Source organism: Cavia porcellus, unplaced genomic scaffold (assembly GCF_034190915.1).
Source record: "Cavia porcellus strain 051 isolate PalLab524CR breed Dunkin Hartley unplaced genomic scaffold, mCavPor4.1 scaffold_29, whole genome shotgun sequence".
NCBI lineage: Eukaryota > Metazoa > Chordata > Mammalia > Rodentia > Caviidae > Cavia > Cavia porcellus.
The window spans coordinates 4,216,537-4,287,971 of NW_026947512.1; the positions used below are offsets into that span (position 1 = coordinate 4,216,537).

General features: G+C 43.5%; 2 protein-coding genes, 2 long non-coding RNA genes and 1 pseudogene across 5 annotated transcripts in view; 3 read left to right on the forward strand and 2 right to left on the reverse strand.

Moving 5' to 3' along the window:
* Nucleotides 1-13,198: 13,198 nt before the first annotated feature.
* LOC134473933 (uncharacterized) lies at nt 13,199-40,568 on the reverse strand. The gene is made up of 3 exons (XR_010044436.1): nt 38,503-40,568; nt 14,093-14,196; nt 13,199-13,925 (listed from the first exon to the last, which is right to left on the reverse strand). It is a non-coding gene; the product is annotated as an uncharacterized LOC134473933 (long non-coding RNA).
* LOC100735955 (transmembrane epididymal protein 1-like) lies at nt 21,954-22,683 on the forward strand (annotated as a pseudogene).
* On the forward strand, nt 32,197-33,099 carry LOC100736236 (transmembrane epididymal protein 1A-like). Its single transcript, XM_003474928.2, has one exon. It carries the CDS (start codon nt 32,197-32,199, stop codon nt 33,097-33,099), a length of 903 nt encoding a protein of 300 aa, XP_003474976.2.
* Nucleotides 40,569-40,805: 237 nt separating the features above from the next.
* Glul (glutamate-ammonia ligase) lies at nt 40,806-49,777 on the forward strand. 2 transcript variants are annotated; one of them, XM_003474859.5, is made up of 7 exons: nt 40,806-40,946; nt 43,563-43,741; nt 45,041-45,202; nt 46,246-46,392; nt 46,861-46,988; nt 47,227-47,426; nt 47,996-49,777. In XM_003474859.5, the coding sequence occupies exons 2-7, from the start codon at nt 43,576-43,578 to the stop codon at nt 48,312-48,314; spliced, it is 1,122 nt and encodes a 373-aa protein (XP_003474907.1). In that variant the 5' UTR covers nt 40,806-40,946; nt 43,563-43,575; the 3' UTR covers nt 48,315-49,777. The 2 variants fall into 2 exon arrangements, with proteins under 2 accessions (XP_003474907.1, XP_063096136.1); XM_063240066.1 differs by lacking the exon at nt 40,806-40,946 and adding an exon at nt 41,909-41,932.
* A 21,602-nt stretch (nt 49,778-71,379) lies between these two features.
* LOC134473883 (uncharacterized) overlaps nt 71,380-71,435 on the reverse strand; it is a 4,883-nt gene continuing 4,827 nt past the window's right edge. Inside the window, exon 3 of the long non-coding RNA XR_010044366.1 lies at nt 71,380-71,435. This exon is cut by the window's right edge and continues 2,011 nt beyond it. This is a non-coding gene — a long non-coding RNA (uncharacterized LOC134473883).

The following is a 71,435-nucleotide window of genomic DNA, read 5'->3' on the forward strand; positions in this document are numbered from 1 at the left end:
GATGGGTTTCTGTGGTGGTCGGTTGGGTGGTAGACAAGGATACAGGCATAAACAGGCAGGCATAAACATTCAATTCACTGGAAAGACACGTCCTTTGTATTAACAAATAAATTCACCTTCTGGCTTGTATTTTTTCATATTCAGCTCTTTCAAACCTCAAATACACCAATACAATTGAGTTTCTGCATCTGTAGAGCTGCCATCTTGGTTCTTCTTGGGATTTCTCCATTCCCTTGGAGGCCCACAGCTTCTCCCCTCCATTTTCTGCAATCTCAGCTATAAGAGTATTCTAATGTGCCCAAGTCATGTATCCCAGAAAACTTAGCCCACTCCATTGCAGTTTAGAAAGTGTTTTAGCTTCTCATAGTCAGACAGAAACTGTGCTGAAAGCTGGTATTACAAAGATAAAAGACATGACATTTTCATGTAAGGAACTCAAAAGTGGTACCTGGTGGTCCCGAGGCCACCAGTGTCAGTAGCACCTGGAAGCATGTGAGAATTGTAGAATCACAGACCTACTGGATCTGAATCTATGTCTTACCATAAGCCTCAGCTCATTAGTATGCATACTAAGTTTGAAAAACACTGATCTAGAACAAAAGACTCAACAAAAGCCATCTCAAGTTTTATGATGGTAGTATAAATAAAGTCAGTGGGAACATAGAAGAGCATGTGGTTATTTCTAATGGGGAAAAACAGGGCAGTCCTTAAAAAGCAGTAGGCATGTACGTTGAAATGTAAGTCAAATAGACCAGTAGCTTGGGGAATACAGAGGGGGTGCCAGTGGGAGAATTCTGGTTAAGGGTAGAGAAGAAACCAGGCAGAAAGACCAGAACATGGATTTTCAAGAGCTCTTTAAGCTCGCCCTGGGACGGGCAGCCACACCCGAATGTAGGTGCCATACTCTCCTGGCACTGACCCAGATGATGAGGCCCTCTCAAGCCTTGTCACCTGACCTCCATGGCAGGAACTGATCAATGCATGGATAGGGGGAGCTCCCCACCCTCAGTGACCCCTCAGGATGAGGGGATGATGTTTGCAGTCAGCAAAGGATGCTGAGTCTCAGATCTTGTGCCAGGCCATCTGGTCCCTGGCAGGAACTCTACAGAGTGACCTTGATAAGAACTGGATGCGCCAATTCACATGGATGATTCCTGGCAGCCCAAATAGCCTTTGAGGAGAAGGTTTCCCCCTCTTTCCAATGTTAACAGAAGGAAATGCTAGAAAAAGTAAAGTAGTGACAAATAGTGGGAAAGAATTGGGGGAAGGAATCCTAGCCTGACCTGTATGTCCTTTCCAGCCCTCATGACTTGTGACTTTGCTATTTTCTAGACAGCTTTAGAAAGATATGCCACTTCCCCATTTTGCATACAATTTAGATTTCCTTGGAATTCACCTTCTGGTGGCAAAATAAACATTTTTCTTGGTGATTTGATCTCCAGCCAGATCACAAAAGCACTGCCTGGGTTGCTGCCTTGGTTATTTTTCTCTCATTGCTGAGACAAAATACCTGAACATCAAAATGAAGGAAGGAAACATGTATTTAGTTTACAGTTTTCGGAGATTTCAGTCCGTACTCAGCTGGCTCCAAGGCAGGGTGATATAGCTTAGGGTTGACTGTTTATGGTGGCTTCAAGTACCAAAGGTGACAAGAGCAAAAAGGTCAAAAGGAAGCACACCTCCTTTCCTCCCCCATATTGTGTGCCATCTACTCACCCCTGGGCAGGCGCAGCAATCACACCACCAATCCCAGCACTAGACAATGAACCAATCGCAAATGTTAGATTCACCCGCCTTCAAAAGACTCTCTCCCATGGCAGCATGAGGCTTTGGGGGATCGCTAGACACAAACCATAACAGTTGCATTATTCCTCAGGATTACATTGAGGGAAAAAACGTTATCAATGAAATACCTATTGCATATCTACTGTGTTTTTGGTGGGGTTTTTTTTTTTGGCACCAACTGGAGCACTAAAGAAGAAATTTGAGTTTTCTGATCAAAAATGTTCTGGGATATGTATTTGGAGAAATATGACACATTTATAAATAAGAAGGCAATGTACTGGTATGCCATCATAAAGTGTTCTGTTAATAGACATTAACATTTCACAGTGCTAAACACTTTATAGGAATCATGTCACTTATTTTACACAAATCTATGGGGTAACAAATCATATAGGATGTTTTTACTGTAAATAATAGAAAAACCTGATTTTATTGTCTTAAATAGTAAAAAAAAAAAAAAAAAAAAGTCATTCATTTAACAAGAACTCTACCACGGCAGCTGAGCTAGTCAATTCAGTGGTGAAATGAAGTCTTAGAGGATCCAGGTTGTTTCTAGTCTGTCTCTCTGACATTCTCCTTAGTTTTGTCCTCAGATTGGCAACCATCATGGTTTCAGTGGCTGACACATTTCCGGATACCACATCCTTACACGCCCAGAGACAGAATTAAGAGCTTTATTTTATATATCTGTAGCCTACTTTGCTTCTGCTAGAGTTCACTAATCCAATGCTGAATTTTACTTTAACGTCTCAGTTTCTGCTCTGTGAACTTGGAGAGATTTCAGATTCTCACAGGAGCCTCAGTTTTCACTCTGATTTCTGAGCAGAGAACAACTTCCTTGTTCTTTCCTAACATGATTGGAGAAGCCTGAGGTGTTTGTCTAGTCTCCTAATACTTTTCTAAAGGGACAAAGTTCCAAACTTCCAATCCAGCCTTAGCAGGAACCTTGTCTTAGTTCTCTAAGATTACAAAAGTCATTGCTAGTAAGATGTATATGTGGGTCCAATCTCACCCAGTTTGCCACAGAATCAACTCATTATTTGGATGATGTAATGTCACTTACTTCTGAAATGAGAATTAAACCAGTATCATTCCCCAGATAGGAAATGGACCTTTCCTCATCTGCTATGACCCATCACCCCACTTCCTCCAGAACCCCACAGCTAATGGCTATTGCAATCCCATAAAATGTGTTGAGTGGCCGCTGTTGCTATGGAGATGATCCTGCTATCTCCACCTCCACCTCCACCCCTACTCACTTCCACGCCATCCCCATTTTTCCTTCCATGTTTCTCTGGTGCCACAGTATAGTCCTTGCACATGCCAGCAGATTCTTGTGAAGGAGATCTGCTGCAGGCACCATGCCCCTCTCATGGCCCCAGAACTTCTCTCCACACTCAATATTATCAGGCTCTCGCTGGCCCCTCTGAAGTCCTGACAAGTTTTCTAAGCCAAGAAACAGGAATTTTTACTACATCAGGGACACATCATGTGCACACACACACACACACATACACACATGTACACATGCGCACACACAGTTCAGAGTTCCAGAGGTCTTTTGGTACGATGAAACACAGAATTCAAGCTGAGTGGTGAGTCTCCATTACACCAGACAATGAACGACCAGATGTTGGGATTTGACCTTCCTGCTAGTCCTCCAACTCCAATAATGTTCAGAAACACAAATCATTTCTTACTGACAGTGAGACTTGTTTATCTGCCATCAGCCTGTTCAGAAAACTGGATTGGAAATACAACGCTGGGATTTCTTTTCTGTTTTTAGACTACTTTATACGTGAATGATGCTAAGACACATGAACACATCTCTGCCACTGGCAAAAAAGAACTATGAATTTAGTTTAACTTTCAGCTTTCAGGGTTCACTGACTTGTACTGTTATCTGGCGACACTAGGGATGAGGAGAGCAGGGTGGAGGCTGAGGGCTGTGACTATCCACACTTCAAACTGTTGCTCGTCAGTTTCCTATACACAGTCTATAAAGGGAGAGAGGAGTAAATCTGTACATTACTCTCAAAAGATTCTGCTGCCTCACAGGAAGCCCACGCGTGAAGGTGTGAACGGGGGCACCTTTCCTTTTCCCTCTCTGGGTGTACTTCATCTTCCTCCACATTGTCCTCCCTTCTCCCTCAGCATTCATGCTGGCAGCATATTGTAATGACAGGAAACTGGCTTTTAAAGTTTAGACCACCCAGTTCAACGCCTATAATTTTCCTTTGGAAACTCACATAGCTCATTTCAACCTCAAAAGCATCATCTACTTCAAAAGAATAATGATTCTTCTTAGTTAACCAGGGTGTGTGAAAATTGAAAATGATAATACACATAAAAGCATTTTCTGGAATGTTATCATTGGCTGGTGCTTCCTGAGGCTGTGTTCATAATTCTGGCGTGCAGGAAGAGGAGACAGGGAGAACTCACCCGTGTACACCTCAGCGCTGATCCTGTTCCTGGTCTGCGTGAATAGAGCGCGTGTAACTAAGGGTGGGGGCGCTACTACCATTACCCGATGTGGCCGGTTCACTTGCTCTTGTAGAAAAAGCTTTTTGTACCACATTGCTGAAGGTTATTGAGAGTTACTCTGTGATGGACAGTGAGCTAGGCTTTATTTTTTTCCAACTACTAATAATGCTAAATTTGAGAAATAGGCAACTGCCCCATAGAAAGGGTAACTGGCCCAAGTTCATGCAGCCAGTAAATGTTAGAATCAGAGTATAAGTGCAGGCACAGTAATTGTAGAGCTCAGCCTGAGTCCACATGATGATAGAATTGAGGTATTTTGGTCACAGGTGGTGAAAGAGAAGAGGGAGAAAGAAAAGGTAACTTAGGGGACAGGAAGACCAAGATGCCCTAGGTAAGACCTTAGAGATTCATGGACCTCCAGGCACACACCACCACAGAACAGCAGAGTTCTGCTGCCTTCCAGGAGTCAGACCCAAACTTCACGGGCCACAGTGGGCCTCACAGCCCCTCTATGCAGCTGGCATTGCAGCTTCTGCAAAGTGGATGGAGTGAGTGAGGCCAGGCCATAACGCATGGAAACACATCTGGAGCCTGGCTAAGCCGTTCACCTCTGCGTTCTTCTAAAGCTATGGTTTCTTTTAAAATTTAAAAGCAAAGATTCCCAGAGGCTTTCTTGGCTAGCCCGTAAGTGACAAACTTCTTAGCACTGTTTCAGTAGGCCAGCAGTTGTGGAGCACCTCCCTTAGGATCATCAAGCTCCCCTTTGGCCTCTGTTACTGAGCCATTTCTCCGACTCAGCACTGGGTGCTCAGGACACTGCTCAGTGCTCCCAGCACGGGATATCGCCACAAAGAAGTTGTTTGTATGTCTGACTCAATTCCTGTCCTCCCATGCTCTTTTGAACCAACTTCAAACAGACTTCTGACCCCACCTTTCCACTGAAATTGTTCTTTTCCTGACGAGTAATCATTTCCATGCTGTTAAATCCAAAAGTCAATTTTCAGTCCTCCTCACTCAACCTCTCGACAGTATTTGATATGAGCATCTAACAATGACTTTTTTTTAATGAAGAGGTTATATTTTAGGGAAGTAAAATAATAAAAATTTTGTCTTTGTATTTGATCTTAGGAAATAAAACTGAGTAAGATACACACACACACACACATAAGTGTATGGCACAAAACTACTATAATTTTGTAGCTACAAAAAGAATCTGGTACAAGTGTGATCATTCAGACAACTGGTATTTCTGTTAGCAATGTATCCCTGCCCCCCAAATGGTGACTAACTTTTGATAGAACCCTGAGCAAAACAAAGGTTAATGTTTCAAAAATGGTTTAATGTTAAGTGCATAGCAAGCTATACTAAAAAGGGGGTAGGTTCTAACCTTAGATAATTATGGGCAGCTTTGCTTTCACTTGAGTGAATGTCTGCATGGGACAGGAGGCCATTCTTTTTGCTTGATACTATCTCCTACATTGCAGAATATGTAATATTCCTGGCCCTGGGCCATGAGATGACAGTAACATCCCCAATCACTGTGAAGCCACAAATGCCCCTTAGAGTTACCACAATGCTCCTTAGGAGGTTGACACCACATGGGAGACAATTCTGCCCTAATTCTGTGGATTCTGCTCATTTGTTTGTAGCTGGTGAGCAGAGACATTGACTGGCTTTATCCTGGACTGCTTTTATTGATATTTGTGCAGCCCAAAGTTTTAGATCATGGCCATAGTGGACCACTCAGAGTAAAGGGCAGGCATGTGTCCCATTACAAAATCATGCATGCTCCAGCCACTGCAAAGGACTCAGCCTTGCTAAGCCAGCAGTTCCTTCCCTGCAATCCACGGCATGCAGGGGCCTCGCTCAGTGCTCTTCACACTGCTTTAAAGAACTGAGACCTGAGGTAGGAAATGCAGATGCTCTGGCTGTTGCTATTGCTATAATAAAGTCCTTTGTCTGTGAACTAAGCTTGCATCTTGTGTCACCAAACATGAGACTCTTGGGGGCTAACTTGTTACTAGACTAGCTCCCAAATCCATGCTGTCTTCTTGATCTCTCCCCAAATTCCAGACATTTATATCCACTTGCCATTAATAACTAATACCAAACAGACATCTACAACTTGAAATGTCCCAAATAAACTCCGAGTGTTTCCATAAAATCCTATTCTTCTGGAAGATTTTGCCATCTCGGGAACACGCAAATTCATCTGATTCCTTATACTAAAAACCTTAGGCTCATCTTTGCTGTTAATTTTTCACATATCACATGTCTAATTGAACAATAAATCCTCTTGACACTGTCATCAAAAAAAACATGCACAGCTAACCTCTTCTCGCTATCTTCAGCCTACACTTCCCAGTGTGGGCCGCTCTCAGCTCCCATCTGAAAAATCACCAGGCCTCCCATCTGGTCTCCTGCTTCCTTCTTGACTCCGTACAGTCTACCAACATCGCACCCAAAATGGTCTTAAGCTTAGGTCTAAGTCACTTCTTTGCTCAAAAGTCCCTTATGACTTCCCATCCCACTCAAAGCAGAAAGCAAAGGCCTGCGGGGACTTGTGCAGCCCCATGGAATCCAGCTCCTCTGCTCCTCTGTCCGCTCTCTCGGCTATCTCTCCCTGACTCACTCAGCCCCAACACACAGGCTCCACTCTGAATCCCAGAGATGTGTATCCACCTGTCAGCAGCACGTCCATTTAGATATCTAATAGGCATCTCATACCCAGCACATCTAAAACTGGATGCTGGTTATTTCCCAAAAACACACTAAGCATGCACCTGCCTCAGGACCCTGGCACCTGCTGTTCCTTCTTTCTGAACAGCTCTTCACTAGCTTACATTTATCAGTCTCTGCTTAAATGTTACCATTGTCATTCACCCATGACCCTACTTCAGAGTAACAGCCCCTAGCCTCATATACCTGGTACATCATCTTCTCTCCCCCTCTTTTTTCTCCCTTACTGTATCTAATATTATATGTACACATTGCTTATTTTTTTATCACCTATCTCTTCCCATTGAGATGTAATTACTTGTTGAATAAACACAACAATCAACATAATCTTCACAGCATATCCCCAGACTTTTACAAGTAAAATTTATTTTTATTTATTTATTTATTTGTCTTTTTTGAGACAAGGTCTCACTATGCAATTCAGGCTGGCCTTGAACTGACAACAGAGTTGTGAGCCCAGGCTAGTCTCAAAGTCACAACAACCCTTCTGCCTCAGCCTCCTGAGTGCTGGGATTACAGGCGTGAGCCACCACACCTGGCTACAAGTAGAATTTAAACAGTCTCCATCACTGAACTTCTCGTAACATATTTGGAGGCATCTGATTAGACGCTGTGAAATGACTAACAGGTAAAACCCAAAGCCAGGAAGCCTGCTTTCAGAGCCTAGTTACATCCCTTGTTAGTCCTGTACTGCTGGGCCATGTTACAAATTGATCTGTCATTTCATTTGTCAAGTAAACCTCAAAAGGCAATTCCCCACTCATCCCATGGGCTGTGATAATTACTAAGTAAAACAATATCTAAAAGAAAGTCAGGTGTGATGGCAATACCTGTAATCTCATCTCTTGGGAGACTGAGGCAGGAGCACTGCCACAAATTCTAGGCCAGGCTGGGCTACACACTGAGTGCAAAGCCAATCTGAACTACATAATGAGACTCTGTCTCAACCCCATCCCAAAAAGAACTCTGGAAACTATAAAACACTCCTGGACCAAAATCTTAGCCATGCAGGTTAATAAAGAGCCAGGCCAGTATAGTTGTCAAATAACTTATCCTAATTCAATCTAATATCGCCTTCTAAATAAAAATCCTCTACCCTGCCTTAGAACTTCTCTCTGTCTCTGTCTCTGTCTCTGTCTCTGTCTCTGTCTCTCCCTCCCTCTTGCCCACTCTCTAGCTCCCCTCTCTGACTTCCCTTGCCTAGGCCCAGGGAACAGGAGACTGGGGAGAAGAGGAGCCTTGCAAGGCTGAGGTGTTTGTCTGCACCCTCTGGTTGACCATCCTTCTCCAAAGGCACCTCTGTGGCTTTTTTTCTCGGGAATAATGTGATCATGCATCGCGGCAACCCGCCTGCTTGTCTCCATTTTCTCCTTCAGACGCCTGCCCTCAACTCCTCCTCTCAATCCTTAGGTCTCTTTCACCCTCTCACCATGGGGGCTTCTGGAGGTCTCCTGGAGGTCTTTTTCTTCCCACAGCCACAGATTCATGTACCTGCAAGCAGGAGCCTTGACCCTTCTGTGAATGTGAGCCTTTCTCTTTCTGTCCAGGAGCTGAAGCCCAGGACAGCCTGTTGCTGCTGAACTCTCAGGTGAGCATCAGACCTTCTTACCCTGACCTTCTTACTCTGGAGTGCACGTGCCCACTTTCCATGTAACACCCTTGAGATCCTGCTCACATGGCGGAAGGGGACAGAATGGGAATGGGCATCCTCATCTTGCCCACTGTCCGGTGGGGAGTGGAGAGCAGGAAATGCATGGGACAGTGACACACAAAGTTTCTTCAGAGAAATCCCACCTCCCATCCTTGGGCAGCCTCAACTTCTCTGGACAGGAGCTGAGTGATAAGGAAAATCAGAAACACTGATGTGGGCTCCCCGCCGAAAGTCCTGCAAGTCCAGGCACTCTAGCACTTCCCCCAGGCATGGTGGTGGGCCTCTCATGGACAGTTCTATTGCTAGACTATGAAGACTCTGCTGAGATGAGAGAGGAGTTGTAGTTAAGATGCTGTCCCAGTGTCTGTGGAACTGAATTCTAAAAGTGGAAAATGAGAGGATGGCCCCAGAGGAGATCTACTACTGATGTTCTGTCCAAAAAGCCAGTGCTGCTGAGAATGGAGCATCTGAGGAGGTCTTAAGGCTCCCTGCAGAGAAAGTCTTCACCCAGAAGGCTAGGTGAGCAGGGTATTAATTATCTGGAAGCACAGATGGTGAGAGGGGTAGATGTGGCGTGACACATGGAGAAGATGACCATGCCACCCTGGCACTGGTAATCAGGAAAGTAACAGTGCAAACAGTCAACCTGATCATTCAACCCAGAACTCATTCTGTTCAGGACCTTAGGGTCCTTTGATGAGACGAGACTGTCACTCCTGCAGGGAGCTGCATGTTACCATCCTGAGCTTCCTTATTTAAACACCAGCACTTCAACGTACCATTTTCCTTCTTTGCTCCAAAACTATATTCCAGTAGAATTCATCAGGTTAGAGAATGAAATACAGAGGAAAATCAAAAACAAGTGTAGGAGATATTATCTTTATTTAAGCACATGCAGTGGTCTTTACACCCTCCTGATTACAATTTGAGTCACTTGATTTCTACTACTTAGCGCTAGCTGCATTTTACCTGTGAAGAAATGGAATCTCAAATTGACTGAGAGATTTGAGTTATAAAAACACAGAACAACAAGGTGGCCTAACTTGCTGTTCCCAGAGCTCTGGGCTTTTCTGCTGGTGCTCATCCTGTGTGCTTCACCTGAACGCCTCTACATGCCTGCTTGGATTCCACCATCGTCAAAAGGTGGCTTCCACCTAACTTCTTGCGTACACCTGTACCCCTTCCCTCCAAGGCAGGAGCAGTCGTGTCTTCCTCAGCCAACAGAACTTCAGTCTTTTTCAGACTCCGTCATAGCCTCCTTCTTAATACTGCTATTTGTTTTCTCCCTGACCACATTAATTCTTAAAGACAGAGACAGTGTCTCATGGGCAAGATATCTCCCAAAGCTTTTTACACGAGCATTAGAGTAAGTGTGTCAGTCCCAGCAGGTGCTCAGCATATGGTTTTTGAACCAGGCACACAGCGGCATTGCAAAAGATGGAATCTCAGGTATCCCGGTACTACAGCCCCTTGTTTGCAGCTCTCACGAACAAGATCTGAGGGTTCGCTGCCATCAAAAGTAAACGCTGGCTGACTGCCAGAGGGCATCTACCCCATCCTGGCCTCTGCTTCAAAGTTCCCCCAAGTCCCAGCCGGCAGTTCTTTTGATCTTTCCATGTTTGCTCATTAAAGTTAATTTGGGACATGAAAAGATCCAGGACTAAATATTTCATTAAGGCCAGGACATCCTAACGCAGCAACTACAGATAAAACAGGTAAAACAGAGCAAAGGTTCCAAGCACGAGGCCAGCGACTGCAGCACCTTAGGCTCAGGGCTGGCGTCTTCAGGCAGCTCCCAGATGCCGAGGGTGTAAAGGCGGTGGGTGTGTGCTCGGTGTCTGCAAGCACCTCCACAGCTTACTCACTGGAGAGTGAGGAAGCGTGGTTCGTTTGGAAACAGTCGTGTCTACAGTCTTGTCTGATATTCTCAACATCAGCTACCATCTTCACTATGTGCCAAGGGTGTGCCAGTTGTTTTATGTGGATTGTCCTTTCTGTCCCGCACGGTAACTCTCTGAAGTGTTCTACTGCTGACTCTATATTACACAGGGGGAAACGGAGCTTACACATGTTACTGATTGGGCTAAGCTCTTACAACGGTGATGAGGTTGAGGGTCCAACAGCATCAGGGTCTCCCTAGAATCCATACTTCTAAGCACCTCACCCTATTGCTTCTTGGAATATCTAAAACTTCATATTCTTTCTTATTGATAGAAAGGATACTAAAGCAGTAACACTGCGTAGCTTATGTAGCGGTTCAATGAGGGGAGGCCTTAGTTTTTTAAATCTCATGCCTAAAAGTTTGTTTATTTGTGGGACAAAAGACTAATGACACCAATTGTTGGTGTTCTGAGAAGCCAAGGACAACTTTGCCTGTGTGATATGTCATATAATCTTAAGACACAGTGGAGTTTTTTGTTGTAAGGTTCTACACAGCTGGAGCTGAAATGGTGGGGAAAGCTGGAGGACAGAAGAATGCAGTGATCCGGTATTAATCTCAAGTGCCTCTAAGCTTCTGTTCTAATGGAACTGTCTTTCCTTGGGAGAAAAATTCTATTTTAGTAAATACAAGTTATTAATTACTATAGAGCTTTTCATTAAAGGAAGAAGTAAGTACAATAAATAAATACAATAGTAAATTCAATAGTAAGTACAATAAGTAAATACAATAGTAAATTCAACTATAAAAATGGACATAATAAATCTAAGCATGTTAAATTTCCCTGTTAAAGTAACACAGATTTCCAGAATAGTTTAAAATACAAAGTCAAACTTTATGCTATTTCCAAGACATACGCTTAAAATAATGGATCACAAAAAGGTTGAAACATAGGTATTTGTGCCAGAAAAAAATAATAAAAAGATGTAAATGCTAAGATGATAACATCAGACAAAGGAAAATAAAAGCAAGAAGCATTAATGATTAAGAGAAAGACATTATATTTGCTATATTACATTCAGTTCATCAAAAAGATACCAGCTATGGCCCTTAATGCATTGAAAATATGGCATTATATCTTTTTGTTTTCAAATATGTAAATGAAATAAAAACTGGTAGAAATATAAAAGAAGTTAAGAATCCAGAACCATTGTCAAGAGTGGGAGGGTGTGATGCATGCCTGTAATTCCAGCACTCCGGAGGCTGAGGCAGGCGTATTGTTGTGAGTTTGAGACCAGCCTGTGATACAAAGTGAGTTCAAGACCAGTCCAAACTGCACAGCAAGACTCTGTCTCAAAAAGACTCCTCCCCCAAAGAAAAGTGTGGGAGGGAGCAGAAGGAAGTGGGGTGTATCAACTCCCTGGGATTAATGTAATCATGTGTACCGCAAACATGTAATAATAAAAATAAATTTAAAAAGTCATAACCCATTGTCAAATAACACAACGCATTCATCTTAGACATAACGATGGCCTGTGAAAAAATAACAGGGAGATACTGCTCAAGGGGCCCTTATGAAGAAAAACAATACGGACATTTTCCAAAAACAGAAACCGTATCAACATAAAAAGACAAGAACAGACACTATTTGGAAATTAAAAGACATTCTTCTAGTTGACTTTTGGCTTGAAGAGATAATAAAAACAGAATGGAAAAACTATTCAAAAAAGAAAGAAAATAACTCCACATATCCAAACCTGAGACGCAGTCAGCAGAAGGTCAGAAGGAAAAGGGAATTCTCTTTCCTCAGTGTACTGAGTTAGGGGACAAGCACCTCACTTACCTGCCTCTGCCCCTCCACAACCCACACAGCACAGCATGTGACGGGACTCTTTACCACTGACCGCCCTGCCGGGTGGCCTTAAGGTTGGCATCAATGATTTCCCTTCTTTTGAATTGAACATTTAAAGGCCTTTGTTGCTTTCCTTTCCACACAGCACATTTTCTTGAACAGTATTCTTCAATACAACTTCCTTCAACAATGAAAATGTTCTACACGTGTATTGTACTAAAATATAGTAACCACACGTGGCTCCTGAGCTTTGAATATGATTAAAGAATCAAAGTGTTACTGTTACTTACAGTAGTGGAGATGGAATCCAGGGCCTTCACACTGAGCATACTCCCCAGTCCTTTTTCATTTTTTAAAAATTTTGACAGTCTTTATAAGTTATTACATTGCCTAAGCTGGGCTCAAACACATGCTTTTCCTGCATCAGCCTCCCAAAATGCTGGGATTGCAAGTGTGTGTCATCATATCTGGCTTGAATTTATTTTTAAAAAATTTCATTTTAATGTAAATAGCCTTACATGGTTAGTGACAACCATACTGGGCAGTGTTGTTCTGGACAAAAAAAAAAAGTCAGCTGGCCCCCTAATATTTTTTGTTTCCTTTTTTTTTTTTTTTTTTTAAAGACAAGTCTCAAATCAGACTGTGGTGGTACACACCTGTAATCCCAGTACTTGGGAAGCTGAGGCAGTAGGATCATCCCAAATTTGAGATCAGCCTGGGCTACAAAGTGAGCTCAAGACCAGCCTGAACCACACAGTGAGACCCTGTCTTAAAGAAAAAAAAAGGTCTCCCTGTGTAATTCAGGCTGACTTTAAACTCACCATGTAGCCCAGGCTAGGCAATCCTCCTGCCTCAGTCTCCCAAGTGCTGGGATTATAGGCATAAGCTACTATGCCCAGAACACCCAAAATTTTTTATAATCACTATTGCCACCATATCATCAATTCCTCAAAGTCACTTCTCCCAACTCTGACTTTCACATGTACTTCAATCAAGGGAGGTGATGTGATGATTTCAAGGGAGGTAACTGTGATGACAATGTATGCTAAAAAATAAAGGCCCTGTTTCCTCTGGCAAGGAGGCTATCTGTGCATTTCTCACATGAATGAACCATCTAGTCCCAGGATTTCATCCTGAGGCCACTTCTGAGACCATTCTTGATATGCTATGCATCATCGATTGATCCAGAGTTATACAATCAAATGTGATAGAATTAAGTGTGCTAACTAAAGAAACCATTTAAAGCAATGCTAGTAAGAGTGCCAAAGCACTAGAGATTTAGTAACTGTGAAGAACTACCGACTACACCCAGGTCTGAAGGCCAAGGGTGATGTATTTACCAGACCTAGAGAGGTAGCTTTACCTTAGAGCTATGGCCTTCTGTAGGTGCTGGAACCAACCTACCGTGACCCAGTAGGCGGGGAACACAAGTACATCAGATCCACTCTCTTCCTGATCACCAGCCTTTATTAGTAATCCAATCATGAACCACAGAGTGAAGAAGGCCACTATCGTCATCCGTACAGCACAGCTTCCTGAGGTGTGAGGGAGGATGAATAAAGGTGGAGAGGGTTCTAGAGTAGCAACTAAAATGTTTCTTATATCCTTATTTGAACTACTAAGAAAAGTCTGTCCAGTTAAGGCTTAGATCCTGATCTTGTACTGATTCCCCATATAAACAACACCCAGGCTCTGTCAGTACCTGGCCAAGCAGTGTCTTCCTCTCCTGGAGCTATTTCCCAACAAAACAAGATGAGTTCTAAACATGACAGCGATGATGACGATGGTGACAGCAATGATGACAACCTAAGAAACCAAACAAAAACAGATAAAAATGTGCTTTTAAAAGAAGCGTACGCTAAAACCTCCTCCTCGAAGCTTTGCATGACATATGGGGATGATTTTGACTTGATTTGTTTTCTTCCCATGAAAAACTATTGCTGTTGAAATCCTCTAAAATGCATTTAATGTATAAATCATCATACCCTCAAATTCCAAAGCATTCTTTGATTGTTAAGGCATATTTTTATATATTGTGTATATACTTTTAGCAACATTGTAGGCTCTATGAGGACAAGAGCATCCCATCATAAAATTATTCTGAGTGAATTTTGGAGAACTGTCTTGCTTACTGTAGCATTTGCTGATGCAGGACCAACGATATTGACTGTGGCTGGGGACCACAGGAACAAGGAAGCTCTTGGATGTGGCAAGCAGTTCAGAGGAGTGTGAAGGACCTCCTCAGGCTTCCATGGTCAAGCTGAATTTCCCCCACAAAACAGCTTTCCGGGGCCTCATGTCCACAGACTAGGAAGCTGTCTGACCATCCTGCTAATCATTCACCACACTTGGCTTCCTTCTCAGCTACTGTGGGCAGAGCCTAGTTTATAATGGGTGATTCTTATCTTCAGATTATCTTTGATTCTTATCAGAGTCTTGAGTTCTGCATGCACATATTTTAATGAATACACAGGGGCCAAATCAAGGCAGGGGCCTGAGCATCCCAGATGGGATGTTTTGTGGGGCACAACTGTCACTTTCAACATTGAAAGAATATTCTAGAATATTAAGGAGGACTACTGTGGGAAAGACTTGGATGATCTGGGTAGATACTTGGGGGAAGGAAGACTCAGAGGTGGTGCTGTGGTGGCTCTCCAACATCGCCTCTCGCACACTGAATGCTACCATGTAGATACACTGGCTCCTGGCCTCACATCATTTCCTATATGGAGCAGATAGATGATTATGACGAACCAAGAAAAACAAAAAGGGAAGACCCAAATAAGTAAAATCAAATCTGAAAACAGACATTTACAATTGATGCCACAGAAATGCAAAACACTATTAGGGACTATCACGAATTGGGAAGTCCAGAAGAAGATGATAAACTTCTGGAAACAGATTTACCAAAATTGAACCATGAAGATATAGAAAATGAGCAGACAATATAACATGGAATGAAATTAAATCAGTGATGAAAAGTTTCCCACAAAAAGAAGCTCAGGACTGGGGGGCTTCATGGCTGAGATTTACAGAAGTTTTAAAGAACTAGTGCTTATTGTTCTGAAACCATTCCAAAGTATTGAAAAGGAGGGGACATTTCTGAATTCATTCTTTGAGGTTGGCAGTACTCTGATAAACACAGATAAAAAACATTCTCAACAAAACCTAGAAAAGTGAATCCAACAGCATTTTAAAACGATTATACACCATAATCAAGTGTGATTTGTGGGTAGGCATGGTGGGGCATGTCTATAACCTCAGCTCTTGGGAGGCTAAGCCAGGAGGATCACAAGCTCAAACCCAACCTGGGCAATTTCATGACTTAGTGGAAATTTGTCTTAGAATTTTAAAAGACAAACAAAAAGTCCTGGTGATAAAAACAGCTCTATTTTTATTTTAAAGTGGGATTTATGCCAGGGATACAAGAATGTTTCAATATATATAAACTGATAAAATATATCACATCAATGAAATGAAAGATAAAACTGCCTGGTCATCTCAATAGATGCTGAAAAAGCATTCAGCAAAATTCCACATCCCTTCATAATAATAATAAAAAAAATAGGTTTAGATAGCATGGACCACAACACAATATGGTACGTATATGACAAAGCCATAACTTGTATTCTTCTGAATGGGAAAGGCTGAAACTTTCCTTTAAGGTCAGGAACAAGGCCAGCTCACTGTCACCATTCTTATTCAATATAATATTGAAAATCTTAGTCTGCACAGTAAGACAAGATAAATAAATAAATGGCATCCAAACAGGAAAGAAAAAGGCCAAATTATCATTGTGGTCAGGTAACACAATTTTATACGTTGAAAAACCTGGAGACTTCATCAAAATAAAAGAACTGACAAATAAATTCAGTAAGGTGTCAGGATATAAAATTCAGCATATAAAATCACTACTTTTCTTACACAGCAGTAATGAAACTGCTGAGAAGAAAATAAAAAAAGTGATCACATTTACAAAGATTGCAAAAAATGAGTAAAATACTTTGGGGTAAATTTAACCAAGAAAATAAATGAATTCTACAATGAAAACTACAAAACAATGATTAAAGAAATTAAAGAAGACACACATGCACACCCACAAAATGGAAAGACATCCCACTTTCACGGATTTGAAGAATTGATGATTAACATTATCATACTATCCAAAGCAAACTACAGATTCAATTAAATAGCTACCAAAATATCAATGACATTCTTCATGGAAATAGAAAAAAAATCCTAAAATTGGCATGGAATCACAAAAGACCCTGAATAGCCAAGGAAATCCTGAGCAAAAGGAAAAGGCTAGAAGCATTGTAATATTTGAATTTAAAATATAGTAACCAAAATAGCATGATGGTGGCATAAAGATAGACACATACACCAATGGAAATAGAGAATCCTTAATACATCCATATATTTATAGCTAATTGATTTTTGACAAAGCAACAAGAATACACAGTGGAAAAAGTAAATTCTTTAAGAAATGGTGCAAGAATTAGATCTCTATATATAAGAGAAAAAAATTAAAATATGGGAAATGATGACTGATGGGCACAGTGATGCAGTTAGATTGTAGGAGTAACTTCTAATGTTTTATAACACAGAAGAATAACTATGATTTACAGCTGTTGGGGACCACTGAATCACAGCTGTTGGGGATCACTAATTTACAATGGCTAATTTTGCATACTTCCCTACAAAATGATAAAATGAAGGCTTGGGATTATCAGCACCTCCTATTTGGTATTTCCCATTGACGCTTCTTACCATATGATCATCTACACCCTCTTGAGTCATCCCAGGATTATACTCCAGGACAAGATCCTTCCTAGTGTGTGATGATCTATGCTCTCTTGAGTCTGAGTCTTCTGATGAATTGTAATCCTTTACTAGCCCCACCTATCACTGAATACACCTAATAAAGAGTGGCTGCTTTGGGAGTGGTGGAGGACCCATCTGGAGACATTGACTTCCTAGCCACTGATGCAATACTATACTTGTCTCTGTTTTTTATTTTTCTAGCTGTTCTCTTAAGACAGACAATCAGGATCCCTGATTGGGCTCCCAATAGACAGCAATTGAATATTTAAAAGCATCTAGTAGAGAAGAGTTTGATTGTTCCCAACATGAAGAAATGATAAATATCTGAGAAACAGATGTACCAATTACCCTGATCTGATAATTACACATTGAATACATCTGCTGAAACATCATACTGTATCAAGTATGTGCAGTTACTATGTGTCGGTTAAAAAATTTTAAAACATATTTTAAAAAATGAAGTGGCATATTTAAGAGGGTAATTAAGTCATGAAGTGGAATTAGCAACATTAGAAAGGGGACTGAGGGGACTAAGGTCCTCCCGCATTGTGCTTCCGCCTTTCACCATGTGAGGACATGGAAACAAGGTACCATCTTGGAACTAGACTAAGCAGTCCTCACCAGGAACTTTATCTTTGACCCCTGGCCTGCATTTATGTGAGAAATAAATTTATATTACTTATGTTTTTTTTTAAAGATAGACAAAGGACTTGTGTACATATTTAGCCAAAGAAAATATACAAATAACCAAAAAGCATATGAAAGGTTTCTCAACAGAGAAATGTAAATCAAACTGAATAAAATATCACCTACAGCTGATAAGAATAGCAAGTATTTCTTTTAAAAAAGATACTCGACTTCCGGGAAAACATGGCGGACAGATAACAGCAACTACCGGAGGCTCTCTGAAAGACTCGGCTCAGAAGCCAGGAATGGTGCGGACTAAGGAGACATAAGCAGGTGGAGATATGCTCCGCTGACTCAGGAACGAACTGGGCTGAGAGAAACCAACTTGGAATGCATTCCTGGTGCTAAAACAGGAACAGAAAAGCCTCGGTGTGGAGGCTGGACCCCGCGCCATTGTAAGCCGCGATTTGGGTTTCCAGCCGCACAGCGGCTGGCTGCCTCTACAGCGGCTCGGCAAGGAGAGAGACACGCAGAAGCTCTGAGAACGGCAATCTGCGAACGGCAGGGAGGCGTGCACTGACTTGCGGTGAGGTGAGTGAGAGAAGCTGACACTCTACCACAGTTTGACTCCAGCGGAGGACTTTCTGGGTCCGAGCAGTCCTGCGGGAGCGGGGCGCGGTGGCGACTCCAGCCACACATCCCCCTCTCGGACGGGATTGGTGAAAAGTGCCTGGCCTGCTTGACGCTGCCGGCGGACCTGGTAGGCTGTCCCAACCCAGATCCCAGAGCCTGACGGTGGCCGGGAGGGGAGACGCGTAGGCTGCCTGGTCCGTAACTCCCTGGTGCACAGCGGTGAGCGGGAACACCTAACTGGCGCAATTCGATCAGGCTGTGGCTGACTGGGAGAGAAGCTGGGCCTCTTATATAAGCTTGTATATATAAGGAACAGAGAAGAAGAGGCAGCATGGGAAGAGGCAGCAACAAGAAAGGCTCCTCAGCCCCCAATTCTGAGAAACAGGCAATAGCAGACACCGCACCAATATACATAAGGCACCATATAGAGAGCCTCATTGACCAATTCAGGAATGAAGTTATCAATGACCTGAAGCTAGAAGTATGCAGAACAGTTAGAGAAATGCTAAGTACCACCCAAGAAAAAACAGGCGGTGGAATGGAAGAACAGAAAAAAAGGGGAGAATTGTTTGATGGAGAAAACAGAGAAAGCATAGAATACGTGAAGCAGGTTCAAAGGGACTACCAAGATACTAAGAAGTCTATAGAAGACTGGCATAACAGCTTGAAAGAAACTAAGGACAGACTATCTGAACTGGAGGGCAGACTTGTAATATGGGAGAATGAAATGAAAAACTTCTTAAAAATAACAAAGAAACAAACAGCAATAATACAAAGACAAGAAGATGATAAGAGGAGCCATAACTTAAGGATTAAGAACATAAAAGAAGAAGTAGGGACACAAACGAGTGAACTACAAAAGCTACTCACAGAAATAATCCAGGAGAATTTTCCTAATTTAGCAAAAGGTAAAGATACTCAGATGTATGAGGCATACAGGACCCCAGCTACCTACAACCCAAACAGAGCAACACCCAGGCATATAATAATAAAAATTCCAGAAATTCAATACAAGAACAGAATATTAAAAGCTGTAAGAGACAAGAAACAGACCACTTACAAGGGAACACCCATCAGAATTACAGCAGATTTCTCGGCACAAACCATCAAATCACGAAGAGCGTGGGGGGAAATAATTCAAGCTTTGAAAGATAATAATCTCCAGCCAAGATTGAGATATCCTGCACAACTGTCCCTGGAAATTGATGGAAAAACAAGGTGCTTCCAGGATAAAGAGGAACTGGGGGAATTTGCAACCACCAATTCAACTCTACAGAGAGTATTGCAGGATATTCTAAAAAAAGAAAAATACAAAGAATCCAGAAATAATGGCAGAGAGGCCACAACGAATGGAGCAGAGAACAAAATGAAGAAGACAAACTGACAGCTACTGACAGAAAAAGAGCTCAACAGAAATGAGGCAGAGAAGATTGGATGATAGGAACAGCTATTTTGGAGAAAATGACATCTTAATAGGTAATACTGATTTAGTATCATCTTGTTTTGAAGTCTCATCTAGCTTTTGTCCTTCTGTCTCTAATGGTCTAAATAGGTTGTATCTTACTGGATTTTATTATGTACGATAGTATAAGCAAAAACCTTGTAAAGACAAGGAGATTATACAGAAACCATTATTCATTTTCTGTTAGTCGATTCTAAATACTCTGTAATGCTGTCATTCTCTTGAATGGTTTTACATTGTTTTGATATACTTAATGCTACAGTATATGAAGTTGTACTCAAGGATTTCAAAGAAAGAGACAATATGGTAACTACTTTTAGGTTAGGATTATCTGATGGTGAAACACTATTCTGCTTAAATGGTTATGTTTTGATCTGCACTGTTTCGTTGTTATGCCCTCTTTTATCTCAATCTCCACTCCATTATTTACTTTTTTATCTTTATCCTTTTAATTAAAGGAAAAAAAATAGCAGGATATATTATAGTAACCCACTTTGACTTTTCATTACCTTGATTTAAAGCCCTGTATTACTCTCACCATCTGGTTTTTAACTGATGTTCCCCTATTCTGTTTTGCTGGATAGTATCAGGTTCGAAAGTTTAGGCATCAGCTGTGAAGATAATGAGATTCATTATGACGCCCATTCTTGTTGACTTTTATCTACTTTTGAAGACCTACAATGTCTCCAATGTTTTGGTTTTGTCGGTTTTATTCTTTACTGTTTTGTTCAATTGTATTATGACTAACGATATAGGCAATTCTATTAGAGATAGCGGGAGGCATTATAGTAACCATTGTTGATCACCTTGTATTATGTTTTTACATTATCTATTATGTCCACCCTTTTGACTTGACCAATTCTGTTCTGTTATGTCACATTTGGTTTTACTCTCTTCCAAAAAAGTAATAAGAACAGTGGGAGCAATGAAACCCAAAATGTGTAATAGTCATGGTACAAAAGAGAGGAAAAGAAAGTGCTCCAAACTATATAACTGCATGTATATTTAAGTGTATAAGATAGAAAATGATATCACAGAGTTTTATTGGATCAATGAACAGAACTGTTTGCAGTATCATAGATGGAATGTCCACTTTACAAGCTTTAATTTTGTGACTTGAACAATTATTTCTAAGATGACAATATGTAATCCATTAACTAGTGATTTCCTACTGTTCATTTTTTTTTCTGTAAATCTGTATAACTTGTACCCTTTCCCTGCTTTTTTTTTCTTTTCTCCTTAAATAAAATTAAAAAAAAAAAAAAGATACTCAGTGTTGGAGAGAAGTAGAGGAAAGAGAACCCTTGTATATTGTGGGCAGGAATGTAATTGGTGCAGCCAGTGTAGACAACTGTGTAAAGGTTTTACAAAACATTAAAAATAGGACTATCATATGATCTAGCATGCAGATTTTGGTTTATATTTGAAGACAAGAAATCAGTGGCTCACAAGAGCTACTTGTACTCTCATGTTGATTGCTGTATTATACACACCAGTGAAGATATACAGACAACCTAACTGTCCATCAACAGAAACGTAGATAAAGAAACGGTGTCGTATTATTTACCTTTAAAAGAGAAAGATATTTTGCCATTTGTGACAAATGGGTAAAACTAAGAGCACTATTTTAAGTGAAATGAGCAAGGTAATGAAAGAAAAAAAATACCGCACACTCTTCCTTATGTGTGAAATCTTAAAAAGTTGAATTTGTGAAAACAGAAAAAAATGGTGGTTACCAGAAGCAGGCTGGAGATTGGAAGTCTTTAAGGTTGATCAAAAAAGCACAAGCTTCAGTGAGATGTAGGATGAACAAGTTCTAGAGATCTAATGTACAGTACAGTGACTATTGTTAATAATACTATACTATATACTTGAAATTTGCTGAGACTGTATGTTGGGTTTTTACTCATGCACAAATTGTAACTATGTGAGACAATGGATATGTTAATTAACTTGATTCAAGTAATCATTTTATTATATGTACATATATAAAACAATAAAATGTGCACTGATAATAATGACTTTTTCCATTAAACCAGGTTATATGGGCTCCTTTCTTGATGGGATGGTATTGATGAACAAGCAGGTATAACCAAGATTTATGTGCCCCCAAGAGCACCTTACCATGAGGCTGTGCCTCACACCTCACCCTCAAGGGCTGTGCAGATGTCATGAGAAAGAACATGCTACCTCAGAGATGCGTGGTCCTAGAAAAAGGCACCCTGGTCCTCAGCTTCTACGAGCTTCTGCTACTGTTGGCGTCCCATGTTAAGGACTCAGAAGGAGTGGAGCTGCAGTTCCACTATCTGCTCATGTTGGTGGTGTTCCTTTTGATGGTGGTGCTGATCTCAGAGCTCTGGACTCCTGAGACGATTCACCTCTGGCTGATTAAGACTTTCCAGTTCCTGATGATGGGCTCCTGGCTGGTGCAGGCAGGCTTTCTGTACAAACCCATCTCTGGCTTCCCATGGGATGATGGCGACATCAGTGACATCATGTTTGTCACCACCTTTTTCTGCTGGCATGTGATGATCAATGCTCTGTGCCTGCTGGGAATCTATGGCTTCTCTTCCTTTTGGTATCACTGTTACCACCCCAGCTTGAAGCTTCGGGGATCCACAGAAGTTCCGTGTCATGAGAGCACTCCAGGAGCTCGCTACAGGCTGCTGTGGAAAGTGGAGCAGCCGGAGAAGTTAAGGATGAACTTAGCTTCATCATGTTACGGGTGGACTCTTCAACCAGTCTAAGGAATAACTGGCTTTCCACTTGGGAAACAAAACAGAACAAAACCTTTTCTTCTGTCTCATACAGTGAACAAAATAGATAATAGATAAAATGAGAAATAAGACTGTAACATATTTTGAAAAAATAAACATATTTATAATAAAAGACATGAAAGGCTTTCTTGAGTGAGAAAAAAGCTTGAAAGGACTACACATTTAATTTCAATGTCCTATAAATAAAAAACATGATGTAAAAAGATATTGAGTCTTTTACCATATACAACAGGAAAAAATTGATACTCACACTATATAGATCTGTTCAAACATTAACAGACAAACATAAAGGCCACTTAACATTAAAAAGGAAAACATATAAGTAGGTCTTAGAACAAGCAGATCTTAAGAACAATAATCCTAGGAAAATCCATTTCAAGAAAAAGATTTAAAAAATGTGATTTTTGGTATATCAGATTGTTAAAAATTCTCAAAAGTATTACATAAATGATATTTATTGTGGAAAAAGATGTAAAGGAAAAAGAATTGTACACTGTAGGTAACAATATAAATTGGTCTCCATTTTCTTGAAGTCAGTTTGACAGTCTGTCAAAATTTTAAGTACTAATGCCCTTTAAGCAAACAATGCCCCTTTCTTTTTCCTGTGCGTCTCTTTCGTGTGAGCCTAACAACATCGCTGGAAACAACTGTCCTAACATTTCGATCATTTCCATGTTGTGTGGCCTGTCTTCTTGGTACATTTTCATTTGTAGTTCCTGGCTTCCTTTGTATATGGTAGGGTCCAGGCATGTGGTTCATTACTCAACCCACTTACGGTTTCAACTCAGAAGTGAGGGATGTGAGGGAGTGGACTGGGCTTCGGTGGCGGTGGTGATGGCAACCTCTGTTCCTCATTGTTGAGATGCCTCGCTATAGTGCTGGAGTCCGAGCCAGCAGAGGTTGCACTCCAAACTCATTTGACCAGGAACTTAAAACCAATGTTAACCAGGAGCCTTTTTATCGAGCCCTTGCAATGATTCTGGGAAAAACTTGTCTATTTTTTTAAGGGCAATAAATATTTATTGAGAGAAAGAAAGCTTCTGTCCAAGAAAGAGACAGACGAAGTCCTGAGTGGGTTGCCAAAGACTGTCTTTTTACGGACTTTTATAGAGAAAAACCATGAGGTAAGACAGGTCCAAGATGGGGGGAAAACAGGAACTTGCAAGACAAGGTGGGCGTGGGTTAGGACAGAACCCAATTTAGTATGCTCACAAAAGCCCTTTTTCTAAATAAAGTAATATTCACGGATTCTGGGAGTTAGAATTTAGACCTATAATAATAGAAGACACCATTCAACTCACACATACACCAGGAACTTCAACCATCACGTGTCTCAAGACTCTTCCTATGGCTAGAAGCAGTTATTCAACTACCCTGATGGACTCCTTATACCCTAACTACATCTAGGTAAGAAATATCTTTGCTAAACCTTCTTTAAGCTTCCCTATTTGGATTTTCAAGGTTTCACACTGAACTCCTTCCTGAAACAACAGAGGAGGAATTGGACAGTGGGGCAGAACCTGAAACAGGATTCACCACCAGATATCAGAAACAATAAGGAAAAAATGCTTTTTAGAACTAAATTCCACGAAAGTGAAAACACAGTGAAGGGCACTAATTTGTAATAAATTAAGAGGATCTTTCCCATTTAATTAAGATGACCAAAAGATTAATGAATTCATTATAAAAATCCTAGAGTGGCTTCCCTATTAGGCAATACACAAGGATTAGCAAGAAAATAATGAGAAAGATATGTAAGAAGTATCTTTGTTAAACCTTCTTTAAATTGTAAGAAAGTACATTTTCCCATAGCCAATGTGTCTGAAAGAGAACTCTGAGCCTCAGATGATGTGTTAAGCAGCTTTCTCATTGCTGGAATACGATACTTAACACTTACAATTTAAAGGAGGAAAGATTTAATTTGGTTCTCACTTCAGGGGATTCAGTGCATGGTTAGCTGGCTCTGAGGCAGAAACATGGTGGAAGGGTACAATGGAGGGAAGCTGCTCACTTCATGGCAGCTGGGAGCCAGAGAGAGAAAGAAGGAGCCAAAGATGGAGACATACCCGCCAAAGAAACATATGTGCCGTCATACACCTATTCCAACTGGCCCCATCTCCTAACAGTGCATTTAGCTGCAAACTCACCAATGAATATAATGTCCTCATAATCCCAAACCTCCCCCAAATCACACCTCTTAGCACATGAGACCAGAAGGGTAGGGAACATTCTTGATCTATACAACCGTAAGAATCACAACCGTGGGCAACACCCTTGGTTTCAGTTTCAAAGATAACAAGGTATATTATGGTAACCATTGTTGATTTCCTATTTTCTTGTTTTGAAGTCCTATATCACTTTCACTGTTTTGTTTTGATTGGTTTTCTTCTGTTCTATTTTATTTGATTTTATTATGTCTGAAGGTATGGGCAGCTATGTTGAAGATAACAAGAGGCAGTACGGGAGCACTTGTTGGTTTCCTGTCGTCTTGTTTTGGAGTCCTGTATCATTTTCACTGTTTTGTTTTGATTGGCTTGATCCTGATTTGTTTTGTTTGGTTTTATTCTTTTTTTAAAAAATAGAAAAGAAACTAAGTTGAGGACTCAGTGAACCCATATCACACTCTGATCTATGGAATCTGGAGAATAGTAAATTTGTGTTGCTGAAGCTGCAACACAAGTTAACATTGGAAGACTAATTTAGGTGGTACTGATTTTTAGTAAAGACTTATCCAGCACTGGCTAGTGATGGGAATGCTAATTCACATTGAAATATGTGGCTCTGTTATAGAAGGTTATATATACCCATAGTAGAACAGGGAGCCTCATGGAAATAAGACAATTCAGTATTGTTGGGTTCTTGGACTCTGGGAAGGATTTGAGAGCTCCTAAGGAACTGAGAACAACCATATTCCATATCTGTATCTCTCTAATCATAGGCTAAAAAAAAGAGAACTTTGTGAGTTTAAATTTTCTGGGTCCCAGAAAGCCTGTGGCTTAGACAAGGCACATAAGTATTCTAGACTTAAAATGCTGAAGAAAGAGAAGGGAACCGGGTGGGATTAATCAGCCACCTTGTGACTTCAATGTTGATGTCCAAGGGCCAAGGATATAACTTAGTGGCACAGCACTTGCCTGGCAAGCATGAGGTCATGAGTTCAATTCCTAGTCAAAAAAAAAAAAGTCTAGTTCAATTTACATGAGATTCAAAGTTCAATTTACATGAGATTTTAGTGATCTTTCATAAATTCATGTTAGATAGCATATATGAATTGATTTAAAAGATAAATCCTTGATCTTATTGGCTCAGCACAACAGAAAGTTATCTTCCTCACACACTTGAAATCAAATGCCAGCTTTCCTAGCTGACAGGCAGCCTTCCACAAAGGGTTTAGGAAGCCAGGCTCCCTCCAGCTTGTGGCTTTCCTCTTCTCTAGGGCCTTGAGGTTTTCTATATTCTGCCAGGTGATAGAAAAAAGAAAAGATGCAGAAGTGGATTAGAGGCTTTGGGTCACACCTTGAAGTGATGGCATCATTTCCAAACACATTTCAGTGGCCCAAATTCAGTCATTAGGAGGTTCGGAAATGTAGTACCTCTCTGGAGACAGCATTCCTAGCAACAGCACTGCACTGTGGGAAGGGATTGGGTGGCCAGATAGCTGTAGTTCTCATAAGGGACCTGAAGTTGACTGGAGTTTCCAAAGTGCAGAATAAAGGATCCAGAACAGGGCTCTGGCCTTTTAAGTGACAAGGAGACAATCATGGGTCAGGTGATGCTGTTTGTGGAAGTAAGTCAGCAGTCTGTGACAGGCTTAACTCAGATAGTTAAGAGATGCACCAAACCTGATAGAAAAGACTGCCAGAAGATTGCCATGGCAACAGCAGTAGGATTTGCTACAGTGGGATTCACTGGCTTTTTTGTGTAACTGATCTTATTAATAATTCATTCTTGGTAGCTGAATACTTTTAGGAAGCATGTATTCCATCTCAGCGATTACTGATCAAGTGGGGATTTGAGCAGTACATAGAGTAAAAGTTTGTCTATTTTGTTTCCTTTTCTCATGCAAAATTTTTCTCTTTCTTTGATTAAAATAATTTCAGATTTAAGGAACAAATGAATCCTGAACAAAAGGAAGTAAAGTTTAAGTTCTAATGTGGAGATATTTATGCTGATTTAGAAGAGAAATGATCTAGGAGAAATCACTCAGAGAGCTTGGGCTTGGGCTAGGGAGATACAGGAAAAACAGTGTTGCCACAACAATTACAGCTCACAGAGGTCATAGTTCATGGGAAGTATCGTAACTCACAGTTTAAGTGTGACAGCTCATTAGAAGCGAGCGTTACAGCAATCAGAGACCAAAATAACCCAGCCACACTTGAGGTTTGGAGGCAAATCCACAGATTTTTATAACACCGGTGGGCCTGACTGGGTTCACTCACCAGAGTCATGCATTGCCTTTCAGTGAACAGGACTTTTGTAGAGTTTACAGGAAAGTGAAAAACATGAAAGCAAGGTGCTCACTGTTAACTGACTGGACAGAAAGTTACACTGAATTTCATATCCTTTGCACACGGCAGGGGGAAGCTGGAGGTAGATGGTTGGTCAAGAGGTTACATTAGTTTCACCTATTTTTACATATGGCAGAAAGAAGGTGACATGATTCTGGGGCGGCAGAAACTTATCAGGGTTTACTGAAAGGCAGGGACTACCGACTTGGGAGCAAGTGTTTTTTTTCTGCTTTAACAAGAGATAAAGAAGGTGCTTTTACATTGCCAGAAGTTTCCTGAAGAAAAACTTGCAGCTGTTGACATGTGACAGTTAAAAAGCACCTCAGATCAATGCTATAAGTGATGAAACCTAAGGCACTGTTATGCAATGGGGTATAAAGTTTGCATTACAGAAAATGTTAAAGAGGAACATTCTGAGCTGGCATGCCAGGAAAAATCAAGGCTGCCAGTGCTCTTGAGCTGGGAAATTAGAATGTTGTTTTCCATGTCTTCTGAGCCTTGTTTTAGTAAGTCAGCATTAAAACCCAAGACTTACTAACCCTTACTTGAAATGAAAAGAGATTTCAGAGCATAGAGAGACTGTCTCTGAGCAATGCTGATTTCCATGAATCCACTCTCTCTGGACCTTCTCAAGCCCTGGCTTCTAGCCTTTTCTCTCTTAGTTCGTCTTTCTGCCTTGCAGCAAGGAAAGGTATAATCATTTTTTGAGAATGCTAATGTCCTTCTTAAACAGAAAGGAGCTGGGAATGGTGCTGCCTGCCTGTAATTTCAGCACTCAGGAGGCAGAGGCAGGAGGGATTCCTCGTGCACTAATGAGAGGGGTCACTGTGAGTTTAAGTCCAGCGTAGGCTACATACATAGGGAACTCAAGACCAGCCTGAACTACACAGTGAGACCTTGTCTAAAGTGAAAACAAAAACAACAAAACATAAAAGGAGTTAAAATAAGCTTTGGAAAAATACCATTCTAAAATCCTATGGTCATTAAGTTTATAGTACACCATTCAAACTATAGCTAGTGCTAGGTGTGGTGGCACACGCCTGTAATCCCAGCATTTGGGAGGCTGAGACAGGAGGATTGTTGCAAGTTCGAGGTCAGCCTGGGCCACAAAGTGAGTTCAAGGTCAGCCTGAGCTGCAAAGTGAAACTGTGTCTCAAAAAACAAAGAATGACTGGAGATGTAACTCAGCAGCACAAGCACCTACCTGGCAAGCACAAGGCCCCAAGTTTGATTCCCAGCACCAAAAAAAAAAAAAAAAAAGAAATAAAGATACAGTTAGTGACCCAACTTCTATCCCTACAATGAGATGCTCCTTGCACTAAAACTTTAAAACACATATTTCACATATGTCATTCTATGTTATCTAAATATGTGCCGTCCAGCTGCTAGTCACAGTGGTGATTGAGAACTTGCAATCTGGCTCATCTTAACTCAGATGTACTATAATCGTAAAACATACATTGAGTTTGAAAACTTAGTATGAAATTTATGATTCTACACATATTTTAGTTCATAGTGGGTTCAGTATAGATTTTTAGTTTTACCTTTTTATATCTACTTAATATGACAGCACACTTAAAATATATAACATTAATTTCTATGGAGAAATTAGTCTAAATATTTCTCTAAGATGGGTACATGTAGAGGTGTGACTTCAATTGAAGTATAAGCTCTTTGAGGGTAACAACTGTATCACATCCTTCTTTTTATGCTGTGAGGCAATCAGAAGGATGCATGGTAGTTGAATAAATTTGTGTTTGTAGAATAAATTCATGTTCACAGAATTTTTGAGGATCATCTTGCTTGCTCTGGCACCTCATGATGCAGAAAAAATGGCAGTGGCCCTTTGAGAGACTGACAGGAAGAGCAGGCCTGTGAGAATGTCCTGTGGTCGTGTTTTCCCAGTGAAAGACTTTTGCAGGTACTTTGTGTCCAGACTCCGGAGCTGCCTGGCCATCTGCTAATCATTCACCATGCTTGACTTGCTTCTCGGTTACTGTGGGCAGTGTCTGGTTTATGATGGGCGAGTCCTACCTTCCGACTTCTGAGACCTGGATGTTTGTGTGTTAATGAACAACATGCAGCCTTGATGCTTGGCCAAGATGGGGGCCTAAGCATCCTACATGGGATGTTACGTGGGGCCACTTGTCCTGCATATGCACCACTTTCAGCTTTCTGCTGCTGCTGGATCAGGGCTACTATCGTCCCTGATCCTCTGATCACTGCCGCCCAGCTCTCAGCTGGGGAAATGGGTATGGGACACTTCACATGGGCCACAGCCCTGAAGGACTAGAAGCAAGATAAGCGGTGGCCAAAGGCAGTGCTTTTTAAAGGTTGCAGGCCACAGACTTGCTGGTCTGACCTTGCTGAGACAGAAGAACACCAAGTCCTCCCTGAGTTTTCCCAGAGTTCCCTTCTCCATGACTAACTCCAGAAATGTCCCTCTCAGACTTTGCCTTTCTATCTCCTCCCACTGAGCTTTTTACTCTATAATCCTATGGTTTTTCCTCCCTTCCTTTCTTCCTTCTCCCCACATGACTCTCTCTCTCTCTCTCTTTTTTCTTCCTTTCTTCCTTCCTTTCTTCCTCCCTTCCTTCCTTCTTTCCTTTCTCAGCAGTACTGGAGATTTAATCCAGGGCTATACTTCCCAGTCCTTTTATTTTTTATTTCAAGACAGTATCTCATAAGTCACTGAATGGTCCAAGTGAGGCTTGAACTTGCGATCATCTTGCCCTAGCCTCCCAGAGTGCTGGCATTACAGGTGTCCGCCATCACATCCAGCTTTAAATGACTTTTCAAGATGTTGTAAAAGCAACTTACTCATTCGGTAAAACTACCCCAATTTTTGAATTCTGATCATTTACTAGGCTAGTCACATTCTGTCAATTCTCTCAATTGATCTAGGAGTCCTAGATACCCCTCCTTCCCAATCACAAGGACAATGATACCCTACAGTGTTTTGTATTATTATGATATTCTGTAAGTTAGGGCTATTGACTACATTTTTCACTGATGGGTTATTAAGACATAACCCCATTACAAAAGAAGGATCTGTATTTGGATAAGAATGAAGCTCGGTGGCAGTCCTGTGACCTAGGTATACACTCTCCTCCACTGGGACAGTATCAGCATATGGCTGTGGCCTCTGTGCCCTGCAGCATTGTTTGTAGTAAGGACAGATAATTATGCAAAAAACTGAAGGGCACAATTTATAATTTATTATGAACTTTCTCTTCTCTCGGGAAATGTATTACACCCAGAAAAACTCCTATTCCGTGCAAAAACAAAAACCAAGCCAGGCATGGTGGTGCACACCTATAATGCTACCACTGGGGAAACTGAGGAAAGAGGAGGCTCACTGTAAATCTGAGGCTAGCCTGGGCCACCGTGAGTCCAAGCCCAATCTGAACGGCATAGGACACACCTGTCTCAAAAACAAAACAAGATAAAACAAAGCAAAACAAAACAAAGCGAAGAAACCCCAAAACCAAAAAACAAAACAAAAGAAATGAACAGACAAAAACCTGGCTCTTTTGTATACCCACCAACTCCTTGTTCTCCACCATTACCTCTGCCTACGCTCACTGGCTGCTACCTAATGTGTAGGGCTCTGTGTTCCTGAGTGCATTAAACACTAATCTAATAGCAGAGAAACTAAGTGAATGGGCTATTTCACACTAAAGCTTAAATGGCCAATATCAGCTTATTGAAGTTGCTTCTCTCCAGGGTATCTACATTTTAAGAACACCAGGTAATTTCTTGTGTCAGTTAGGGATGCATTACCGAAGCAGAGGAATGTGGAAAGAGCGGTAAGGCTCACAGTTGTCTCACAGCAAGACGACCTTACATATTTGTGGGAGCTGGTAACGGAGTCCAGAGAAAGCTGTTGTCCTGGGGCTGCATGTTAGGCCTGATGTCAGTTCAGCTCATTGTGGCAGCAGTAAGGAAGAGACATATTCCGTGCAGCCATAAAGAGCAAAGAAACTGGAGTCCTTTTCTGCTCTCATCACCTTGTACCTCAACGGCAGGTGACCTGCAGAAGCATCTGGTGTCCTTGAGACCATGAGAACCTGGGAGAGCTCTTGCCTGGCTGCCGTTCAGGCCTTGTGCTGGGGGGGCAGATCCGTAACAGCATGCTTCAGCGGTGCCTGGTGCCGCACACCCTCAGAGTTGGTCTGCGTTGCCGCTTCACTTCTACATTCTCATGGAAATGCCATTTGTAGGCAGGTTCAACTTGTAGCCACAGAGGGAAAGGGATTCTGGGAAACTCAGTTCATGTTTAGTGATGCTGATGCTCTGTGAAGCCACCACAGCCCCTAAAGTCGAGTTTAAAAGGCGACATTGTAGACACATGTGCAGCTGGTAGAGATGCTGAAGTGATGCTGGCAGTGGCTGGGGTATATGAGAGGGTCAGGGAGAAGAGGGAAAGGGAGATTTCTGTCTCAGAAGAACAGAACAGCCAGATAAGTGCTAAGTGCATATTGTTCGGTACATATTCAAATGTTTATAAATGTGTGTCCAGAAAGAAGACTTTGGACCTTGCAGGTGGACCAGCTATGCTTGAGAAGTAGGGAAGGGCATGCAGGAGTTTATAAAAGCCCAGGATTTCTCCACATAGCACAGTAGCACCTTCCTCCACTCCATGGCCCTTGCCCCTTCTCCTGAGACAAAGATAAGACTGGCAGAATAAGAGGAAGGAAGCCAGGGGAGACAGGACAGGGATGACTAGAAGTTCCTTGGGGGCTGTAGAGCCCGTTCTATGACTTTTTTCTTTGGCAGAGGCCAGCCATGTCCTCATGGACAGTGCAATGGAACAGTGAGCCCATATTCAGCCAACCTTGTAGGTCTGTCTCAAGAAATGTTTCCTGCGCGTGGGGGAGCAGTGGGTGTGGTGAGATAATAAAAGCAGGTGGAAGGCAGAACTTGGGATGCCTGAGGTTTGTACTTTCCTGCTTTGTTAGACAGATCTAACTCAATGGGAACCTTTATTGGTCATGTATGCCCAGGCCTGTTTCTAATCTTCTATGGGTTGTATCAGGCAATTGCGGTCTCCAAAGCTGTGATATTCAACGGCTCACTCTCATATCCTTCATATCCTCCCAAGAATAAGGGAAGATGGGCCAAGCTGTGGAAAATATCCTTTGGAGGTTGGGCAAAGATAGTGGCTGGCATTTTCCTGATAGTTTATGAAATCAACTGCATCAAAGGAGGAATGATACTGATGAACAGGGAGATGCCACCAAGGTTCATGTACCCCAAAGAGTGGCAGCACCTCACCATGTTTGTCCTCCTCACCCTCAATGGCTGTGCAGACGTCATGAGCAAGAACATGCTACCTCAGAGATGCGTGGTCCTAGAAAAAGGCACCCTGGTCCTCAGCTTCTACGAGCTTCTGCTACTGTTGGCGTCCCATGTTAAGGACTCAGAAGGAGTGGAGCTGCAGTTCCACTATCTACTCATGTTGGTGGTGTTCCTGTTGATGGTGGTGCTGACCGCAGAGCTCTGGACTCCGGAGACGATTCACCTCTGGCTGATTAAGACTTTCCTGTTCCTGATGATGGGCTCCTGGCTGGTGCAGGCAGGCTTTCTGTACAAACCCATCTCTGGCTTCCCATGGGATGATGACGACATCAGTGATATCATGTTTGTCACCACCTTTTTCTGCTGGCATGTGATGATCAACGCTCTGTGCCTGCTGGGAATCTATGGCTTCTCTTCTTTTTGGTATCATTGTTACCGCCCCAGCTTGAAGCTTCGGGGATCCACAGAAGTTCCGTGTCATGAGAGCACTCCAGGAGCTCGCTACAGGCTGCTGCTGGAAGCGGAGCAGCCAGAGAAGGATGACCAGGCTCCCCTCCTTTCAAAGAGCTCACACTGATACAGGATGGAGAACGGCATGCCATCATGCCCCGCTGGGTTCTCTCAGCCAAACACATGTCATCCTCTTTGGCCCCAGTGAAGGTAATTGTCCAGGAGGACCGCAGCTAGTCTCTTCTGCTGCTGTATTCTGTCTCTGATCCTCAGGTCATTGCCGAAGAAACAGGAGAGGCTCGAGAAACCGACATGGGTGGGATTTGGGGAAAGGGCAGGAAGAGAACAGGGGCAGGCATTACTGTGCAAGCAAAGGCACAGGGGAGAAGAAAGCCATAGAAGGGTTTTGGAGGGAGGCATCTGTGCAGAGACCCTGGCAGAGCCCAGCAATTATGCTGTCCCCACCACCTTCCAGGCACCTGTGACTGCCTTTACCCAAGGGAATAAAGATTTCTCACAATTCAAAACTGGAATCATTTGAACTTCATCCTGGCAATGTGAGCACTTTGATGTGCTTGTTAAAGTGGCAGCTACCATGTAGAAGTAGCAGAACAATTTACAATCATCTTAGGTTAACATTATATTTTTTGCTTCCTAAATTTCATAGAATCAAAATGCATGGTACTGTCCCAATATCATGTTTTATTACTCTTAGACCAGTCAAAGCTTACCTGCTTCATCATTTCCACTCTTGTCCATGTAATTCATCAGACATTATCCTCAGATTTTTTAACCCCCTCCAACTCTTGTGCCATGTCGCAGATTCTTACCATGCTACCTGGAAGCCACAATAAAACTCACTTCCGCCGCCACCTCTCTGGGTGTTCCAAGGTACCCTTTGCCAAGAACTCTTTCCATTAAGTCTATCTTGTTAGTTTTCCTATACATTGACTACCTTTGTTTTGTTGTTTTTTAAATCATCTTAGGATTTTCTTTATCAACTAATGTACAGGATAGAGACTTTGCCATATAAAAGTTCCAAAATTTCTTCAGTGTGTCCTAACTACAAGACATAGCTAACACTTACTAAAGGTTTATTTGAATTTCCCCCCAGCCCTGCTTCTTCTGGGTACACTGAAAAACAGGCTGGAGGTTCCTCTAGGCAACACCAACAGTCCTAAAGTCTGAGTCATCTCTCCAGTTAATGGGCCCTCTCTCTTCCTCATTCTTGATGGATATTGAAGCCCAGCAACCTGTTAATTGTTTCCTCTGCTATTTCCTTGGATCCTCACACATGTTTCTATAAGGAAACTCAAGGAAGCTGCAGGTTGACTTGCTCAAGTCTCACAGCACCTATGACAGGAACTCAAGCTCAGCTGTGTAGGACTCAAGCCATTGACTGTGTCTTGCATGTCATGGTGACTTTGCTAATGGCAATGGAGATGCAAGTGATGCTCAGAATGAAGTAGGGAAGGGAAGGAGGAAAGGAGGCAAGGAGAGGAAATGATAGCCCCGATAGAAGATCCTGGTGGAGGATGAAGCATCATATAAATAACCTAGATCCCCCACAGGTTATGTTTCTGTTACAACTTGTACCTCACCCCAAACTCCCATCCTCTCTGGGAATAAGAATCTGGTGAACTCTCAACTTCTGGCTCATTTTTAAATTTTCAGGCTCAGTCCCACGTGAGGACTGAGGATCGACCGTGACCAGGTCTTCTAGTCCTCGCCCTTCTCCCTTATTCTTCTCAGTGGCCTTTCTTTGGGAGCCTTCCTTTTCTCTTTATCCTTTTTACATATTGATGGGAGGTGAGGAAAATGCATAGTTACTATCTGCCTCCCATTTCTGGGCATCTGAGGCCTAACTTTATAATGATAAAATTGTGTCTAGTAATCAGGCAATAACCCCAGAAAAATATCTTAAACATCTCACCTAGGCAATGCTTTGTGTATTATTAATTTGTCATCTATAAGAGGCATAGAAAGGCCTTCCCCACGAAGGCCAGTCAAGATCTCAACCAGGTAAGTGTGGTGGTGCACACCTATAATCCCAGAACTCTGGGAGGCTGAGGCAGGACTATCGTGAATTCCACCTCGACTTGACCAACTCAAGACTTAGTTTGACCCCCACCTCGAAATTTATAATTTGTCTTTGTTGTTGTTTTATTTTCTGTAACGGAGAGCCAACTCACCACCTCGCGCTCAGCAAGCAGACGCTTATGCTGCTGAGTTAAATCTCCAGCCCTCGAAATTTATAATTTGAAGAGGCGGGTGGTATAGCTCAGTATGAAATTCTGAGGTCAATTCCCAGCGTGTACGTATGGATGGGTGGGTGGGGGCTCCCCCTTAAGCTTTATGAGTGAAGCTTGTAATTCTCAGAAAAATCCTCCAGAGGGCACTACGTCCCCATCACCAGGTTCAAGCATATAGTTCTGCAACCCAGTAAGTAAGTTTGCAAGAATGGGTTTAGGAGGAGGGGAGGAAAGTGGAGGACGGGAAAGGTATACAGGCAGAATAAAAACTGTCCGAGCATGCAGAAAACATACCCTCAGGCTGTTTGTTTCATATTAAAACTTGGCAAACAAGGAATAAAGAGGAATCTAAATCAACTAATGGCGTAGGAAGTGAGGAACGAGAGACTGTGGGTCCAGTCGAGAATTTCCTTGGGAGGAGTGCCAAATAAAGTGCACATTCTGATTTAGGTAGTTTTTGGATCAGAATATTAAATGTTTAAAAACACAACGATTTTTTGCAAGCTGGGGTCTTACTTGGTAGTTCAGGCTAATCTTGAACTCACCGTGTACCCCAGGCTAGCCTCGAACTCCTGATGATCCTCTGGCCTCAGTCTCCCTTTCCTCCAACTGAATGCTGGAATAACAGGTGTGCAGTACCACACATGGTTAAATTTTAAAATAAGCTTCAATAATGTCCCAGTCAACTGAGTAAATCAAGATAGAGCTGGGTGTCCGTTAAGAATAAAGAACCCAATCCCAGATTCTCAAATAAAGAAAGCCGGCATGGATGATTATATATGCAAAGTAATCTCCAAAGATTCCTTCACCCTGGTGATTTGGAGAAGAGGGTACAGCAGCTGAGGACTGAACTTGGGGTCTTAAGGATGCTAAGCCCATACTTTACCACTGAGTTACATCCCCATTCCTTCCTAATGGCCTTAAGAGAACTTATTATGCAGTGTTTATTTTGCAGCATTTATTTTGTGGCAATCTAGTTTTTTCACAAAGGTGGCATATATTGAATGCCCAATACATACCAGGTGCTGGTACACAGGGCTCTGAAATAAACTGGTTGATCCCTGCACTCTGTCCTTTCCTAAGGGGTATGATAGGAATTTAAGAAATTGTGACTCAGGATCTCCACCCACAGGCCAAGGAAACTGGTAGGGACCAGGTAAGAGCTGTCAAAGGAACAGACCCTTGCAAGCGCCATTAAGCTGTGAACTGCCTCCCTATTGGGACTAAAAGTTACCTAGGCTTCTGTTACTCATCTTTAAGATACAATGATGGGAAGAGCTGATTCTAATTATATGGCTCTAATTTTCTCAATGGAACTTATTTTTCCTTGTGAGATAAGAAAAATCAATTCTTCCAACCTTTCCAAGCGTTTTCCTAGTACAGATAAGAAGCGAGCTAGAGCTCAGACCCAAATCATCTAGTGGAATGTGAAGTTTAAGAAATAGAGTGTTCCTTGCAATTGAAAGATTTCACATCAGAAGCCAGATGTGGTGACGCACATCTATAATCCAGGCTAGTGAGGAGTCCGAGGCAGAAGATTGCAAGTCCAAACCTAGTATGGGCAACTTAGTGTGACCTTGTCTCAAAATAAAAAAATAAGGGTTGGAGACGCAGTTTAGTGAGAGGCCCTGTGTTTAGCTCTCAATATTACAAAATGAAACAGAAAAACAAATCAGTTGAGAGCCAGCTGATAGCTGAAGTTCAAATTTCCCCTCTGAACTGAAGAGTAAGTAACAAGGGATCAACGTATCTAAATACAGCAATTCCTCCCCCGCTAAGTGTCATGTCACTGAACTAAAGTATAATAGTCTTTCCTCCTTTGTGTGTAATAAAATTTGAAAACTTGGCCACCTTTACCCCTTCCCCAAAATATGGCTTAAGAATAACGCTGTAAGTTTCCAGAGCTGTTCTTTTTGTTCTTCTTTTGTATTGGTTCAGTCCTACAGTCTATTCTTCTGGAAAGGACTAATGCTACCTTATTTAAAAATAAATTTTAAAAAAAGAGCCATGTACAATAGGTGTTGGTTTTCCGGAATGTTCCCTAACCCTGAATCTCAGTTATGTCTCTTTAGAGCTTAAATTAAAATTATCACTATGAAATGAAATCATTCATGTATGGGGCAAACTCCATTTCCAAAAGAGTATGCCATGGTATAAGGATTGGGTTCACTTGAGTACTACGCTGATGTTGTATCTGAGTACACAGCAGCTGTGCAGGCTCTGGCAAATTCTCAGTGCACTAGATTAAGGGCTTCCTATCTGCTGGGGGAGAACAGGTCCTTCAAAAGGAAGGGAAGTTGTAAAGGCTCCCAGCAAAGCCCACCGAAACCAAGGTCTTCATTTCAGGCAGGGGAACAAAACTGAGGACATTCGTTTAGCCAGGCCTGGTGGCACATGACTGTAGTCTCAGCTACTTGGGAGGTGGAGGAAGGAAGACAGCTCAGTGCCAGCCCGGACAACAGGGTGAATCACTGTTTCAAGAAGAGGAAAAAGAAGAGAGCAGGAGGAGGAGCAGCAGCAAGGAAGAAAGAAGGAAAGAAGAGAGGAAGGCAGGCAGGAGACAGGTGTTTAGCTCAAGCTATTTCTGCAAGTTTGGAACACAGTCTTTCCCTGTAATGTGCTCTCCCACTCCACCCACCTCACTCTGGGAGAAAGAACACGAGGTAGAACCCCCTCGTGGGCGTGTGTGCCAAAAGACTGAAACAGTTCATGGGTTTCAGCATCCAATGCTGTTTATGGCAGGGGTAAAAAATGAGGGGTGGCAGCGATTTAGGAAAGAAGAACAACAAAGTACAGCAGACAGAACAAAGTCTAAGGGGCTGAAGCAAGTTCTTCTGACTTGTTGAAAAGTACAGTCTGGTTTTCTGGGTGTAAACCAGTCAAGGGCTTTCTTCCCCTTTTTCTTCCCCAGTACACTCTTACCCTTCCCTGGCCAGCCCTTGGATGCATCTAGGTCCTAATTTGGTTGGTTTAAATAACTGGGGGGATGGCCAAGGAGGCAAAGCCTCCTATTCACTACTGAAAAAGTCTCAGCGGTCATGTTTTACCTTCCTGACCCTCACAAAGGCCACCGTTGGTCACATGAAAGGATCAAAGCAAATCCATTTCCATTCTCGGAAAAGCAGCTCAAAACATGTGTTCTCTTGAAGGTGCCGCTGTCATTTCTGTGTGGTCAACAAACATTTTTGAACCCTCACCTTGGACACTATTGGGGGATATGGAGACGAATACATGGCTCAGAGAGGTTACTATACCTAGCAAACGAAGTTGGCACTCACCTGGCAGAACTGCCCTAAGTTCGAAAACCATGCCCATCATGGGTGCAGGTGGTGATGAATCCAGAAGGCTTTGGTTTATGCTTCCGTAATCTGGCATCTTAAGATCACCACCTTTCCTCTTCCCTGCTCCTCTCCCCAACCATCTCACTTGAAGATTTCACAGAAGTCTTTTTGCATATTTGAGATACAAAATATAACCAGAAAAACAAACTTTTTTCTCACTTGCAAAAGACTGCTCATGTTACTAGTTCTAAGTCAACTTTCATTCAATCAGTGAGGAGCACTGAGGCAGACAAATATTTTTAGTGAGTCACCATGGGAAAAGAAATGTTCCAAGATCTTCAAATGATTCTGGCCCATCAAAATGATCATTATTGGTCAGGTGTGGTGGTGCAGGCCTATAACTCTAGCATTCTGGGAGGCTAAGAAGGATCACAAAGGAGCCCAGCCTGGGCAACTCAGCGATTAGCAAGATTTTGTCTCACAATAGAAAAGTAAAAAGGGACACAGCTCAATGCAAAGGCCCTAGGTTCCATCTCCTTTACTCTGTGTGTGTGTGTGTGTGTGTGTGTGTGTGTGTGTGTGTGTGTGAGAGAGAGAGAGAGAGAGAGAAGAGGGGGTAAAGTGAATTACTATTTTCTAAACATTTACTGTGTTCCAAATACCATTCTAATCTCTTGCGCATATGCTACGACAATAAATCCCTATAGAATTTAAGGTAGCTATTGTTTTCCCTATTTGTTTCTTTATATTTTCCCTATTTCATAGGCAAGGAAAGTGAGGCTTTGGCCTCACAGGTAATGCCCAGATGTGACACTAAGTTGTTCTGAGCTGAAGCCTCCTGTCTGCAGCCACATTACAACGCTTCAGTGTGCGCTGCACTGAAACCTAACAAGGAATTTGCAAGGTCACTTAGCCATTCCCAGATATACCACGACTACCTGTTTGAGTCATTTCAAAGTATTACAGTGTTAAACACACTTAAAGGGAAGGCATGTTGACCAAAGAAGCCAAGTTATGTGGTCACAGACATTTCTTTGCCGTTATTTGTGGTACAAAATACAACCATAAGAACAAACTTCCTTTCCACTTCCAAACGCTCTGGAAATAAATTCTTCCTGCCTTTTTTGTTTTTGGTACCAGGGATAGAACTCATGACTTTGTGCTTGCCAGGCAGGCACTTAGGCCGCTGAGCTAAATCCCTGGCCCTTGGAAATAAATTCTTGGTCTTTAAAAAGCGAAACTTCAGAATCTCGAATATTGAGACTCCTGAAAAAATAAGCAGACACCATGAGGTGGACTTCAGGCACTAAAAACAGAATTCTCAAAAACAGTATGGATAGCAACATATGTGTTGAATGATTTTTGTGCACCTGGGTAAAGTTTATCTCAAGAAAGTGTTCACATACTCATGTCCCCAACCATTACAGAAAGGCTAACAGAAGGGAACATTTTCAAGATTAAAAAGGAGCCAGAATATACTGTTGCAATACTTGGAAAGCAAAGCCAAGAAGCAGGCCCTTAAGGAATTAGCTGCCCTGAGGGTGGAGTTTGCACACAGAAATTTCAATTCTGATGTTTGGCTCTGAAGGTCATTCCTGAAAGGGCTTTATTTTGCAGATAAGGAAATTTGGGCCCAGAGAGGCTGAAAGACTCCTAAGGTCTGACCTTGTGGGTGAGACATTATCAGACACGGTCTGATTTTCTACCGCGCTACAGAGCAGTTTCTGCCTAATTCTAGAAACACAGTGCTCTGCTTAAAAATGTGAATTCCCAGAATTCTGCTCACTTCCCCGATCCTCGGAGGGAGCCGGCGAGGGGGCGCTTGCAAGCCCGGAGACCAGGTCTCCCAAAGGCACCGCCCTGGCCCCGCCTGCTCTGAGCTCCAGCGGCCCTCAGCCTCGCGCGGCTCTTTCACAACAAAGGGCAAATTCGGCTTCTCGGGTTCTGGATGTAACAGGGCGGTTGCCTTGCAAACCGATGCCTCCGGGAAGCAGCGAGGGCGAGGCCTCAGGAGCCAGACTGGGGGTGCGGGGGACAGCGGCGGGAGCCTCCCCTCCCCTGCCCCGCCGCCTCGCCCTCGCCCTCGCCCCGCCCTCCGCGGCAGGCGCCTCGCTCCCCCCCTTCTCCCTCTCCCCCCCACTCCCTCTCTTCCTTCCCGGGCTCCGCGCCACCGCCCCGCCCCATGTCCGCGGCGCCCGCCCGTTCGTCGCCCAATGGCCGCGGGGACCCGGCGCGCTCCGGCTCCTGGGCCCGGGCTCCCGGCCGCCGCGGGCCAATCAGGGCGCCGGGGGCGGCGCCGGGCGGCCGATAAAGGCGGCGGGCAGCGGGCAGCCGGCGGAGCCGAGAATGGGAGAGGCGCGGGACGCTTGAGTGGGACATCGGCCTCTCTCCGCTCTCCTCGCCTCGCTTTGGCGGCTGCCGTCCTCCTGCTCGCCGCCCGGGTAAGCAAGTGTGCGGCCCCGGCTTCGAGGCGGCGGGCGGCGGGCCGCCTTCCTCGTGGGGTCCGGCCGGGCTCGGCGCGCTCACGCCTAGAGCGGGGCTCGGGTGCCCCCACCCGGCTGGGTTGGCGACAGCGGGGCGCGCGCGCTCGCCAGGCTCCGACCGGTGGGGGGAGATGGGTTGTTTTGATCTCGCTTCTGCTCGGAGGCGCCTCCCCTGGACGCCTGCACTCCGGGGTGAAGTGAGCTGCCCACTCGGCGGCCCTGGGGTCCCGGGCTAGTGCGCCTCGCTCTCCTCTTCCGCGCTGGGGCCTGGCGGGGAGTCCTGGTGGTCCCGGGGGTCTCCTAGGCGCCGAGGTCGAAGCGGGCAGCCGGCGTCTGTAGCGTGGTCCCCGGGCCTTTGCAGTGTGACCGAACAATGGAAAGCCGGCCCGCGGCGTGGCTGGCGGACGCCCCGGTTGAGACGGGGCTGGGGTGGCAGCGGGCGCCTTGGACCCCCAGCCTGCCCTGCGGGGTGCAGGCATGGCCTCCTGAGCGAGGCCCGGAGTCCACGCGGGCCCGAAGGCCGGGGCGCCGGCTTCCAGGACACGGCAGTGGGAAGGGACAGCTTTCAAGGTGGATTATCCCAACTCCCCCGGGGGCGGAAAGCGGGGATGCTCCCCCAGCCGCAAATCCACAAAGAAAACCCCAGACGAAGATGAAGAACGCAACAGCCCTTGGGTCGTGAATTCTCCCAACTGTTTGGCCTTTGTCTCCTGCCCCACGAACTACGGGGAGGAACCGCAGATCAAGGTTATGAGCTTAAACCACCCGCCCGCCAATTCCAGCACGTCCTGCTCCGACCGCTCCCCCCCTCCGAAGCGTCCACCCGGCAAGCTTAGTAGTTTGGTCCAGCGAGAGCCGGAGAGCGAGAAGCCCGAACGCGGCTCTAAAAAGAAGAGAGCTAGGGAGAGCAACGCTAGCAGCACGGTTCAAGCCCTGTGCCTGGGGTGAGTGAGGGAGCAGGGAGGAGGACCTGGCACGGGCAGCAGCTGCTGAAACGGCTTAGAACAACTCCCAGCTCCGTTCTCCGCCCGAACTTGGCACCGTCGTGGTGGCATCAGTTGTTTACAATGCATAAGACCGCTTGCTTCCAGTTGGTGTGTAAAAAAGCATACCTGTAGTTTGATGTTGGTTTTTTGAGACAGCTTTCAGTGGACACTGAAGATTTCAGGGGTTGCCCTGGCCTTTAGGCCGAGGTACAAGGTGGACTTCGATGACTGGGTGTAGTTTGACACTAGGCAAAGTTGCTGTGGGATTTGATCGGTGAGGTTCCCTTCCCCTTGGGTGAGGCTTTTGAGAGAAGCAGTTGTTTACAGCTGGGCAAACATGGACAGTTGCCCATAGAAACATTGCCACTGTACTTCAGAAGTTGCCCAAGTCATTGGAGGAGAACAATATGTTCCCTTTCCAGCCTCGCTGGGCCATGGAGGGTGGGGGGTGTTTCCTCTTTTGTTTAGGCTGGTTTTGTGGCTTCAGAGATTCTCTTCTTTCAGAGGTTTGTGGCTATGGCTTGCAATTTTTAATATGTCTCAGAGCTTTGGAATTATTGATCTTATTGATTAGAAGTAGAAATTTCCCACTTGAAGAGGTTTTCTTCTGGAATCTCTCGAGAAGAGTATCATTCTGGTACTGGAGTCTGAGCTTGTGTTCTGAAGTTAGCACTTCATATCACACCAGTGAAAACCAACCACTAAGAGGTACCTTTGAAACCGACTGGAATCAGCTATTTTTACCACCTTTGTAATGGTAATAGCAAACTGCTAGCCTTTGATTAAATATTCTGGCTAACCTTTTTCATCTTCAAATCTAAACTCCTGAAGGTTTCTTTTTTTTTTTTTTTTTTTTTTTTTTTTTTTAATTTTTTAGGGAGGGATGGATCTTCTGGAAGACCACAGGGATGAAAGGCTAGGGGAAACTCAAAACAAAAACCATAGCCATTATTTAAAAATTTTTACTTATATTGAGAGATGATAAACATTCTGAATCTGTTTCCTTGACTTCCTTTTAGTAGCTTTATTTTATTTTGTTTTGTTTGGAAACAGGGTCACTATGTAAAGGCTGGCCTTGAACTTGCAGCTATCCTCCTGCCTCAGCCTCCTGAGAGCTGAGATTACAGGGTGTGTCACCTACCCCTGCTTAGCAGTCTATTTTTAGAATCCCCTACCTTGGCTACCCTGAATGATAGAATTTTGCATCAGACTGATGGAAATTACAGAATCACAAGTATAGATTCTAGCTTATGGAGAGGTGGTTCATATCTGCAGTAGCTGTGGGAACGTTGACTGCTAAGCCTCACAGTATAAAGAGATGATGAGCTACTACCAGTCCTTAGCAATTGTCCATCTGCTTTAATCACTTCAAACAGTGGTGAGCAGATTTTTACTTACAGCTCTCAAGATTTTGATCTGTAAAACTTTAAGCCCTCTGAAAGTAGAGTGGATAAAAAAGTACCGTTAGGTGCGTTGACTTCAAGAGAGGAATCCCCATCCCCACTTTGTTTCTGCTGACCACCTTAAGCCATTCCTGCAGGGGAACAGTTTAGAGTGTGTATTGATAAAGTCACTTTCTTCTCTGCAGAACATCCTCCACCATGGCCACCTCAGCGAGTTCCCACTTGAACAAAGGCATCAAGCAGGTGTACATGTCCCTGCCTCAAGGTGACAAAGTCCAAGCCATGTATATCTGGATTGACGGTACTGGAGAAGGACTGCGCTGCAAGACCCGCACCCTGGACAGTGAGCCCAAGAGTGTAGAAGGTGAGGCTGGGCAAGGGTGGGTCAGTGCCATGGGGGTGGCCATTGAGCTACAAGCTCACTGACCAGCACCAAGAGCCACTGGATTTGGCTTCTTCATCCTGTTTGTAAAGCTTTCCTAAGGCAGGGTTTTCAGACTCTGATCCATCTGTGGAAGGCTCCTACACAGCCGCACAGTAGCAACTAAAGAACCCTTTGTTTATATGGAGTCTTGCCTGTAAGCTAATGTATTGAGAAAAGGTAAACAAAAGATGGAGTCTAATTTGTAGAGAGTCGGGGGGCTAGTCTTGGCTGGCTATTCTAGGTCAAACTGTGCCCTAGAAAACAGATGTTCCTGTATCACTTAGGCCACTCTGCTAATTCAGTGTACTGAGTTCTCCAAAGGCAGAGATCAGACTCACACCTTGTATAGACCAGGCCTGTACAGTGTCAGCCACACTGCAAGTATGCAATGTTTGCTACATACTATGGTGATTCATCCATTCATTCACTCAAATGTGTTATCAGAAAAGCAGGCTATCTGAAAGAAGGAAGGTGGTGGTATTTTTTCCTTGGGTCCAGGGCAGGGGCTATAATTTGTTCTAGACTGAAAAATTAAGGTCATAACTCTAACATAGTAGCCTCTGAAAGGATATGTAACTAGATCACTTAAGAATTACTAAAAGTGGCCCTAATAAAAGGAAACATATAGAGCCATTCACAAACCACTTCAAAGCACGTACTTTCATTCGGAAACTCAGGGATGAGAAAAGGAAACAGTACCTCCGGAGTTTGTAAACTAGATGGCGTTTTCCCAATTGGAGCAGTGGCTTTTTACACTGGGTTTCTGAGCGTGTTTTAGGGCCAGGGAAGTAGGGATGACAGAGTTAGCCAAGACCAGCTCCCCTACTCTCTACAAGTCAGACTCCGTTGTTTTGCTTTTCTCAATACATCAGCTTACAGGCAAGACTCAGTACACTGAACTGCAAAGTGGCCTCGTGATACCGGAACGTCCTCATCTCACTATTTGCAGTAATTGATTGGTGCCATCTATACCTGGCACACGGTAGACCATTTAGGGAGGGAAGTATGTGTTCTTCTTAGGTGGTTGTTGTGATTTATTTACTTCTTTAAGGAACTTAGGTAATGGTCTTACTTGGAACTCGGGCAGAGCTGTAGGGATAAGTAAGTACAGATGTTGAACCGTGGTAGCATTTGTAACTCTTTAGAGGTGGAAATGTAAAAGGGACTGGCTGTATTCTTTCTTGGCTGGGGAATTCCTGTACATATTTTTAATTTAATTCCCATCTCTTTCTGTCCCAGAGTTACCTGAGTGGAATTTTGATGGCTCTAGCACTTTCCAGTCAGAAGGCTCCAACAGTGACATGTACCTTATCCCTGTTTCCATGTTTCGGGACCCCTTCCGCAAAGACCCCAACAAACTGGTGTTCTGTGAAGTTTTCAAGTACAACCGGAAGCCTGCAGGTACGTACAGGTTGGCTATGGATTCCACCTCAATGCGCGGGTTCTATGAAAGAAGAAGTATTCTGAAATTGGTATTGAAAGGCTAAATGTCTCAGAACTGTCAGGACTCTGTGGGATTGGTCAACCATCTATCCATTAACTAAAATGCGAACATCTTGGTTGGTTGACATTACGTTGGCCAGGAGGTTTGAAGTAACTGCCCCTTTGCCTTTTGCAGTTTTCAGTCAGTTAGCTACCTGCCCCCGGTAGAACTCCTGTGAAATCTCTTGCTATACTGCCAGGGAAGCTTAGTGGTGCTGAGCCTTCACTGGCTTTGCTTCAAAAAGGTGTATTGTTCTAAAAGTCCTGGGCTGTAAAGCCAAGACAACCAATGATTCCCTGGCTCTGCTGCCCTATAACCTGGACAGATTGCTTAACCTAAGGCACCTAGGGCATCTAAGCTTAGTTGTGTCATCTGTAAAAACAAAAGACTTCTAATCTTACATCAGGGCTGTTACAGACTTGGGCTTTCTTTTTTTGAAGCCTTTTCTAGCTTGGAAATTGTTTCTAACTGAGCTCATCTCACTTTTGTTTTCTGTACCAGCTACTATTATATAACTTCCCATTTAAATTCACCAGGAATGTAAGCCTCCTAACGGACAAATTATTCTCAATAAAAATTAGATTTGGCTCCAAGTGCCTAGAAACTAGAGACTAAGTTTGACAACTTGAAGCAGCTGCCTTGTGAATAGGGGGTGTAAGTGCCTGGCATTTGGCACTTGGGAGATGGCCAGCGTGCTGATAAGGTGAACACTTGCTCTGTTCAGAATCAGTTCCCATGTGACTTGGTTATAATTGAGTTTAATTATAACTAGAGTCTTTCAGAGAGTCTGTAAAATGTACGGTTACATTGTAGCATCTCCCAGGTTCCTGACTAAGTGTTGGGACAGAGTTTTGCCAGGAGTCATTTCGGTCCTGTAAAAGGGTAGAACTGTTTTCTGATCAGCACCTATATTAAGAGATGTGTCTCTCTATAACCCTAATGGTGCATTGACTCTTTCTAGAGACCAATTTAAGACACACCTGTAAGCGGATAATGGACATGGTATGCAACCAGCACCCCTGGTTTGGCATGGAGCAGGAGTATACTCTGATGGGGACTGATGGCCACCCCTTCGGCTGGCCTTCCAATGGCTTCCCTGGGCCCCAAGGTGAGTCTTCTGGAGAGGACCTGACTTCCCTCCCTCAAGTGCTTACTGTCCAGGGGGGCCCCCTCTCCAGAAATGGGAGCAACTCTAAAATCAAAAAACTGGCTAAAATAATGGTAAAAACAGCCCTCCCATTGCCAAAGCCAGAAAGTCAGGAGAAGGCACTGAGGAGGAGCCTCTGGCTAAGGATCCCCCCCACCGGGCGAAAGCTGGGGTAAATAAACACTCAGGAGAGCAAGTTTTAAAGGCCCTCTGACTGGCTGTGAGGTTTCTCTGGTTCCCTCATTCCTTTGCTTTACTATGTTTTCTTTTTTTGAGACACAGGTTCTGATGTGTTCCTCAGGCCAACTTCCAGCTCTGTCCGAGGCCACACTGAAGGAGCTGCTGTTTTTCTCCCTTGACCTCCCAAATGCTAGGATTAAAGTGTTTGCCCCACACCCAGCTTACCGCTTTGTTCTGATACCTTTGCAGGTCCATATTACTGTGGTGTGGGAGCAGACAAGGCCTATGGCAGGGATATTGTGGAAGCTCATTACCGGGCCTGTTTGTATGCTGGCGTCAAGATTTCAGGGACAAATGCTGAAGTCATGCCCGCCCAGGTAAATGGCTCTCATTACCACCTTTTTTTGTTTGTTTGTTTGGGTTTTTTGTTTTGTTTTGTTTTGCTTTGAAGACCTCAGGGACAAATAGGCAAAAGACGTGGCTAGCAAAAGCTGCCCATTCACTGCTCACCAGCCTCAAAGTCAGACTGGGTTGGAATAGACTAGGAAAGAGAACAGGCTCAGAAGCTTGCTAGAATGAATGTTTTTTTCCAAAAGCCAATCTTTTTCTTTCTAGTGGGAATTCCAAATAGGACCCTGTGAAGGAATCTGCATGGGAGACCATCTCTGGGTGGCCCGTTTCATCTTGCATCGCGTGTGTGAAGACTTTGGAGTGATAGCAACCTTTGATCCTAAGCCCATTCCTGGAAACTGGAATGGCGCAGGCTGCCACACCAACTTCAGCACGAAGGCCATGCGGGAGGAAAATGGTCTGAAGTGAGTACTTGCTGCTGGGGCCTCAGGAGGGGACCGTCGTCTGGGCGTATCTCCTCCCCAAGATGTCCTGCCAAGTCTGTTGCTGGCTTTTTCCCCCCTCAGGCTGCATGTGCCTCAGTTCTTGATGCCTGGTTTAAATGTCTTATTTTCCCACTTGAAAACTGTCTAATGAGCTGGGTGCAGTGGTTGCGCCTGTGATCCCAGCGTTCAGCGGGCTAAAAAGCAGGAGGATCACTGAGTTCAAGGCCAGCCTGGGCTGTGTGGGGAGAACTGGTGTCAAACCACCCCCAAAAAAGAAAAGTGCCTAGTGACAGGCTGAAAGGTGCTGATGGAAAAAAGTTAACAGATCTAGATGTTCAACTCTTTCAGTCAATGAATGATGACTTGTCAGGCACAATTCTGAGCCCTGGAACATACAAGTAACAAGACAAATACTCCTCAGGGAGTATTTATTGGTGTTGGCGCCATAGTTTAGTGTACTTCAGTGTTGGGTCCATGTCTGTTCCTGCCCCTATAGAGCATGAGATTTCTTGATGACAAGAGGAAACCTTTGTTTTCTGTTCCTGTAGGTACATTGAGGAGGCCATCGAGAAACTAAGCAAGCGGCACCAGTACCACATCCGTGCTTATGATCCCAAGGGGGGCCTGGACAATGCCCGGCGCCTAACTGGATTCCATGAGACCTCCAACATCAACGACTTTTCTGCTGGTGTAGCCAATCGTAGCGCCAGCATCCGCATTCCCCGGACTGTTGGCCAGGAGAAGAAGGGTTACTTTGAAGACCGGCGCCCTTCTGCCAATTGTGACCCCTTTGCTGTGACAGAAGCCCTCATCCGCACCTGCCTTCTCAATGAGACTGGCGATGAACCCTTCCAGTACAAAAACTAAGTGGACTAGACTTGCAGCTGTCCAGCCCTTCCTAGTTCCCGCCCTCCTCCAGCTCCTCCCTGTCTCCCAGTGGTCCTCCTTGTCCCCACTGTAACTCAAAGGCTGTAATATCAGGTCTTTTTATTCCTCATGCTCAGTTAATCTTGCTTTCTTTGGCCAGGAGAAGAGGGGCCAAATTCTTAATCTTTTCACACCCACGCCCCCTTTCTGTCCCTATCACGGAATCTTGCTAATGCATTAGTGGGGACGCGGGCAGGGAAACTAACCACTGCTTTCCCCTCGAGTGTGCTGGTCCAGCAGGTTCAGCTCTCCGGACAGAGCAGATGTGCTCTGAGGGAGCAGGGAAGGAGAGGAATTTCCCCATGGGGAGCTGACAAGGGAAGAGCCTGACAGGTTAAGTGAGACCCCTCTGGGAAGCTTGTTTTCTCAGGTGTAAGTAGAAATGAGAGGAGGAGGGATGGTCGGGGATCAGGGAGGAAATGCCCCTCCTTGGTCTCTGGCTGCCATGCTCCCCTACTTGGGGCTCCATGTCCTCCCATGAACACAGAGCTGAGAAAACCGATGGACAGCCCTACTTTCAAAGAAGAAAAGCTTCTTACCCCTTGGTCCTCCATTTATAACAACAAAGCAGAGTAGTATTTTTATATTTAAATGTAAAAACAAAAAAAAGTCTATATGGGTTTCTAGATAAGTGTGGGTTTTTTTGGTTTTGGGGTTTTTTTTCCTTCCTAAAAGAAATCATCTTAGTTACTGGGTACCAAATTGGGTTTAGAAATAAGGATTTCCTTGCGGGTAGGGGTGGTCAGTGTGGCTCTTGGTCCTTTATTGTAAGGGTGTCCCTGCCCTTCCCAGCTTTTGCAGGAGGAGGATACACAGTCCTAGCCATCACCTGAGCCTCGTGGCTGGGTTTAAAGGCACAAGTGCCAGCCCACACCTGGGCTTGGAAGTGTGAGTTGGCTGGTCAACTTGAGTGTGTCACGAGTACAGGAGTTCTTTTCCAGTGGGGCTAGCATGCCACTAAAACAGGCCTTTTGATATATTACGTTTTTAAAAGGCAAGACAAGTTTAGATTTTAATCAAGTTTTTAGGGTTTTTAAGTGTAATTTTACAGAATTGCCTGTTTGCTTCAGCTGTCTCCTTCCGTTCTGCTCTTAGAGTTGGGGACAGGGCTAGAGTTAAAACTCTTGTTTTGTATCTAAATGTCTGTCTTCCCAGTGCAGAATATTCCTCTTAAGTGTCCTAAGGAGTTGTTTCTTTTATAATAAACCCCACTTCCAGTCCTCCATTTTCCCTCCTGTCCTCTGGTTTTTTGTGCGGGGCGCAGCAGGCCAGCTGTGGTTTTCTCTTGCCATGAAGACTTCTAATTGCCATGTACAGTATGTTCAGAGTTAGATAACTTCTCATTGTAAACAAACTGTAACTGCCCAGAGCAGTGCTTATAAATCAGCCTAACATTTACAAGATCTTCTGACTTGTTTCGTTGTTTTTCTTAGGAACCTATGTGCCATTTCATTCCTTTTATTTCCTACCAAAAAGGAGTAGGTGGGGGAGTGGTTTCTATTTTGTCATATAAGCAAGATAATTTTAGGTTTATCTGTACTTTATGGATCTTTAAGACTGACATCCTGAGGCTGACCAGCTTCTGTACCTAACTGGATATTTGTGATCCCTGGTATCTTAGTTACCATTTTTATTTATTTATTTTTTTGCTGAGACAAATAATCTAACACCCAAAGATAAAAGAGAGAAGGTTTATTTTGACTCACAATTTGTAGAGGTTTCAGTCCTTAGTCAGCTGGCTCTAAGACAAGGTGGTATGATGGAGGGCATCACAACAGGAAGAGTCCATGGCAAAGCATTGACAGGGAGAAGGCACAAGCCCGGAGAGTAGTGAACCAGCAGTCAGCAAACTACCCAAGTGTAACTGGTTGCAGGCCGCCTCTGTCCCTTGCGTTGTATCCAGGTTACTTTGGTGGGGGGTGGCTAGCACTTGCTCTCTTTATCCTAGCATGCCATGAATGTCACGTAGTGTACGTCAACCACTTCTGAAATAGCCCCACCTATGACCCCATGAGGTTTGGGAGACACAAGCCATGAAGCCCTGGGATTCAGATTCTCGCCTGGACTCAGGTCATGATTTTGACATTAGAGTTTAGGAGCACAATATAGGCTCTACTCTCCTTGCTCTCTAGAGTTTGGTTTTGACTTGCTGTACTATAACATGGTTTCTAATGAATTCTGTAACAGCTCAAAAGTTTAATATTTGATTAAAAGGTTTTATTTCCGTGCTTTTCCCAAATTCATCCTCTGCCCAGCTACCAGTAATGAACTTAAGTAGCAACCACTGACCCCATTGCTACCCAGGTTGGAACCTGACTGCAAGGCTGACTTGCCCTGGGCACAGGCCTGGCCTTGGATGTTGTTAGTGGCCTGCTGTGATTCTCCCAAGAGCTCTATGTTGAGATCTTGGCTCTCGTTCTTGGTGTCTGGAAGTTCTCCCATTTACAGCTTTCCTCCTGCGTAATTCATCACCCTAAGCTGACTAGCAGCCCCGGCGTGGGCCTGTGGTCTGTGAACATACCTCTAGTTAGAAGCAGCTGTCAGTCTAACATGAGTTCTACTGTGCAGCACTACTGAAGACATAGTATTGTGGTTTGTAGTGATGTTAGCATTATTAATTTGGAGATAGCTGAGACCAGAGATAGCAATCCTTAGATGACTGCTTTGTTTAGGCAAGCATGTATTTTGCTTGTCTAGGTTCTGTAAACCTAGATAGCCATGGTTTTCCTAGGCAAGCTGCCTATTAATGGCTTAATTTTTGAAGGAAGGTGGTCCTACCTACTGATTTGCAGAGCATGGGCCAAATTTACATCTGTTGTTCCCCATTATTATTAAGAATACTCTTTTTTGAGACAGGTTTCTTTATGTAGCCTAAGCTGGTCTCAAACTTAGTATGCACCCCAGGCTGGCCTGCAACTCTGGTGATCCTCCTGCCTCAACCTCCCAAGTGCTAGGATTGTAGGAATGCCTTTTTATCTCACTATTTTCCTGGTTTTGATGCTAAAGTTCAGTTACCTCTATTTTGATTGTGTCTCTACTTCTACTTCCCCCAGTAAAGTTGACTTCCCTTTACTGGTTGGTGGTATCAGTAGACTGAAGAGACAGTGACCTGAACACTTTGGTTTCTGGTTCATTGTAACCAATTTTCTGACAAAAAGATAACAGGAAAAGGTTGGAAACAACTAGTTAGTTCCTGTACCCTGTCACTTAGAAATAGCTTTGACATACAAATCACATTGCAAATCCCTGGTATTTCTAAAGAGTTTTTAATGGTTCATTTAACATACACTAAGTTACATGATAATGTTATCAGTAATAGATTAACAGAATGAAGGGGTAGATTAAACAAGGACCAAGCCTTCTTAAAGTGACACGACAAAGCTGGGTGTGGTGGCTCATGCTCTAATGTGGATGTGGAGGCTGAGCCAGAAAGATGATGAATTCCAAGCCACCCTAGAGTCCAAAGGGAGACCCTGTCCAAAACCCAAGCTATTCAAACATTCTTTGGGTTTCTTAAATTTCTGATGGCAGCACAGGCTAGTCAAGGGTGTCAAGCGTGAGCCAAACATGGTGTTGCATCCTTGTTAACTCCAGTACTCTAGGAGGCTAAGGCAGGAGGATTCCAAATTTGATAATTTTTTTTCTTTTGGTCTTTTTTTTTCCTTTTTATCGGTACCGGGGATCGAACTCACGACTGCCTGCTTGCAAGGCAGGCGCTTATGCCGCTGAGCTAAGTCCCCAGCCCCTTGATAACTTTGACTCTCCTTCAAAATAAGTTTTAAAAAGGCTGGAGATATGGCTCAGTATGAAGACTCTGGGTTGAATTCTTAGTATCAAAAAATAGCTACATCTGCACTGGGTGCTATGGTGCATACCTTTGAGGCTAAGGCAGAAGGAGAAGGTAGAGTTCAAGGTCATTTAGGGACACATAACTGTTTTTGCTTGTTTGCACTTTAGTTTTATTTGAGACCATCTCATTGTGTAGTTCAGGCTGGCTTTGAAGTCACTATGCAACCAAGGCTGGCCTTGAACTCACAGCAATCCTCCTGTTTTAGCCTCTTGAGTGCTGGGATTATAGGTATATGCCACCAAACCCAGCTACATAACAAGTTTGAAGCCAGACCAAACATAGCAAGAGCCTGTCTCAAGAAACCTAAAAATAGAGATAGGGATATAGCTCAGTGGCGAAGCCCCTGCCTGGCAAGCTTGAGGTTGAGGGTTTGGTTCCTGGTACCAAAAAAAAAAACTAAAAATAGGCATGGTGGTACATGCCTATAATCTCAGCACACAAGAGTATTGCCATAGGTTCAAGGCCAGCCTGAATTCCACAGAGAGATCCTATCTCCAAAAAATAAAAACAAGAACTAAAGGGGGAGGGGAGCTAAAACTAGATCTCTGTTACTGGGAAGAATGGAGGATAAAAAGAGTTCTTAAACCAGGGGATTCTAATAGTTCACCCAGAGCTTAATAGATAACTCCATCTCCTGCTACCCTTATTCCAATAAGGTGTAAAGTCTAGAAACTACCTTGCTGTCCCAAAGAAAAGAGTCTACCATGCAACAGGACATTTCATTGAACCAGGCTTTTCTTGCTCATCACTGTATCCCCAGACACAGCAGCGTGTAGTGTTCGTTAATGAGTTTTTATTTTGCTTTGTTTTGTTTTTAACATAGCAGTTTGATGAGCTGTAAGACTACAACTCAAAATGATATGAAACCTGTGAGGTGCTGGAGGTTGGTTGGGCTGTTTCAACTCTAACCGTGTCACTAAGGCCAAGTTCTGTGTTCCTGAATTTAAAGAGAATCTAATGTCTATTTTTCACTACAGTGTGGTCCCACTAACGCCTTATAGTACTATGGAAATAAGTGATTTCTTGCTCGGGTAATTCTGATTGGAATCAGGGTGCCAAAAACCATATGGCTTAAAGAATTATACCTAATTAAAGTAGCAATTTATCATATAACTCCAAAGGCTTCAGACAAATTGCTACTGTAAACAAAGAGAGCTGAGGAGAGCTTACAGTTTTATAGCCTTGAGCTGCGTCATCATCCATAAAAGTATAAAGTATAGAAAAATATAAAATATAAAAAAAATCATACCAGGCTTCCTGGTATGCAGAAATATGTGTGTGCACAATGCATAATACAGACCTACCCATGAGAAGGCGCATATGTACACATGCATCAGGTAGGCAGTAGACAGCCTATGTGGGAATTGTTTCACCTCAACATACAGCACCTTAAAAAGGAAACAGAAGCTTATATATCTTCCAAAACAATTGCTTAAGAGAAATGTACTGGCCTGAAGAAGATGTCACTGGGAATGGGAAGGTGAGACACAGAAGTTATAATCATTCTTAAAGCAAGGTCTTAGCCTGGCATCATGCTTGCAAAAACAAAAACAAAAACAAAAACAAGGGAGCACTTGTAGCATCCAGGAAGAAACATGAGCACTAATCGCTAAATTCAGAGAGATACTACTTCTCCTTCTATGAGCTTTTCCAAAGAAGCTCCTCCCAGCCTAACTCCTAGTTGGATTTACGATCTAGAAACTGCCAGCCTATTAACATTTTTATGTAAATACATTTCTGGCCTAACAGCCAAGTAAACCCATGAATGTTGAATTTAAATTGTTAGGTCACTGCCAGTACCCCTGGCTAACAGAAGTGGATACAAGGCAGACTGCAGGTGGGGGAGAGGGGCAGTATATTCACAAGTGTAAACCTGAGAGGTTGATGGGTTGTGCATGAGCTGCCCCACTCCTGAAGGTAATCTTGAATTAGTGTGCCTTCCCCTATTCCCAAATGTAGGACCTTTGGAGGTGATTGTCATGACTGCTGTATCTTGAAAGCAGCTGAGTCTTTCAGGTTCTTCCCTTCCCTTAGGAGGGGACAGTTGAGGATGTATTTGATGTTCTGTGACATTAAATGGTTGACTCTTACAGAAACTGACATCATCCTTACAGAATCAGCCTGAGATAAGCTAGGGGCATCACCAAAATTCCTTCCAGATTTAGAATCCTGTGCCATGAGCCATCGCACCGATGTAGAAATGAAGCATTCTGGATTGAATTTGCTGTCTTAGCAGGTAAATGCCTCTACCAATTTAAGATAAATTGTTGTGAGTCAAGGTCACAGAATTTCTTTGGGGGAAAATAATGAAGTAATATTTTGCTCATGGGAATAGTTAACCAGGAAGTAATTTAACTCATTTCTTTCAGGAAGATCCATGTCTGAAAACTCTGGCCTCATGCATTGGAGGAGCTGTAATGCTCCATAGCAAGTGTGCTTGGGTAGTGCAGGCCAGCATTCTCCTCCCCGAAGGCTATGTAGTATCTCCAGGAGCGTCAGGAGTGTAATGAGTTACCCCAAAATGCAGCTGCTTAAAATAACAAATATCTCACGTGATTTCTGGGGAATCTGAGAATGACCTGAGTGGTTCTGCTTTGGGGTCTTTTAGGATGCAGTCTTCCAAGATTTGATGTGCTCGATTCCTTGCCACATGGATCTCGATAGTGTTGCCCAAGTCAAGTCATTCCCCCAGTCATCTGAGAGAGAAAAATGAGACTAAGTTTTGTCCACTTAAGGGGGAGAGCAAATTCTACCTCTGGGGGAAAAGAGGACTGAAGAATTTGTGGGCATTCCTCTACATCACTATACCTAGCAGCTTGGCCTTGAGACAGCAGAAAAGGTTAAAGTGTTACTCTGGTTAGAAAGTCTTTTGTTTAAGATTTTTGATCTTTAATTCCTTTAACCCTACTTGTCATGGTTTATGTTGGTGGCCCCCAGGCCTCATGAATCTGCATTGTGCATTTGTGATTGGTTCATTGTCTAGAGTTTGGATTGGTGGTGTCAGTGCTACACCCACATAGGGGTGGAGCCAGGACACAATGTAATGGCCGGTTTCTTTTGCAAGTTTCCTCCTTGCTGCTTGCAGCTGCCATGAGCTGTGGCCCCCCATACCACCCTGTCTTGGAGCCAACTGAGTATGGACTGAAACCTCCAAAAACTACAAGAAACAAACCTTTCCTTTCCCAACTTTGGGCACCAGGTATTTTGTCTCAACAATGAGTAAAAAATAACTAAGACACTTAAGTGTGGTAGGCACTGTCTACCACAGAGTTGGACTGAGGATTTCCGGTTTGGAGTTAGGGATGTAGCTCAGTGGAAGAAGGCCCTGAGTTCTCCCCCAATCTCTGGGGAAAGCGCAGAACAATGTTGATTAGTTTTTTTGCCTTTCTCCGTCCCAAACATTAGGAAGGTCCTCTCAGAACCACTTGGGGAAGCTGAAGAAGAGACTAAAAAGACAGTGTTTTTAGGGGCATAAAATCTCCAAAGTTTATTTATGCATTAAGCGACATTTCTAGACCAGGCTCCTGTAAGCCTTCCACAGTTTCTGTATTCATATTACCTATTACTCACTCTAGACCAAACTTGCTTGCTCCCCAGGATGTCCCTTCACATCCATGACCCCTTAATATTCATTGTCACCACATTTCATTTAGATTAAAATATTTGGAGACTACATATGCATGTAATGTGATGTGTCCTGGTGCTGGAGAACAAAGACAGTGCACAGCACAAAGAACATGAACCCAGAAACTCCAAAATACTCCTGTGTTCTAATGACAGCATTCTCAGGAGGGAATGTAGGAGGGCCTTAGTAATATATCTGTTTGACTATCCAGGACATGGACATCCCTCAGGGGACAAGGTTACCACATGTAACTTCTGGGGACTTAAGGATATTGGGAAGTCCTGCCCCTTTGTCTAGACATCTATTGAGAAACCAACTTCCAAGGGATACTAAACTAATGTGGTTTGTTTAAAGTTTTTGTTTGTTTGGGTTTATATGTTTGTTAAGACAAGTTCTAGCTATATAGTCTACCTATGTTTTTTAAAGAGCCAGGCCAAAAGTTCTGATTTCTGTTTTAAGAATACGGCAACAAAAATAGAAAACAGAGACAAGTATAGTATTGCATCAATGGCTGGAAAGTTAGTGTCTCTGGATCGGACCTCCTCCACTCCCGAAACAGCCACTATTTATTAAATGTATTCAGTGATAGTAAAGACAATTCATCAGAAGACTCAGACTCAAGAGGACATAGATGATTGTATGCTAAGAAGGATCTTGTCCTGGAATATAAGCCTGGGATGACTCAAGAAGGTATAAATGCTTAGAAAAGTCATTGGGAAATCTCAGGTGGGTGGTACCAATAATCCCAAACCTCCCTTTTATCCCATAGGGAAATATGCAAAATTAGCCACTGTGACTTTGAGGTCCTCAACAAGTCTGGCCTTGTTGAGATCACTATGTAGACCAGGGTGGTTTTTCACTCACCATAATCTTCTTGCCCCCGGTTCCTGAGTATTGGGTTAATAGGTATGTACCACCATGACACCAAAACAAGGTTTACAGTGATTGGTGTAGGATGACTTTCATTCAGTTCCATAATCCCAGAATTCAAATTCATACACCAACATCTTTGACCACAAAAGGCCAATGAAATTTCTGTAGAGCTTGGACTGGTGAGAAGTGAAGATTTCTTAGGTGCTTGGGATGTTGAATGGTGGGCTGTAATCTGAAATACAGAAGAGGAGGAAGGCCTTTCAGGCTTCTCACCTCACCAGCCTGCAAGATGTGGCAGAGGCACGTGGAGGATGGACACAAGGTAGGGGATGTTTATTTTCCACCAGGAGCCATCATGGAGCCTGCTTCTGCCACCAATGGGCATATCAGTGGGCACTGGGGTGAAGCCTGTGGGCTGCTGGCACTAAGCTCAGTCAGCTAGAGCATGGCTAAAGAAGACCTAACACTCACTAAAATGAAGGGGGAGCTTTTCAGGTAGCATTGCCATCACTAGCCCAGGAATGGATGACAGCTGTGGACATTGACTAGTCTCAGCCTATCTCCTCTCACCTCCATTTTTTCTCTCTCCCTCCTCTTTCTTCTTGCTCAGCTTTCTCATTCTTTGTCTCCTTCATTCTGCCCTTCCCCTTCTGCTATGACCTCTAAGTTGGCCCAGGGCCACCATTCAAGACGTTAGTTACATACTATGGCTTATGAAAGCAAAATAAAGTCATGGCTTGCCATGGCAGACTGGAGACACGTGAAGAGAAAAGTCGCAGTGCTTGGGACCTCCAGGTTATTGTGAACTACGCGAGGAAGATCAGCTGTGGAAGGCTGTCCTGGTCCATGTGCACTGAACCTAAGTCTCTCTTGAGACTAACTCAGCCAAACTTTGGAGTGCTTTAATTTTGTTTGGTATTGCTTGTTTTGAGACAGGGTTTTCTTATGTATTTCAGGCTGTCTTTGAACTCAGTCTGTGGCCCAGATTGGATCTCTTGTCAAGGGACCCCATATTTCTAGGATTTTCATAATGACCCATAACCTTCTTGTGATAGAACTGGGCCAAAGCTGCCAGCTCATAGTGGGCAAGTGCAGACCTCAGACTTTGAGCTCCAATGCTGATGCAGCCAGCCTCAACTGCCCTGCTCCAGCTGGCACTGTGGAGCCCTTTCTGTAGCATCCATTGTGGTGACCATCCACTGTGTGGTCCAGCCCTCTAGATTGCTGTTATAAGGAAGCCCTTTTTATTAATTAATTAATTTTGCAGCCCTGGGGGTTAAACTTAATACCTTCATACTGAGTTATATTCCTAGCCCCTCCCCATTCCCCTTTTTAAATTTTATAGTTTGAATCAAAGTCTCATTAAGTTGCTATGTTGTCTAGGCTGGGATCAAAGTGTGATCCTCATGCCTCAGCCTCCCAGAATGCTGGGATTACAGATGTGCACTCCACACCAGGCCCCTTTCCATCTTAAGCACTCGCACACTGTGGCCCTGACTTTTGTAGTTTGCAGTACACTGGCAAAACTAGCACACCTTTATTTTTTCTTCTTCACCATTACATAGGTAAGAGATTTGTTTTAACCATAGATCTTAGCAATCTCATAACATGATATTGTTTCCTGTCCTCATTAAGTTGAGAACTTTCACATTTCACTTAGAGCAAGCACTTTACAGCTTCTCTTTGGCATATCTGAGTTCCCTGCATCACTATGCTTATTCCTTGAGGCAATTACGAAATAAAAGGAAGGTTTCACAAAGCACCATGATATGATAACACAGTTGGCTACTAACTGACTAAATGACTAGCTGGTGAGTGGCAATTATTGCATAGGTACCTTGGACAAAGGGATGCTTCATGTCCTCTGGCAGTGTTTAGTAGGATGGTCCCATTCACTACTCATAATGACATGCAGTCTAAAACTTATAAATTATTTATCTCTTGAGTTTGTCATTTAATGTTTTCTGAGGAGATCTCAGAAAGTGAATCTGAGGATAAATAAGAGAGAACTACTGTCAGTGTGTGTGCATAAAATATATATACAAGCACATATTGCCACAAACATCAATCTTATACTTTATACACTTATATTCATAGATTATCCTTGAAAATCTACAATTATTGGTAACAGTGACATATTTTAGGGAGGGAACATGGAGGTGGGGATAGGAATGATTGTTCACTTGTGCATTTATAATCGTTTCGGAAAAAGTGATTAGCCGTACTGAATTTGTGGAGGAGAGGTCTCCAATCCTATCACTTTTGGATAAGTCACACAACGTCACTGAGATTCCCTTTCATCACCTAGAAAGTGGTTCTAGTGATATGCAGCCCTCTAGACCAAGCAAGGCTGCCCTGTGGACATGTCAGAGTACCCTGAACATGTGTGACAAATTCCCGTTCATCTGCTTTTCTGTTCTCCTCGCCCTCCCCTGGCGGTACGTAGAGCCACTGACAGTCACCTCTCCTCTCGTGGCTTGTGTTTCCTTTCTTAGGCCAGGAAAGTTGCTGCAGATGCTGCAGCTATTTAAACCAGCTGACCTTTCCTGCTGAGGCTGCAGCCCTCCCTATCTTAGGCCCGCAATGACGAAGGTTGCTGGGGGTGTGTTGGGAGGTGGGGCAGGGATGAGGCCCTGTGTTCCTCACAGCCAGATGACCTACTGGCAGTCAGGCTCTGAAACAGATTCCTTCCTGCTTGACTGGTAATCTTGGAGAAGATAGAAATAGCAGGGATTTGGAATCCAAGCCTTTCCTCTCACTGGCCTGAAATCTTTCTCCAGTGTTGCTGGAGTTTGGGTTCCCTTTGTGGTCCTGGCTGCCTTGAACCTTCTTCTGAGGCTTATGGAGACTTATCAGAGAATGATCTTGGGCTGGCAGGTGTTCCAAAGGATACAATCTAGAGAAACCGACAAGGATACTTCCTGACCGCCTGAAGAGGAACTTGGGGGTAGGGGTATCGTCACTTCTGATAATTTCAAGCCCAGAGACACCACCAACAGAGTGTTTGGAATTCTTTAAATCCTACCATAGTCTCCTCCAGCTTGACTCACCCCCATGTCTGTTATCCAGTCTTAAAAAATTGTGCTCACTCAGTTCAGAAAACAAGCCCATACCACACATACCACCACGACTCCCTAGAAAACCCGAGTTAAATTCAACTTGCCAAAGGCTAAACACCTAACATTGTTTCTATGAAGCCTTACACAAAAATAGCATGAGAAGCAGCTCATGTGAAGCACCATTAGATCTTTACAGCTTTTACTTATAAAAAGCTTTTGCAAAAGCATGATAGACAAGTTTTACATATCAAATTGGCTAGGCAATGGTGCCTAGATTGGTCCCATCATTATTTTGTATATTTCTGTGAAGGTGCTTTTTGGATGAGGAGATGAAATTAACATTTAAATTAGTGGGCTTTGAGTACAGTTTCTCCCTAATGTGAGTGGCCACATGTAATCAAATTGAAAAATTTAAAATAAGAAACTGACCTTTCCCAAGCAAGAAGGAATTCTGCCAGTACACCACGTTTGGTTCGCACCTGTAACTCTTCCGAGTCTCCAGCCTGCAAATTTGTCTTACTGGATTTTGGACTCTTCAGTCCTTCACAATTGCATGAGCTGCATGAGCCAATTCCTTAAATTGCCTCCCTTCTGCTGGTTCTGTTTCTCTGAAGAGCCCTGGCTAATAATATCTATAATTTTGTTCCATGATCAAATAAAAATCTAAATATATGTTTGTTTGTTTTTGAGATAGGATCTCACTATGTAGTTCAAGCTGGCCTTGAACTCAGTGGCCCTTCTGCCTCAGCCTCCCAGGTGCTGGGATTACAGGTGTGCATCACTGCACCCCAAATGATGTTTAAAATCAACATCCTCCCAAAGTAAAAACAAGCATGAACTGACAGAAAAAAATTTAAATATTAAACATTAAATGATAGAACATAATTTATTTTCACACATTTTCTAGATGCTTAATGAGAATATATTACTTTATCATAAAAACAGATTTAATTTTTTAATAAAAAGATTCATGACGAAATATAATTTTTCAGTAAATAGAATATCAAAGTAAATAAGAAAACACCCCCTAAATGTGCTTGCTATGTAAATACAGCTTGAAATCAAAGCCTTCCCTTTCAAATGGCTGCTACCACTAAAACCCTTTCTTTATCCAGGGGCCTCATTGTGATAGAGCACTCCTTGGGAGCTAGGGCTGGGCATCTCCCCAAATTCCACGTGATCCACATCCACCAGGGCCACGTGTCTGGCCTAAGCTGGTTTCCATCTGATTCCTGCAACTGCATTAAGCCAGGTTATTCTTGCTTAAATGAAAAAACTCAGGCCCCAAGTAGTAAATGGGGTTTAAGGCCACATAGCTGAGAGGAGGCCAAGTTAGGGTTTGATTCCCTGATTTCCTAATTCCAGCCTTAGTACTCCTGTGTCTACATTATGCTGCTTTTTACAGGACCCCAGGAGACCTAGGACAGTGCAGTATCTAGAGGGCATATTGTAGCACAACAGGTGGCAAATGCCTGTAGTCCCAGCTGCATGGGGTACTGAGGCAGGAGGATCACAAGTTTGAGGCTGGTCAGCCTGAAGAACTTAAGGAAACTATCTCAAAATAAAATACAGCTAGGAATAAAATAAAACTAAGATCTGGCGAGGCATTTCCTGGTTTCAATCCTTAGAAGTCTGTGTCTGCATGTGTGTGTATCACATGTAGAGTCTGGTTCATTGTAAATCAGTGTTTTTATTAGAGGGAATGAAACACTGAAAAAACCCACATGATTAAAATTTTGCACATCCTTTGCAGGAACTCATTATCCCTACCTCCTCCACTATCCTGAGCCTCCAGTTATGGTTCCTGGTCAGACTGAGAAACGGAGATGAGAATAGTTCACCTCTAAGCTCAGCAGTGATGTACATGATGATCCTTTGGGTCCAGGTCTCAGCCCCACCCTTCCTGATGTCATGCTAGTCTCAGCAATACCCAACTCTCATTCTCCTGCCGTTCCATTCATACCAGAAACCATCTGCCTGCTGCCATTAGTGTACAGGACCAAGGTAAAGATGACTGCTGACCGTGACAGGAGGTGGCAGTGAGCTGAGAGTGGGGAAGCAGGAAGATAGCTTGGGACAGTGGAAAAAAGCTGCGGAGGGAGTAAAGGTAAAGAGCTCAGTCTCTGAAGCCACGTTATGTGGGCTCAAATCCCAGCTCTTCCCTCGTGTGTCTGTATGACCGCAGCTGAATTAGCCACTCAGAGATCTACCTCACGGAGGTGGGGATGTAAAAATTAACCAATGAACAACGAATGAAGGATGCAAAGTGTAAAGTCTCTGGCATGTACTATGTTTATTTCCATATTTCCCAAACTTGCTCTGTGCCTTGGGCAACTCATGTCCTCCCTGCAACCTTCAATTTTCTCATTTATAAAGCAAGTGGTTGAATTGGGTGACACAAGTTTTTTTTTCAGGTTTTAGGCTCCTGGTTTTAGTCACTGGATAGTGTCATAAGCTTCTATCAAAGGGCTGGCTCCGTGAGTTGACAGCCGCCTGGGTAGTGCAATTTCAGCAGGCACATTCCCCTGCTCACTGGGCATATAGCATTATAACTTTATAACTGCAGATTACACATGGTTCCACCTTCTTTAGTGTCCAGCTGAATTTTATATTCCCTGGAGATCCTAAGAACCAACATGAGTAAAGACTCTGTCTCAGTTACTTTTCACTCTCGTTGCTGAGACAAAATCCCTGATACCCTACATGAAGGAAGGAAAGGTTTATTTCTTACAGTTCTTGGAGGTTTCAGTCAACTCAGTTGGCTCCAAGGTAGGGTGACATGGTAGGCCACAGTTCATGGCAGCTGCAGACAGCAAGGTGGAAACTGGCAAGACACTAGGAGAGACCTCCTTCCTCCTTCCCACCTGGTTCCACTTCTAAATGGGTGTATACTGGCTCCACCTCTAAGTAGGTGTAGCACTCACACCACCAATCAGAGTGCTACACAACAAACCAATCACAAATGCTACATTTGGTTGAATTCATAATGAGGCTTGGGGGCCGCTGACATAAAGCATGACAGGCCCTAAGAACAAAATAGAGCCCTAGTCTAGGGAGGGAGAGACAAAAGTTGGTTCCTCACAACCTAAAATTCTTACTCTGTTTGCTCCTTTGGTTTTACTTGCTGCTTCTTTGTCTAGAAAGGTAAACTTCCTCTAGTCCTTAACTCTACCATCTGGTTATTACCATGATTTCTCCTTCTGTTCTCTGCAGGACTGTAGGGAAGGATGTCAACCCCAGCCATCTCCACAAGCTGAACAGCTGGGCACATCCCCGTCTGCCCTCTCTAGAGCACTTTCACTTCTCCTCATCGCTCTGCCCTTGTAACGTCAGTGACCTGGCACTCTTGTCTCTTCCACTTCCTGCCTTGGGTTTCCAGACTGCCTCTCACTCTCCAGTTTAGTAGACCATCAGATCAGCCCAGTCATAAAGGGTGGTCAGGCTGAGGAAATCACACCGCCTGGACACATCTGGAAACATCAAGGGTCCCTTGTGGAAATGTGGCCTTCTAAGAGTAGATGTGGCCATTCTATTTCAAAGGTGCATGCCATCTTTTTCCTTTGCCCAAGTTCTGTTTGGCCAGCCAGCTGCCCTCAGCTCTCCTCTCTCCTTGCTTGCCTTTTAAACAAATACTAGGGAGTGGCCAAGGCAGTTTCAAAGAAACAGCTGCCAAGAGCGCCACTCCCTCCCTCGCCCCTGCACTTGCTGGTGCTATAAGTAGAATGGGATCCAGAGCCCTAATCACTGGATAAGGTTACCTACACACAACTCTCTAGGGTGCTGTGCTGCTGTACTGGGTTTTTGCTTGGAGGGATCTGGTTTCCCTGGCCCAGTTCCATATTTTCCTGTGTGTTTGAGGGCTGTAGCTCTATCTGGCGACTGTGGAATTGGTGCATCCTCTGAGCCTGGTGATTCCAGGGCCACCAGCAATGGAGCAGCAGCTCCTTTCTATTTTCAAAGTCAGGCTAGGCTAAGAGCTTTCAGGAATCTCTATTTGTTCCCAAGTCCACGGCTGTGCAGATCCCAGTGTGTTCATTAAGCTGAGTTTGTCAGCACAAAATGGAACCTGACTATGGATTCAACAAAAAATAGTTTATTTTTCTCATTGAACAAGACATCAGAGGTAGCTGCTCCTGTTCAGCAGGACCCAGAAATCATCCACATTGCAAACTCTGAATGTTTCCACTCCACCAACCTTACTTAGGAAGTGGCTTTTTGTCTTCCTGGTCCAGAGGTGGGTTGCATCTCCCAGTGTCCTCCTGTATTCTGGGCAAGAAAAAGGGGCGACTGTGAAGGACAAAGGCAAAGTTATCATTCGCTGGCCAATCTTTCCCATCCACAATCTTTCCTGGAAGCAGCTACTGAATCTGCTTGGCCGGGGCTTTGTCCTTGGAAGCAAATGAAGCTGAAGATTTTATTTTGGATCAGGAGCATTTCCAAGCAAGCATGCTGCCTCTTCTCTTTAAGTCACTGAAAGCACATATTTTGATACACAAATTCTCTTGCCTTGTAAGAAAGCAAAATGTTTAAAGAAAGCTAATGCCTCCTTTGACAGTCCTATGGCACATTCCCTGTTCCCACCCTCTGCATGTGAACCTTGTTATCAACATACCGTTTTTTCCTTCAGAACTTTCCCTATTTTTTCACATACTAGATATGAAATACTCATAGAATTTTGTAAGAAGTATTTTTAAAATACCACCTGTAACATCATGTGGATAATCCTTCAACCTCTTTCAAAATATTCAACCATATATCTTGGCCATCTACTCTGTTATTGTATAAAACTTTTCTAAGTTTAAATTCTTTAAGCTGCTCCTTAGTTTTTCCTGGTATGGATCTGCAATGATATAACACTACAGTTTATTTGGCCAATCCCTTATTCATTGGCCAAAGGTCATTTCCAACTTGAGCTAACCAAAATAATCGCTCAAAGACTATCCCTATACAACACTTCTGCTGCATGTGTGGGTACCATAAAATAAAATTTCAAGGCTTTTAGATATGAACATTTAAAAGTTTCAAAGACATCACTAAGGAATTCTGCCTTTCCTCTCACAGATAGCTGTATCTAAGAAAGCGTTTTTCTCTTTTTTCACTCAGGTTCACATTGATCCCCTTACAATCTAAGCTCAATAAATATTTTTTAAATTGCACATCTTACGATTTTTCTCTAGATACTACACGTACAATATAGTACATCCTGAGGCTTGCTTACATTGTCTTCTGTATTAGAAAATTCTTTCGGTTGAATCTAGTATCATCTTCCTCTAACATTATCCTTTGGTCTTTGTAACCCAGTTTTAAGATGTTAGAGTCTCCTTCCCGAAGTATTTTCTAGGTTTTTCTGTCCTGAGCAAAAACTGGTCAAGACAAGTGGGAACAGTAGCAAAGTTTTGTTAAAGGTAGGAAAACAGACTCTGTAAAGTGAGATTGGGCTAAGTAAAAGTAGCAGAAGAAGTCCACCCTGCAGTGTGAGCGTGGCCACGGTGCAAGAGAGAACACGGTGATGAAAACTCAATGTGGGAGTCCTCTTGCTGTCATCTACTCTGCAGACTGATGTCAGATCTAGGTCATCCTATTGAGAACCTGCTCAGATTCTCAGGAGAAAGTCCAAGTGCACGGCTTTGGGAACTGTTCGCATGTGTCCAAGATCCTGCAGTTAACAGGTCACATCTACTTTCCCAGCCAGCTCTACCATGCCCTAATCTCCTGCCTCACTGTTATCTCTCTCTCAGAACCATGAAGAACAAATTTGGGGGGGCGGTTTCAGGGGAAAGATACTGGTGACTGCACTAAGGGCCTTTGCACAGAGCTACATCCCCAGCTGTTTTTATTCTTTGTTTTGAGAAAAAGCTTTGTTAAACTGTGCCAGGACCAAGGATTATAAATTGAGTCCAAGGGATGTCTGAGATTGTCCTTTGAGCCAGATTGGAACAAAAGAGGGAAGCTCCCTGATAACCTGCCATCTCTCCCCACCATCCTCATCAACATAAAGACTCTTGTTAGCATAAGACCACCCCCACCCTCTGAGGTGTTAGATAATCCCATGCCCTCACCATTTTCCTTAATCAGTAAATGTCAAAGTTCTGACTGCTTCGTGGCCTTTTTCCCCCCATGAATGACTGTTCCTCCCAGTTCTCCACTACATTGCCATTTTGTCTCTTGCTCTTTCTTTGCATCATGCATTCCTGTAACACGTTGCAGGACATTGGGAACTCACTGCAGAGGTCCCCAACAAAGTCATCCAGATTGGGCTTGAACTCATGATCCTCATGCTTCAACTTCCCATAGTGCTAGGATTATAGGTGTACACCACCACATGCAATTCAGGGAGAACAAATTTAATTCGTTTTTCATGTGATGCCGCCCCCATAACAGGCTCAAATTTCTCCTTCTTCCCCCATCATCAACCTTTTTTAATTTTTCAGGTTTTTTATTTTATAAAGATAAGTGAGATAATCCTTGTGAAAGAAGAACAAGTTATTTTCAAGGCCTGCACTAATTTCTTTGTGTATCTGTGATCCCCAGTATTGATGTCATCCTTGGAACATACTAATTACTCAACAAATATTGATTTACTTTGAATTGTGTAAGTAAATACATTCAACAAAAGGGTAATTTCTTTTCTTTTTTTATTTTTCTTTTTTTCCTGGTTTCTGAAGCTCTTCAGAGACTTCAGGAGCTGTTTATTCATAGATATATATTTTTTGTAAACTATGCATCCACAAAATTTGCTGTTATTTGTAGTGGTACACACCTGCAATCCCAGAATTTGGGAGGCTGAAGCAGGAGGATTGCCATGAGTTCAAGGTCAGTGTGTACTACACAGGGAGAACCTCTCAAAAACAAACAAACTTGCTATCTTAACCCACTTTTGAGTGTACAATTCAGCGGCATTAGCACAATTGCACAATTGGTGTGTGGCTATCCTCACAGTCTATCTCCTGAATGCTTTTGTTTTCCCAAAAGTCAGTGACCTTTGACACTCTGTCCCTCTGCACAGCCTCAGGTCTGTGTGTTAGGCAGGCTGGGGGGTGGGAGTTGGAGTGCTTGTCTGTAAGACTGAGGCTCACCTGCTGCAGAGCCCAGGCCTTACTTGAATGCCCTATCATAGGTCACCATGATATGCTCAGTGTCACAGGCTTATGGCTGATCAGACCGTGCACTCCTGAGAAGGGAACCTGTGGGCATAAGTTCTCAAGAGAAAGTCATTAGGACAGGTGCATGGATGGACAGATAGATGGATGGATGGATGGATGGGTGACAACAATGGTTAATTTTATCACCATCATCATCATTGTCATCATCATTGCCTAGATGCTTCTTATATACCACACGTGTCTCACATACTTTAGCTAGAAATTTTGCAACTACATTCAAAGTAGGCATTTTGGTTTTGTTTTTATTTTTAGTACTAGATATTAAACCCAGGCCTTAACACTGAACTACATCTCTAGTACTTTTTTAAGTTGTTTATTTTTTGGAGACAAAGTCTCACTTTAGCTCAGGCTGGCCTCAAACTATGTAGCCCAGGATGACTTGGAACTCAGCAATCCTCCTGACTCAGTCTTCAGAGTGCTGGGATTACAAGCATGTGCCACTGCACAAGGCTAAAGTAAGCATTCTTAAACTTTCCCATATAAGTTAGATAGTTTGAGCTCATAGATTTTGAGTTACTTTCCAAAGGTTACTCAACTAATATACATGGGTAAGTTAAAAGACAAGCTCAGGTCTCTGATTTCTAAATGTCTGTCTGCCCTTTCGATTGTTCATTCTAGTATGTCATAGCAGAGAATCACAGCGGAGGCTCCACTGTCGAATAAAAGATCTGCTCAGACTTTATTTTCTTCCCTACTGAGAAGAAAGACTTGTCTCTCAGCTTTCCTCTGCACAGGAATGAGTTCCTGACCTGTTACCAGGAGCATTCATTTCTTGTAGCAATCCAAGGACCTCCTAGAAAGGTCACCTGGAGTAGTAGGAGCACTTGGCACCCTTCAACCTCTTTCCTCTTGTCCGACACATCATAGCTCTGGCACTGGTTGAGGAGAGGCACAAACAGTGTGGAGGCATCAGGGTTGGGGTGCCAACAGGAGAAGGTGGGGTGGGGGGAAAGCAAAGACCCTCACAGCCCTTTTGGGCCTCCTCCATGCCTTACGGAGTGAGCTCGAGAGCAAAACTATTTCTAATTTTTCTATTTTTCTGCTCTTTGTGCATAGTGGGCAGGATGACTATGTAATTTATTGTCCTAAGATAATTTTGAAAGGAGGGTAATATTTATAATTGCACTAAGATGCTAGATGCCAGTCAGAGCTCTCGTGGGGAAACCAGGATGCACAGACTTTTTGAAAGGTCTATTTCCTTCAACCAAACTCCTGTGTGGACTGGCAGGAAGATCTCACAAGGCACAAAGCATTTATGGGGTCTTTTCCTAGCTGGATAACCCTGGAGACAGAAAATGCTCAGTTTTCTGATCTGTAAAATTATGGCAGTGTGTTTATCCCAGAGGATTCACATGCTAGAACTAAGATGTCTTACGTGATAGAGTTATTTCCAAAAGATGAAAAATATTAACAAAAGATGAGAAATATAAAATAAAAAGCGGCCTTTATTCTGAGAACACGGAGAGAGATGACCGGCACCCCACCGCTGGCGTCCGGCAATCTCTCCGGCGGACACGCGGCATGGGGGCCTGTAAATAGCCTCGGTTTGGGGTGGAACCTAAGGCGGGCATTAGGGATACACAGGTAGCCCATTGGTCCTAGGTTTGGCACCATATGTAAATTCCCAGGGGCAGGAAGATGGCGTCACAGGTAACTTCCTAGGGGCAGGGCAACATGGGGCTTTCTGCTTCCGGTTGTGGCTTTCCTGGCTACAGTGTCCTGTCTGGGCCAAACCTTTCATATCCCGTCTTATGGTTATTATTATGAAAAGGGGCGAAGATTTCTCTCTTTAACTACTTCCTGCTGGCAAAGGGCGCTGTACTGGAGCCTAGGGGAGTCGACGGGATGAAGGTTGATGCCCAGGTAGACGCTGGTACCAGGTGTTTTGGCCAGGACAACTTCATTGGTGAATGCACGTATGTCAGACTGGAAAAACAAAGAGACAAAATGTTATGAGGAGACATGGCACTGTCATATTTAAGGACCCAGGTGAGGTAGAAGGAAAGATGCCTTTGATTTAGACATATCATTCTATCAGGACCATGATGAGGTAGAAACATTTCCACAGTAAGGCAGAATTCTGAAAATTAAACGTGGGGTTAGGAGGAGTGGAGTTATGAGAGGTGATTACTCCCCCATCTGAAAGCATAAAAGTTAAGACGGTAGGTTGGTGAGGCTTGTCTCTGGTATGCATGATGTTGGAGTCTGTAGGCAATACTGTTAAAGAGTCCTGCTGTAAAAATGATCATTAATAGAATGTAAGAAATTAGGAACCAAAGTGGATAACAAAACATGACTTAGCCTGTTAACTGTGGCTGCGAGGCCTTTGTGAGACAGAGACAGGTAGGCGACAGAAGATGAGATGACCACTCAGAATGATCAGATTTAGGGCTGGGAGGGCACCTCTTAGCCTGAGTGATGTGAAACCAGGATGGCAGTCTAGCAACTTTGATTTAGGCATGGGTCACTGTAACCTGGTTGTAGTCCTTGGAATGATTTGCTGTAACAGAACTTTAGCAAGTATGAGAAAGGCTTTTATGTATCCTGAAAAAGTATAAACCAAGTGAGAAGACTGGGACCTGCACAAAATAGGCCCTGTTTGTAAATGGCATAGGTTGACCATCAATACCCCCAGAGCTTGAGGACTTAATATAGCAGCCTGAATACTCAGGAAGACCTCTGTATATATGGCCTCTATGTCCACAAATATAGAGAATGTCTTACCTGAGACTTTAGTGCGACTTGGAATCTGAGACGGACACCTTAAAGGGGGCTGTTGTTGCCCTGAACTTTCTCAGTCTTTAGCAGCAATTTTCTGTCGGTGACGAATCGCAGTGTCGACATTTCCTGTGAGGGCTATTACTTAGGATGACTTACCCACTCTCTGGTGGCTAGGACAGTCCAGTAGCCCTGGAGTAAGGTCTCAAAGAATGCCAGGATGGGGCATTTTCTTGCCCAGTATCTTCTGCTGCATTTGAGCATGGTCCATGGAGGGGCCAGGCAGCTCCACCTTGTGTAGGTTTACCTGTCTCAGAACTCCAAGTGTCACAAGTGTTAAAAATATGAAAAACCATATTAAGATCTCTATAAGGTTTGAAGGTCAAGTTTTGCCTTTTTGTTTGGGATTTGGACTATAGTAGAATTAAGTAAGTATGCAGGAATTTAATATTGGCATTTTGGATTAGAGAGCAGGCTTTATCTGGATGGCATATCGCTTTTTTTTTTTTAGGGTGACACGTAGAATTAACAAAGCTTTAGTCTACCAAACAAGGCTTTAATGGAAACATTTTGCAGTAAAGGTTTAGCAATCTTATGAATAAATCTATCAAAACTGATCTAATACTGTTAAATTCTGAACACATTTACTTTTAAAGTTGTTATTTGCAGTAGTATGAACCAAGACAAATAAAATAAAACTTTGAAGAAAACCCTTGTCTTGAAATAGAGCTAGTGGTTCCCAGCAAAAAGGAATTTATAACCTTAGTTGTTAAACAGGAGATTGGTGAAGGCTTTGATTGATAAACAAGGCTGGTAAAATTATCAGGTGGCCAATAACCTTGATTAAATGGTTTGAGAATTGTAATAAAAAAGCATCTTTTGAGCGGAGCCAAATTGTAAAAAAAAGCATGCCTGAGCAGACCCGCTGAGCTGCTGTTTTGCGGCACTCCGGCAGAGCACGCCCAGTGGGTGGGGCAAGCCCTGGAATGTAGCGCGCAGGGGCGGGCTCGGACTGCCCCCGGAAACGTGTAAGGTGGCAGCGGCGACGACAGCGCATGGGGGAGGGAGGGGCTGGGACGGCACATGGGGGAGGGGCTGGGAGGCGGCCCGACACAGCGCGCGAAGCTGGAACTGCTCGCAGGGCTCGAGGATTAGAAAGCCAATTTAGGAACACAGCTGGGTTTTGATTAGCCTCCTGGACCTGTTTTAAAAGTTTGTTATAGTTAGTATGCTTGTCCTGCTCTGGCACAGCTATAGGCCCAGAGTCATTATAAACGTCCTTAAAATGTAAATCATAACAATTAGTAATAAATTTAAATTGCCTGATATAATTCTGTGGGTCAACAGAGAGGCTACCTAATTTAAGGGTAATCTGAGATAGATCAGAAAGGGAAAAAGGCACATGGATGTTAACAAGCCCCTCGGGGCCAGCTTGCTCCCGAAGCGGTAGCAGAGCCTGAGGAGATTCCGGAGCAGAGGGCCACTGAGCAGCCATCCTTCCGGTAGGCGCATGTGAGCAATCATCTGTAGAGCGGCTACAGAGCTGCTGCCGGTCACCCTGGGAAACACGAGCAGATGGCGTCTCACTGTGTGCCTTGCAGCTAGAGGACTGCTGTCGGCAGCACAATGAAGCGTCATGTGCACTGCAACAGGGCAGCTGTTGTAGTGATAGAGTTATTTCCAAAAGATAAAAAATATTAACAAAAGATGAGAAATATAAAATAAAAAGCGGCCTTTATTCTGAGAACACGGAGAGAGATGACCGGCAACCCC

Bases quoted from the DNA above. Each gene is read 5' to 3' on its own strand.
- LOC100736236 (XM_003474928.2), top strand. From the start codon at position 32,197: ATGGGAACCTTTATTGGTCATGTATGCCCAGGCCTGTTTCTAATCTTC.
- Glul (XM_003474859.5), top strand. From the start codon at position 43,576: ATGGCCACCTCAGCGAGTTCCCACTTGAACAAAGGCATCAAGCAGGTG. The intron at 46,393-46,860 runs GTGAGTCTTCTG...ATACCTTTGCAG, and splicing joins TGGCTTCCCTGGGCCCCAAG to GTCCATATTACTGTGGTGTG. The intron at 47,427-47,995 runs GTGAGTACTTGC...CTGTTCCTGTAG, and splicing joins CGGGAGGAAAATGGTCTGAA to GTACATTGAGGAGGCCATCG.